Below are 66,939 nucleotides of genomic sequence, written 5' to 3' on the forward strand. Positions count from 1 at the left end.
GTCCTCACCTGTAATCCTTGTCCATACCTGCAATCCCAGCACACACCTGCAATCCCAGCATACACCTGTAATCCCTGCACACACCTGCAATCACAGCACACATAAGGCAGAGACAAGGGAAATCCCCAGAACCTCAGAAGGTGCAAAAATATTATCTCTATAATACAGTAATGTAAAGTGACCAAATAAGACCTAACAAACAAAAATATCTCTTGCAGTTCACAATCCTTTTCACTTTTTCAAATATATAAACTGCTAGTAAACATTCCATGAAGTCACAGAAAATGGCAGAATTGATGACCCATAAGCTTTAGCACATCCTGTTTGCAATGACTATTTATTAGGAATCCATTGTTTAAATCCAAAGATTTGTAGTGTCAAAGAGAAGCAGGAAAACCACAATGAGAATGTGTGAGCTATTCCAGATCATTTCAGACTTCTCTAGTGAACATGTGTACTTAAGTCCTTGGGTGCTGGGGTCCAGCTGGGAACCTGGGGTTTCTCTACATGTGAATACAACATTTACTAAATGCTAAGAAGATATACTTGTTAGAGTTTTACATGAGACATTAAAGCGCCATAGTAAGTTTAGCAACCGTTTAGAGTGGATGACAAGAAGGAGATCAAGGAGGGGGTGGTGAACATTTTATCATGGATGCTGCTTAGATTCAAAAGCACGTGGTGCTAATCAAACATGGACAGACTATGAGTTGCTTTATTATCATGTTTAAATTATCAACAGACCACCCATCCCATGATTGCCTGTGTCAGGGTTGAATGCCCACACTCCCATCCTTGGTGAATTTATGCATATTAGCAGTGGCTCAGTGGTGAAAGAAAAATCAATGATGCAGAGAGAGAGAGAGAGAGAGAGAGAGAGAGAGAGAGAGAGAGAGAGAGAGAGAGAGAGAGAGAGAGAGTCCAATGCTGTGCCTCTGAGCAGACAAGAGGGCATGGGAGTGAAGGGCACTAGAGGAGGTGCTGGCTCCTCTAGTCCAGTTCTCCAGTGGAGAGAGGAAGGTGGAGTGCCTCATCCAGAGAAATTCAGGCTGCTTGCACAAGGGGCTCTTTCTTTGTTCCTTTTCCAGCAGAGGATCTATATTCACAAACTTTCCACCACAGACAGGGTATGAGTTCATTAAGCAGCCCTTCTGACTGGCTGGTGCTATCTTTGAAACCCTGATCATCTCTTCCAGGGAGTTCTTTTACAGTATCAATGCTTGATGACTCATAGTTTGATGTGAATGTCCCCAACAGATTCCTGTGTTTTAATATGTGGCATGAAGCCAGCGGTGCTGCCTGGGGAGGTCGTGGAGAGGGCCTCTAGTTGGAGGGAGTAGGTCAGTCTGGGCTATGTCTTGAGGATTAGGCTACCCTGCTTCTGGGTGGCTCCGCTTCATGCTCAGCTGGGATGTGAGCCCTCAGCTACCATGTGCTCCCTTTGCTATGAGGCCACCCATGCTATGCCTTCTCTGCTGTGACAGACTGCGTTCCCTCAAACTGCAAGCCATTGTAAATCCTCTCTTCAGTTGCTCTCTGACAGGTTTCCTCACATCAGTGAGTCCAGTTAACTAATGAACTTACCAACTACTGTGACCCAAACAAGGGCATTCATAGGTCCTTGAAACTGAGGTTAACCATTCCCACGAAGGAGGGTACATAGTGGGTAATTTATCTCTGATTTGTGAACGTTCTAGATCTCAGGCTCTCTTTCAGTCTGTCTCCCCAGGGGGGGGGGGTGCTGCAGGCCTGGAATGGCTGGGACCAGTGGGAGGTGGCATCTAGCTGTGCCTCTTGACTTCTCATTGGCGCTTGATTTTGGTGTTTTCACACTGTTCAGAGTGAGTTCCCCCCAGAGGTCCTGAAGAGCCATGAAAAAGGACAAGGAAAGAGCATCTCTAAGAGTAGCATTGTTAAATGCCAAGAGGCAGCCTCTCTGATGCATGATTCTAAGATATTGTGAAACACTTCCCAGTGGCTTTGCTAAGTACTCACTGTGGAAAAGCACACACTCCAGATTAATCCGGCGCTGGGAAGAGAGATGCTGGGGGTAGAACTGTCAGCCGGATGGTGCTTGTGGCTGCGTTTTCATGTCTTCCCTCTTCCCTTCCTTTGGTGGGTGGCCCAGTCCTGTAACCCTGTATCTCCTTGAGGCTCTCAGGGTCTTCCCCACTGCCTTTCCACTGCATGTGATTGCACCTGCCACTCAGATCTCTGTGTTCATTCTTCAGATGCTGCTTCCGTGGCTTTGTGAATGGAGATGCTTGCGCTTCCACAGCCCATAGCCCTCAAGCAGTCTCCTGGGCTCCAGTGTGGTCATCCTGTACTCTGTAGTGCAGTGGCTGGGGAGCACACCCTGCATCCTGAGGTCCATGCTGTCGTAGGTGGGGAGCACACCCTGAATCTGTACTCTGTAGTGTAGTGGGTGGGGGGGCACCCTGCACCCAGTGCTCCACGCTGTAGTATGTGGGGACACAGGCCAACCTCAGCTCTAGCAGCAGATTGCCCTGTTCTCTATCCTCTCTTTGCCCTCCAACCCCAAACCTCAGGCTCTGGCTAACAGAGCATCCTCCCTGGATCATTCTTCCTCCACCCTTCCTCTGTCTCTTCCATTCTAGTTTCAGGGTCCCAGAAAACCCTGCTGGAGTTTCCTATCCAGGTTAGGTGGCCCTTGAAAGTGGTTTTTAAAACTAATCACATTGTGCTATAATTACTTGCATATTTCCTCACACCTCCTTCTGTCTGGGATTTGACTGGGGGTGTTCTACCCACAGAGATTTTCTATTTTGTGGAAGACACTCATACACTGTAATAGGACCCCAGACTTCAGTACAACTGACCCCATTATGGACGCGCAGTCGGGCCATAAAACCTGGCATGTAGACAGCACCACCTGCCAAAATGAAAACAAAGACCTAATCCATCAAAGTATCTGCATGCACCAACCTTGCGTTTATGCTTCCGTAGTTCTGCTTCTGGCCAACTGCCCTCTTTAACCAAAGTATGCCAACCCAGGGTATGGTTTCTTTTTGTGCTTTAAAGCTCACCCTGAGAAAGGGACTACACTGGGATCCTGAATGCCTGGGGTAGTTGCTGGCTGGCTAATACAGACTTTTTATAGGCTTAAACTTGTGACTGAGCAGTTTTCTCTGGCGGATATCCCACAACAATACAGTGGTGGTAATAGGTAGGGGAAGGATGGTGGTGGCAGTGTAGGGCTGATCTCTTAGCCGGGCTGATGACCTATAAAAAGTGTTGCATGAAAGAATGACAGGATGAATTTAGATCAGTACATCATTTCCCTCAAGGATATCTGCTGTCTAGTTCTTAATTGCCCCCACTTGTAGGCTAGAGATTCCATATTGTAATAGTTTAAATAAATTCTGATCAATAGCAATTGATGGATAATTTCCATATTTGAGGTCCTATGCTAGGAATCCAAGGGGCACATAAGGTTGAATAACACACAGCGTCAGACCTCAAAGGATTTAAAATTGACCACATTCACAGTTACTTAGAGTTAAGCATGCACATAGAGACAGGAAAAGATTAAAATGTTTGTTTGAACTTTGACTTAATCTTGTTTTTGGAAGCTGCCAAAGGTTGAGAGGAAACAGCTGTAGGTTTTTTAGCACCTGCTGTATGCCATGGAATATGTTTTCTTATTTAATACAGGTCACCTAAGAAGTGTCACTTTTCATTGGTTTCTTGCTAAAAGTGTCTTGGAAGTACTAAGCAGTTGTGACTTCCCAACATTCCAACCTTTCTTGGTCTTGAAACAATACTAGGCACTTAATTTCCTTCACCCAAGGAAATAAATGTAACTTCAAATGCAAAACATTTGGGGAAGGAATTGCTAGTTTTCCTTATGTCCATGAACACAAACAGGAATCCGTTATTTGTCCATGCCAATGGGAACAAACAGAGATGCAAATCAGTGTCGTAAACCTAAGGGACCATGGTATGAGTGACTCCCAAAGCCAAAGAGGGAGCCTCACCAGCGAGGGTGAGGAGAAACTATGTCTGTGTGTCTGTGGCATCGGCAGAGAGGGTGTGGTTATTGTGTAAAGGTTTTCTTTTCTTTTTCTATTATTTTGTTTTGAAGCCAGGCTCTCTCTGTGCAGTTAGTTCAGGCTGTCCTGGAACTTGCCATATAGACTAGGCTGGCCTCAAACACATAGAGGTTCATTAGCATTTTTGCATTCAGATTGCTGGGATTAAAGGCATGTTCTACCACACCTGTCCTCTTTTTTTTTTTTTTTTTTTTTTTTTTTTTTTAACATATCTTGGCTTAATTTTTAGACAATGCCTAGCCCTACCTGTCCTGGAACTACCTGTCCTAGCCCAAACTGACCTCACACACCCCTAATGTGCTTTATGTAAGCTCCTCTCCCAAAGACCTTTAACTGCCAGGTTCCAGCCACAGAACACTGGAACTGTCCTAATTGCTGGGTCCTGCTCCCACCCTACTGAGTAAAAAGCCCAATCTCTGGATGTGAAATCCCACCCATTTCCTCCCTGGAAAGCTCCACCCTGAACAGTTCCACCCCTTCCCAAGAAACTCTATATAGCCCTGTATCACATTCAGTTTGTTGCTGTTTCTCACCCGAGCAAAGGCAGCCACCCTCCTGTTTTTCCCCCTCCCAATAAATCTCTGGTGTGAGGTTTGTTGTGTGGTGTGACTTTGTGGTATTCCCTGGCTTCTAGACCACCAGAGACCTTTCCATCCAAGCTGGAATGCTTACACTTCTTGTCCCAGAATCCACTGCTGAGATTACAGGTATACATAGCCACACCTTGCTATTTATTTACTTATTTATTTATTGTCTTAATGCTTCTTAGTACTTGGTACAAGAGATTGGATGTGTTCTTTCTTGTTTGTGCCATTTAGTAATTCCCAGATCATCAGCTTCCCCTACATCTATCAGCCTAGGATGTTTGTGGCAAAACTATTAGGGAACTCATCTTTGGAGTTGTAAGGTTTCTAACTGCAGTGTGTTTTTAAATTTTTCATGCTTCCATGTGTTTGTTTTATACTTAATATCTAGAATATTTAGTTGTTCTTAGAGGAATGGGAAGAAGTATATCCACTACGTGTGTCTTTGCCTCTAGTGATGCTTGAAGAACCTAAGGAGACAGAAAAAACTATTTAGGTTGTTTTCACGTCTCCTAAAAATGAGACAAATTAAGCAAGAAGAAATGTACAATTATGGGAAGAACAAGGTTCCAGGACAGAGCCTTCAACTGAGATTATTGGCCTTAGCCATCTTTAAATACAGACTACGTTGTGGAATTAACAGAGACAGTGAACATTATTCTTGTTAATATTTCATGTTCATGTATAATTATACATATTATGACAAAGAAATGAAAATGGAACATTTGTTAACCAGGAAATTACAGCTTCCTTATCAAGACGGTGAGAACATTGGATAAAATGTGATTGGGAAAAATTGAGTGTAAGATTGTCTTAAATGCTTTCTGTGAGTTATTAGTAAACTTGTATACAAAGGCTACTTCTCGACTCTTACAGAGCTGACTAACTGTTCCACCATGTGAGAAGGTGAGACCCCAGTTGGCCATCACACAGTGGCCTATGGTCACTTTAACTGAAATCCTGTTGGGTGTGGGAAGAGATTTGTCACAGCGGAACAGTATCTGATGTTCAAATAATGTAAGTTGATTTTGAACTTGTATTAGAAAATGGAAAACGTTACTGAGATGCAAAGTCTAAATAAAATGGAACAGCTAACAGTGGTGGGGCCATTGCACGGTTACAGGCAGGTACAGATTACCTGAATTTTCATTTCCTGTAAAATCACATGAAGGGTGAAGCAGAGGCAGGGAAACAATATTGCTGGATTTAGTGCATTGGTGGCAACATGTTCAGAAGCTGATTTGGACTGTCTGCTGCCTTAAGCCATACGCCCAGAGATGAAATCACACTTTTCATTACAGATAAATATATTCTTAAAACCTGTGCCATTACTGAGAAAGAAAACCACATTTAACTGTAAAGCTTAATATGTAAAAGAAATGGCTTGTCTTTAAAATAGATTCGTTCTAACACACTTACTCAAGGGGAGAACCACAGTGGTACATCTTTTTCACACAGTAAATGCATTGAAATGTTATCTTCACTTTTTGGAATAGTACCATAGACCTCCCGGGCAAAAATAATGAGAACATACAGAATATGAAAAGATTAATGTGATTATTAAGATTCCCTTAAGTGGTGTTGATGACCAGTGATACAGAGATGAGCATTATAATCTGAAGATGAGCAGGAGAAAATGAAAGACAGATGGGTTGCTGGAAGCACCTCCTGCTTCTGTGCGGGTTTACTTTTCAAAGAACTAAGAACCTAGGGAAAAGTCAAGGTTCAGAATTTCCTTTTTATCCGCCGTTTACTAACATAAAATATTGTCCCCATAAAATTGCAACACCAAGACTTTGGGGTCTTCAGATTTCAGGTTGACTCTCCCAAATGCTTTGGTGTGTGCAACACTCTAAAGTGCCTGGACCTAGAAAAAATCGCCAAGAGAAATGCAGCACCATGTGACTACAGCAGTCTGCTCATTTCACGATAATCCTGCATCAAAGCCATCCAGTACTGGGCTCTAGAGATTATTTTGTATTCCATTCTTTTAAAGTGCTCACGTGACTGATGAAGCTTTAGGCATGGAGGTTACAGTGAGGGAAAGGCACGCCTACCATGGGCACTGTGCAATCTGACAAAGGGCTTGCATTCCTCACCTCTTGCTCCATGACTCTAACACTTAACATGCTTACCATGATAAATACATTTCTGAGGATTGGAAATCCAGGAGGTCCTCAGAGGGGCTTCTGGCGCATCCTCCTGAAGATTCAGCCATGTTCTCATATGGGCTGGAATCACATGCCAGATACGCATACTTGAGAGAGTCTCTTACTGCATAGAACTCTCCGTAGGTGACACAGGTGTTCTTGTAGCATGACTATTGTGGGATTCCACTTGACCCGACTGCACCCATCTCGGTTTGTGACTGCCATTTTGCCTGTCAGGTGACCCCGGTGATTCAAATCTCACAGGATAAATAGAAGCATTAAGATAGTCCGCCAAGGCTGTTTTATGTCAGGAGGGTTTTAACTGGTTTTGTTAATGGAAATTAGGGTGAGTCTCATTTGAGTCACCAAATGGTATGGGGGAAATTGGGTTACCCTCCTGTGGTTCTTAGTCTCATTAAGAAAAGGACATAAAACTCAAGGAAAATTTTATTGGCATTTAAAAGAATAACCTGGGGTTGGAAAGTTGGCTCAGTGATTAAGATCACTCACTGCTCTTGCCGAGGAACACCCACATGGAGGCATGCAGTTGTCTTGAGTCTAGTCCCAAGGGATCTGATGCCCTCTTTGAACCCTTTTCTGATATCTATAGGCACCAGTCATATATCTGGTGCACAGACATACATGCAGGCAATATACTCATACACATAAAATTAAATTTTAAAAAGAATAGAAAAAAAAAAAAAAAAAAACCCTCATGGCAGGTAGGCTTAAATCTCAGGAGCTGCCTGCAGGAGGAGAATGAAGAAGATAGGGGAAGAAGGTAGTAGACAGCCTCAAGGTGGGGATGGGGGAGGGGCATTAGGAAAAGTGTAAGGAATCCCAAAGCACTAGAAAAAGCACACTTAGCACCTGAAAGGTAGAGAGAGAGAGAGAGAGAGAGAGAGAGAGAGAGAGAGAGAGAGAGAGAGAGAGAGAGAGAGAGAGAGAGGGAACAGTTCTGCCCTAAGTATGGCAACTCATAAAGCAGCCCACGAAGAGGACCAAACCCCAGTCCACATTTTACCCCCACTTCACTCTTGGTGATGCCCAAGACATGGCAGCTGGTTCAGGTGAGTGCCAGCTAGATTCTTCCTCTGTTGTCAAGTGACTCTTACCAGCTTCATCTCCATCACAATAGATCTAGTCATGAGTTACTCTGTTCTACTTACTATATTGCCAGGCCAGTACTGTGAGTGAGTCACCATAGCTTCTGCTTCGTCTGGTGCCTTATATCTTAATGCCACCTAAGACAGTTCTGTCCATAGTCCTTCATACTTGCTCTCGGAGGCAGTCTGGACCTGTTTGCTTCTTTCTCCAGTCTCTCCACACCATCTGCTTTTGGTGGTCGGTTTTTGTGTGCCTCGGTTGAATGAAACAGCGGGCTCCTTCTGAAATGGTGTCAGCCTACAAAGAGATGTCTCACCACTGTAGCAGGCTTTGTTTTAGGTCACCAGCTCCCAAATCACTATGTGGAGACTTGTTATTAGTTCTGAATACCCGGCCTTATCTTATCTTTTATTTTAGTCTGTTTCTCTTCATCTATGTTTTGCCTCCGGACTTTTTTCTTTCCCTTTCTGTGTGTCCCACTTTCACTGCTTCTCCATGTGTGGCTGGTGGCTGCCTGGCTTCTGGCCCTGGGCATGTCCCTCTTTTTCTCCCTCTCTCTCTCTCTTGTTCCTCTTTTGCCTAGGTTTCTCCTACTTCTTCTCTCTGCCCACCAGCCCCGCCTGTTCCTCTCCTGCCTAGCTATTGGCTGTTCAGCTTTTTATTAGACCAATCAGGTGCCTTAGGCAGGCAACACAACTTTTCATAATTGCAGCAGAAACAAATGTAACACACCTTCACACAGTTAAAGTGATATCCCACAATGCACCACCATTTCCAAAAGTCTTGGAAAGCATTACTTTTGCTTTACTCACATGTGACATAGAAAAACTGGTGTACTGTGGGAAGAATGACACTAGCTTGTGAATATTGGGGGGCAGGGGAATCCATTGGGGGCCACCTTAGAAGCTTGTTCCCAAGTGTTCAGAGAAAGAACACCAAGGGGAAAAGGACCAGGAACCAAATGTGTCCTTTGTGGCTTACTTCTTCCAACTAGGCCCCACAGTCCAGTAAGCTATGAAATAATGAAAGGAATAACCCAGTTAGGACTGTTATGTTATGGTTAATGGTCAGTAAACTTGACTAGACTTAGAATCATTCATGTTAGGTCTCAAACCCAGGACAAATAGCTGAGGTGTCTGTTTAAGTGTAGTCAGCCTCCAGGCTTTCCCAGAATTCCTCAGTCTCTGTTATAGGGTCCTTCAGGTTGGCATACCCCTCCACCACCTTAAAATTTTCCAGCAGAGGGGCTGGGCTGCTCTTCCTTATGTAACCCAGCCATTTTGGTTACGTGGCCCGTCTTGTCTACCCTTTATTCTTCTGGCTCCCTTTCCCTCTCCCCCCACACATGGCCCAGCTCAGTCTGGTCGTGTCCACTCAGGCCTCTCCCAGATGTCGCTGCCTCTGGCTATGCTCTCTCTTTTATCTATTACAAACCTTCTCCTGTACCACACCTTCATTATTTATTTATTTATTTATTTATTTATTTATTTATTTATTTTCATTTATCTGGTACCAAAACCTGGGATTGGCATATATGATTTCCCTTTCAAGGGACTAGGACTCTCTGAACCAAGTGTTGAGTTGATTGTCCTAAGATATGTACAGATTGATCATTTGTTTCTGCTGGTATTGCTCATCCATTAAATTTGACTCCTAATTCTAGACTCTACCTTCTCAGCTACTCTTCCCTTCCTGTGCTTTAATCATTCCCCTCCTTGTCTATGTCATGGGTATCTTTCTGGCTCTGAGAACCTTCTAACCCTCCCAAGGCACCCACCTGGGTACTCACATATCTCAGGTCAGGCCTGCTACACCTATCTGGGTATCTTTAGCAAAGACATATACCATTTCCCCTTTCCCAAGCTCTCTCATCTCTGTACTGGATAAGTCACCCTTGTCTGCCTGCTTTGTCAGCTATTACTACAAAAGCCACATTGGTGAGCCAGGAAGATCCTCTTCTTACCCCCCAGTGGGCTCCCGTCACGAGGACAAGGGACACCCTTCCTCTGTGACTTGGAACATTTTTTTCTCTTTGAATAATTTCCCATTCTGCTTGGGGATGCCAAGGATGGAAATCCTTGTCACAAAGACATTTTTGTCTACCTCAGCTTGGCTACTTTCTCTTGCCTTCCCTGAGGGGACTACAGTCCAAGCAAGAGTCTGCTATACTGCCACTCAGCTCCTACCTGTAGTCCTACAACTTCAGCTCTCTGCTCCCTTCCTAATGCTTCCTTCCTCTAGCCCTCATAGCTGCCTGCTCTGTTTCTTTAAGCCTTCCTAGGCTTCCCCTCTCTACTGTGGATATCCTTTTTTGGCTTCTCTATGCCTGAGCCCATATGGGACACTACAAATAGCTTAGCCTCAGTACAGATCAATAGTCAACAATTGGCATTCTCCATTTTCTTTTTTTGTTTTTTACTATATATATATATACTTAAGTTTGAAATAAGCTTGTTTTTACATGTCAATCACAGTTCCTGCACTCTCCCTTCCTCCTCTCCTGTCCCCTCCACCAACTCACATCTCATTCCCTTTCTGTTCCCCAGGGAGGGAGAGATGCCTTCCATGGGAAGTCTTCAAAGTCTGTCACATCATTTGGAGCAGGGCATAGGCCCTCCCTCATGTGTCTAGTCTGAGAGAGTATCCCTCTATGTGGAGTGGGCTCCCAAAGTTGATTCATATACTAGAGATAAATACCGATCCACCACCAGAGGCCCCATAGACTGCCTATTCCTTGTAACTAACACCCACATCAGGGGGTCTGGGTTGGTCCTATGCTGGTTTCCCCCTTGTTCAGGTCAGCTGATTCAGTGGGTTTCTCCAGCCTGGTCTTGACCTGTTTGTGTAAGGATGGAAAAATTTAGCCTAATTTTCCCTAGACTCTGCCCCCTAGCAGTGAGTAGGCAAAAGGTCATTCTTGACTGTTTACGACAGAGTGGGTTACTGACAGCACCTGTGAGTGAATGAGAACAGGAAATGAGCCATGCCACACTACCCAGAAGCCCTAGCAAAAGCAGACTTCCTGGGCAAAGCGCGGGCTTGGATAGTTCAAATTGATTGGTCCACACTGGATGCTATTAAGATGATTGGTTTGTGATACACGGGCTTTGTTGTAACCCTATAAAAGCTGTCTGAACCCTGTACCAAGGGTTCCCAGTCCTTTAACCCACGTGGAGTATGGCTGCGGACCTCAGTGCACTGGAATATAAAAGACCTCATGCTTTTGCATCAAGACCGCTTCTTGTGAGTGATTTGGTGGGCGGGCACCTTTCCTGAGTCGGGGCGTGAGGGTTCGAGCCCTCCGAGGGTCTTTCATTTGCTCATCACTTCTCCCTCTCTGCAACTGGATTCCAGGAGTTTGGCTCAGTGTTTAGCTGTGGGTGTCTGCTTCTGTTTCTATCAGCTACTGGATGAAGGCTCTAGCATGGTATATAAGGTTGTTATCAATCTCATTATCAGGGAAGGGCATTTAAGGTAGCCTCTGCACTATTGCTTAGATTGTTAGTTGAGGTCATCCTTGTAGATCTCTTGACAATTCCCTAGTACCAGATTTCTCTCCAAACCTATAATGGCTCCCTCTATTAAGGTATCTCTTTTCTTGCTCCTTTCTATTCTTCTCCTGATTCAAACTTCCTGTTCCCTCATGCCCACCTCTTCCCCTCCTTTTCCTCCTAACTCCCTCTCTCCTCCCCCATGTTTCCAATTTGCTTGGGAGATCTCCCTTTCCCCTTCTCCGGGGGATGATGTATGTCTCTCTTAGGGTCCTTCTTGTTTCCTAGCTTTCCTGGTGGTATGGATTTCCTGGTAAACCTTTGCTCTATGTTTAAAATCCATATATAGGCGAGTACATACCGTGTTTGTCTTTTTGTGACTGGGTTACCTCATTCAGGATGGTTTCTTCTAGTTCCATCCATTTGCCTGCAAATTTCAAGATTCCATTTTTTCTTGCTGAGTAGTACTCCATTGTGTAAATGTACCACATCTTCTTTATCCATTCTTCAGTTGAGGAGCATCTGGTTGTTTACAGGTTCTAGCTATTACAAATAATGCTGCTAAGAACATAGTTGAAGAGATGTCTTTGTTGCATGGATGTGGATCATTTGGGTATATGCCTAAGAGAAGAATTGCTGGATCCTGTGGTAGACTGATTCCCATTTTCCTAAGGAACCACCATACTGATCTCCAAAATGGCTGTACAAGTTAGCACTCCCACCAGTAGTGGAAGAGTGCTCCTCTTACTCCACATCCTCCCCAGCATAAGCTGTCATTGGTATTTCTAAGATGGTATCTCAGAGTTGCCTTAATTTGCATTTCCCTCATGGCTAAAGATGCTGAACACTTTTAAAAGTGTCTTTCAGCCATTTTAGATTCCTCTATTGAGAATTCTCTATTCAGTTCTGTACCCTATTTTTTAATTAGATATTTGGTGCTTTCGTGACTAGCTTCTTGAGTTCTTTGTATATTTTGGAGATCAACCCTCTGTCAGATGTGGTGTTGGTGAAGATCTTTTCCCACTCTGTGGGTTGCCATTTGGTCTTGTCAACTGTGTCTTTTGCCTTATAGCAGCTTCTCAGTTTCAGGAGGTCCCATGTATTAATTGCCGATTTCAGTGTCTGTGCTACTGGTGTTATGTTCAGGAAGTGGTCTCCTGTACCAATTTGTTCAAGGGTACCTTCCACTTTCTCTTCTAAGAGGTTCAGTGTGGATGGATTGATGTTGATGTCTTTGATCCATTTGGACTTAAGTTTTGATTCCATTGGTCTACCTGTCTCTTTTTGTGCCAATACCAAGCTGTTTTCAGGACTATAGCTCTACAGTAGAGCTTGAAGTCAGGGTTGGTGATGCCTCTGGAAGTTCCCTTTTGTACAGGGTTGTTTTATATATCCTGGGTCTTTTGTTTTCCATATAAAGTTGTGTATTGTCCTTTCAAGGTCTGTGAAGAATTGTGCTGGGTTTCTGATGGGGATTGCATTGAATCTGTAGATTGCTTTTGGTAAGATTACCATTTTTACTATGTTGATCCTACCTATCCAAGAGCATGGGAGATCTTTCCAGTTTCTACTATCTTTAATTTCTTTCTTTAAAGAAGCAAAATTCTTGTTATATAGGTCTTTTCATTGTTTGATAAGTGTTACCACAAGATATTTTATGTTGTTTGTGGCTATTGTAAAAGGTAAAGTTTCTTTGATTTATTTCTTAGCCCCTTTATCATCTGTATATAATAGGGCTACAGATTTTTTTTTTTTTTTTAGTTAATCTTGTATCCTGCCACTTTGCTGAAGGTGTTTATCACCTGTAGGAGTTCCCTGGTAGAGGTTTTCAGGTCACTTATGTAAACTATCATATCATTTGCAAATAGTGAAAGTTTGACTTCTTCCTTTCCAATTTGTATCCCCTTGATCTCCTTTTGTTGTCTTATTGCACTAGCTAGTACTTCAAGAACAATATTGAAGACATACGGAGAAAGTAGGCAGCCATGTCTTGTTCCTGATTTTAGAGGAAGTACATTGAGTTTCTTTCCATTTAGTTTGATGCTGGCTGTTGGCTTGCTGTATAATGCTTTTATTATGTTTAGGTATGTTCCTGTTATCTCCGATCTCTCCAAGACCTTAATCATGAAAGGGTGTTGGATTTTGTCAAAGGCTTTTTCAGCATCTAGTGAGATGATCATGTGATTTTTCTTTTTTTGTTTGTTTATATGGTGGATTACGTTGATGGATTTTCATATGTTGAACCATCCCTGTATCCTTGGGATGAAGTGTACTTGATCATGGTGGATGATTTCTCTGATGTATTCTTGGATTTTATTTGCCAGTATTTTATTGAGTATTTTTGCATCAATGTTCATGAGGAATATTGGTCTGCCATTCTCTTTCTTAGTTGTGTGGCTTGGGTACCAAGGTAATTGTTGCCTCATAAAAAGAGTTTGGCAATGACCCTTCTGCTTCTATTGTATGAAACACTTTGAATAGTATTGGTATTAGCCATTCTGTGAATTTCTGGTAGAATTCTGCACTGAAACCATCTGGCCCTGGGCTTTTTTTGGTTGGGAGACTTTTGATGACTGCTTCTATTTCATTAGGGGTTATAGGTCTATTTAAATTGCTTATCTGTCCTTGATTTAATTTTGGTGTTATCTATCCAGAAAATTGTCCATTTCCACTGAATTTTTGAATTTTGTGGACTACAGGTTTGTGGACTGAAGATTTCCTCTGTGTTAGTTGTTATGTCCTCCTTTTCATTTCTGATCTTGTTAATTTACATGTTCTCTCTCTGACTTTTGGTTAGTTTGGATAAAGATTTATCTATCTTGATATTCTCGAAGAACCAACTCTTTGTTACATTGATTCTTTGTATTGATTTCAGCCATCAAATTGATTATTTCCTGGGATATACTCCTCTGGGATGAGTTTGCTTCTTTTTTGTTCTAGAGCTTCCAGTTGTGCTGTTAATTCTCTAATGTGACTATTCTCCAGTTTCTTCATGTGGGCACTTAGTACTATGAACTTTCCTCTTAGTACTGCTTTCAAGGTGTCCCATAAGTTTGGGTATGTTTTGTTTTCATTCTCATTGAATTATAGGAAGTCTTTAATGCCTTTTTTCCCCCTTTACCCAGGAATGGTGCAATTGCACATTGTTCAATTTCCATGAGTTTGTAGGTTTTCTGCAATTTGTGTTGTTGTTAAATTCCAACTTTAAAGCATATTGGCCTGGTAAGATACAGGAGGCCATTCCAAGTTTTTGTACTTATTGAGGTTTGCTATATTGCCCAGTATGTGGTTGATTTTAGAGAAGGTTCCATGTGGTGCTGAGAAGAAGGTATATTCTTTTTTTTAATTATTTTATTTTATTTTACATAACAAAGTCCAATTAAATGAAAATAAACATTTATACACAATATTTGGGAATTTGGGCGTTGTTCGTTCCAAAGTACTTCCTGCTGGTAAGGGGCGCTGTCTTGGGGGATTAGAAGAAGATTCAGAAATCCTGGCTGTAGTCTGTAAGGCTGCTTTGTCCAGCTGTTTTGAATGTAGTATCACCTTGTACTCTGTTTCAGGCAGTCTGACGTGATCAAACCACATTAGTCTGGAAGGAATCCACATCTTTTCATTTTCTGTGGAAACAAAAATAGAAATCCTTTTCCCCAATAACTTGTCCTTCAACTTAAATTTTGGAGTCAAAGCATTTTTTTAAATTTAATTTATTATTTTACATGTCGATCCCAGTTCCCCCTCCCTCCTTCCCTCCCTTTTACCCTCTCTGCCCTCTCACATGCACTCTAACCACCCTCCCCTCCCATCCTCCCACCCCAATTCCATATGTAGGGGAATGCCATCCAGTTGGGGTCATGTAGATCTGACAGGTCATGTGAAGTAGGGACTAGGCCTTCTCTCCTGTCTCTAGATTAAGGCAGTCATCCCTGCATGGGGGATATGTTCGCAAAGTCCTTTTGTGCACCAGGGATACATCCTGGCTCCACTGTCTGAGGTCTCTTAGACTGCTCAGTTCTTCTGGCTGAGACCCATATTCAGGGGGGCCTGAGTCAGTCCCATGCTGGCTTCCCAGCTATCAGTCTAGTGGCCCTTAGCTCCTCCTTGTTCAGGTAAGCTGGCTGTATGTGTTTCTGCCGCATGGTCTTGTCCTCTCCATCTGCATCTGGGTTCTAGTTCGACTCAGTGTTTATGTATGGGTGTTTGATCCTGTTTTCAACAGGCATAGTTGAGGGCTCCATGGGGAAGTTGTTGTTGATCTCACTATCCGGGAAGGGCATTTATGATAGCCTTTCCACGGAAGCTCAGATTGTTAGTTGGGAGCAGTCTTGTAGTTCTCTAGACCTTACTTTGTGTTCAATTTTATCTTCAAACCAATATTGGCTCCCTTTTTTATGTTCTCTGTCTCTGTCTCTCTCTTTCCTATCTTCTATTCCTAACTAGGCTCAATCTTCCTGGTCGCACATGTTTTCCTTTCCTCCCCCTCATTTTCTCCTACTTCTCTCTCCATTCGCTGCCCCAAGAAGGTATATTCTTTTGTGTTTGGATGGAATGTTCTATAAATGTTTGTTAAACCCAATTGGGTCATAACTTCTGTTAGTTCCTTTGTTTCTTTGTTAAGTTGTCTAGTATTGAGAGTTGGGTGTTGAAATCTCTCACTCTAGGTGTGTGAGGCTTTATATATGATTTGAGTTTTAGTAATGTTTCTTTTATAAATGTGGGTACCTTTGTATTTGGGGCATAGATGTTCTGGATTGTGACTTCATCTTGATGGAATCCTCCTGTGATGAACAGTTAATGACCTTCTTCATTTCTTTTGATTGAATTTAGTTTAAAAGTCTAATTTGTTAGATATTAGGATTGCTACAACTGCTTGTTTCTTGGGTCCATTTGATTGGAAAATATTTTCAGAACCTTTTACTCTGAGGTAACATCTGTCTTTGGAGTTGAGGTATGTTTGTTGTATGCAGCAGAAGGATGTATTCTGTCTTTGTATATGCTCTGTTAGCCTGTGTCTTTTCATAGGAGAGTTAAGACCACCAATATTAAGGGATACTAATGACCATTGATTGTTATTCTTGTTTGTTTTGGATTTGTTGTTGTTGGTATTGTGTGTGGATTTCCCCCCATTTTCCCTTTGGCAGTTGGTAAAGTGGGATTATCTATTGCCTATGTTTTTGTGGGTGTAATTGACTTCCTAGGGTTGGAGTTTTTCTTTCAGAACTCTTTGTAGGGCTGGATTAGTGGATATTTATTGTTTAAATATGTTTTTATCATGGAATAGTTTGGTTTCTCCATCTATAGTGATTGAAAACTTTGCTGGGTATAGTAATCTGGGCTGGCATCCATGATCTCTTAGTGATGGTAGAATATCTATCCAGGTTTTTCTGGCTTTCAGAGTTACCATGGAGAGAAGTCAGGTGTAATTCTGATAGGTTTGCCTTTATATGTTACTTGACCTTTTCCTTTGCTGCTCTTAATATTCTTTTTCTTTATTCTGTATGTTTGGTGTTTTGATTATTATGTGGCAAGGGGACTTTTTTTTGTGGTCCACTCTATTTGGTGTTCTGTAAGCTTCTCATACTTTCATTGGCATGTCTTTCTTCAGGTTGGGAAAGTTTTCTTTTGTGATTTTGTTGAATATATTTTCTGCACCATTGAGTTGGGTTTCTTCACCTTCTTCTATACCTCTTATTCTTAGGTTTGGCCTTTTCACAGTGTCCCATATTTCCTGGATATTTTGAATCAGGGATTTGTTGGACTTGAAATTTTCTTTGGTCGATGAATCTATTTCTCCTAGTGTATTTTCAAAGCCTAAGAGTCTCTCTTTCATCTAGCTTTTCTATTTCTAGCATTCCCTCAGATTGTGTGTGTTTTTTTTTTTTTTTCTTTTTTCTTTTTTTCTCTAGCTCAGCTTTCAAGTCTTGCACTGTTTGAATTGTTTCTTGTAATTTTTTGGTTTGTCTTTTCTTCCATTTCTTTAAAGGATTTTCTCATTACTTCTTTGAGAGTCTCTATCATCATCATAAAGTTGTTTTTTAGGGCTGTTCTCTTCTGCTTCATCTGTGTTGGGTTGTTCAGGCAGGTCTTGCTGGTCCTAGACTCTGGTGGTGTCATATTGATTATTCTGTTGTTGACTGTGTTCTTATACTGTCATCTACCCATCCCTTTTTCCAGTGTGTACTGGTAGGGTCTTCCTATCTCCTGGTGGGTACAAGGTTCACTTCCAGTGGGTCCAATACTTCAATGGCAAGCATGTCCAATACGCCAATGGCTCTGCTCTTCCAGTGGATGGTGGAGGGACTCCTCCAGTGGGTATAGGTGCAACCAGAATGCTGGCAGATTCTAGATGGGCCAGTCTATGGGCTCCCCCTGCATGCAGTCCCCAGTCCTTAGGAGTCTCCAAGCGGGGCACAGGAAGGCGGGCTCCTTCTGTGGATATGGGACTAGAACATTAGCAGACTATATGGATGGGCTGGTCTGGTCTGCCGGGACAGGCTCCCCTGCACACAGACCCCAGTCCTCAGGAGGCTCCTAGGCATTCTCCATTTTCAAATTCTCTCACACAATAACAACTTTTGCCACTGCACAAATGAGTCCCAGATCTCTCATATGTAAACTTGTTCTGCTCTGTACTTCCAGAAGTCTTGAAGGTTCTACTTTGTACACTCAATCTTTTGTCTCCACTCTCTGTGTTCTGCTCCCCCAAAATACCTTAAGTCTATGCTGTAAACTCTGTCTCAGGATTTGTATGTTCATTGTGTATGATTAAAAAATCTATAAAATGTGTGCTTTAAACTTATAACAAAAGGCTTATAATTAAAAATCTAGACACGGATAACCTTAATTTGCTACACCTTACTATATATATGATTCCACTCTTGTTTAAACTATACCATATATGCAACTTGGACTCAACTCTTGTTAAAAAAAAAATAGGCCATCTTTATTAAGGCTAAAGGGTCCATGTCATGTGACTTTACAGTCTTAAGATGACCACAGGGTAGAAACAAACTAAGGCAGTGTCTATAAAACTTCTTAGTCCTACTGAATTCTCCAGTTGTCATTATATCTCCTTTTTAGACTAAAAGCAAACCTCCAAACACTTTGCATTGTTTTGGATTTTTGTATAGGCGATAAATTTGAAGGTTATAAATGTCTAATCAGATTAGCAAAAGCTGACTTAGAGATTTGCACCTAACTACTTATGTCTTTGCTGACAGCTCAATACCAGGCTTCTAAAAGATTTGGATAAGTAACAACATGTGTTTGATAATAAGGGATATTTGATAATGAAAGACAAAAAAGTAAAGTTAAAGAAACCCCCCACTTGAAATGAAGGACAGACTAACCTGGAAAGTTAACCCAGACCAACATCTGTTCCTTGGAATTTGCTAACTTCCCCTCACAAGGCCCTGAGATAACAAGATACCAAGAATTCACACTGCCCCTCCTTTCTTGTGAGTCAGCAGGTAGTGAATAGGGTCTTTAAGAAACAAAGAGATAGCTGTACCTCCGGTTTGCCCAGACAAGATTAATTAGCACACCCTGAGGCCCTAAGGTCTGTTGACCCTAATAGTGAGACCATTTGGCCTCAAAGGGTCACATACTCAATGGACAGAGGGTCCCACCCCCTCCCTAAGCTTGTGGGTTTTGCCTTTAAAAACACCTGTGCCCGGGGGATGGTGCTTCTTTCTAGCCTGTGTGCAGAAGGAGCCTGTTTGTGCAAACATTTTCTGTTAATTAAAGCCTCTTACATGTTGCAGCAACTGGACTGGACATTGAGTTCTTGGGGGTACCGACCGAAACTGGGAGACTCCTCATTCTGAGGGTCTTACAATAATAAGGTGTATAAATTCCTAAGGTCTACTCAGGGTCACAGTGGTATTTTGTCTAGATTCTTTGTCTTTGTTCACTTGGTTAAGCTTTAGTTATTTGGATAAACTAAACCATACAATAAAAAACAAAAACAAAAAACTGTGACATTCTGTCATGGTGCACTATAAAATAATCAGGACAGTGGGGTTCTCAGTCCATGGGCTGTCTTTATGGTTTAAAATTTCATTTTGATGTTAAAGGATCTTCAATGAAATCATCAACTCAAATTTTAAGTATTAAACTTAGCAGGACTAAAGCTGTAAAATCCTACTCTCGTGAAATCTGTTAACTTAAACTGTTAGAGAAAATCAAGACATACAAGTTAATGTATTTTCAAGATCATGCCTAAACTCAGGTATACTCAATAGATGGTCCTCAGGTTCTTCCGAGATCTGCTGAGCATGGCATTGAAAACATTTAGTGAAAAAGTTTCCTACAATAGACAGAAATGCTCCTACTGGTACTCTGAGTTCTCCAAACAAGACTGATTAGGCATGATGATGCCACCTGAATTATGGTAACACTAACTGCTGCGCAAAGCTGCCCTGTTGCCACCTGTTGCCAGGGCCCTGCCCAAACTATGGACACTTTTGGGTTGTCCTGTATGACAGCCCAAGACTGCTCCCAGGAAAGCCATCCAGATCAAGAGAGCCTAGGGCAACTGTGCTGATAGTGGGTAAGCCTTTGCCATTTTAACTGATATGCAGGCCATTAAGATTTTACCTCCTGCTGTCATTTATCCATCTTAGATCTCTGATGATATTGACTGACTAACTGTAGCTTCAACTGTGTGGAGCATGCCAGCTCCCCCTGCAAGGCTGCAGCTGCCTTCTACTTATATGTAAAAATTAGGCCTTAGGCCTCACTGTCCTAGAGTGGCTGGGTTTCCAGCTGAGAAAGACAGACAGTTCACCTTGCTACCAGACTCTGAAAGGGGACAAATTCACAGGTGCTTTTTAACCCAGAATCATTTTTGGGTCCCCCGGTTTTTACAGTGATTGAAAGGTGTGAGTCATAGTGGATTCCAGGACAGAGGACAAGCAGTGGTGATGCTAAAACATCTGAAGCTTTTATCTCTTTTTATAAACTAAAAAAATTCTTGTAAGCTTCAGGGTGTTGACTTGGATCTATGGGTCAAACAGACTCCAGATAAGTACTCCTGCCCAACTAAAACCCTAAGTTTCCTTCCCTAAAGCCTATTCCTGAGGGTGGGATCTCTTCCTCTCTGTCTGGTCTTGGAACTCCCCTCCCCCAACTACCAGGACTGTGGGCCTAGAAATTTCAAGTGTAAGCCCAAGATAAAAAATTTCCCCTAAACTCCTTAACTTTACCTTCTAGCCCTTATGTATATCTTTTGCAGCAGACTTATAGTCAACTAAAGGCTGCAATCTGCTCCAAAGTAACCATCCCTACGTGCTTCTGACAGCATTTCCAACAAGCTAGAGCCTTTGCATCCTAGATGGCTCCAGAGCAGCTAGCACCATGTGGTTCAACATTAAAAAAAAAAAGAAAAAAAAACAAAAAAACAAAAACCTCTCCAATGTGGCCTGCACTTCCCTAGCCCTAGATGGTCCCTGGACATTCAGTGAAGCAGCATCCCAGCTGATATCAACAGGAAGTAGTCATAGAAAAGATTACATCACCACTTATCCTTTATTATCACAGAAAGGCTGGGATCTTAGGTCTCAAATTGGGGACAAATGGCTAACTGAGGTGACTATTTGACATACCAAAGTAGACCTGGCTGCCAGGTTCTATCCCTCAGTCCCTACCTGTTACAGGGTCCTTCTGGCTAGCATACCCCACCGCTACCCTAAACTTCTCCAGCCCAGAGGCTGGGTTGCCATCCCCCTGCTGTCCTTCCCTGTACAACCATTTTGGCTACTGGGTCCTTTTGTGTACTCTGTTTTGGGCCTCTTGGCTGCGGCACCTGGTTCCCCATCTCTCCTCTCTCCCTTCCCTTTTCCTTTCTTACAAGGCTCAGAGTCGTGTTCACTCTGGACTCTTCCAGATGTCCCTGTCTTTGGCTATGCTCTCTCTTTTATCTTCAATAAACTTTCTCCTCCACTTTACTCAGGAGCAGTCACATCCTTCCATTTTTTGGTCTTACTTTTTCATTCAACCTAGAAGATTGATGAAGTATACTTAGGTCCTGTGAGCATTTTAAAAGAGGGTTTAACTGAAGCAGAAGAACTATTCAGAATACTGTACCACAGCTGGGAATCCAGCCAGAGTAGGTAAGGATGAAGGGGAAAGCAACAGAGGGATGACACTCCCCTCTTTCTCTGCATCCTGACCTCTAAGATCATCTCAAGAGTGACACTTAGGCCCCTTCCCTCAGCTGTTAGATTACTGAGGCAATGGATCCCAATGAGAATTTCACAAGAGGCTTATGTCAGACAAGGGAAAGGGTGGGACTTTGATGGCAGAAGGAACTTGTCTCTGGAAAAGAGATTTCACACCCTTCCTTTAAAGGTCGTCTTTGGTGACTGGGAAGAATCCAAAGCAGAATCTACTGGTGACTACTCAGATGCACAAGGGGACACACAGAAAGCCAGTAAGATCACCCCACCATTGTTGAATAGCTTTTCTATAGAAAGTGTATCAAGTACACTGGCAGTAACAATTCAGTTGTTGTCACACTTTTTATTTAAATTTAAATTTAAAAGCACACATGGTCTACTCTATAGCTTTGAGAAAGGTATAATGTATAATGAAGTACAAAGAAAGGGTGTGCTGTCACAAAATGTTAGATTGTTACCCATTCTATGCATTTAGGACTAAAATTTTAAAACCTTGAAAGGAGAAAGATGGAAAACAAGAGACCTTTCAGCTTTCTTATTTCCCAGCTTGAATAATTTAATTGGATTTTATAATATCAGAAGGAATCAATGCTTGCTTTTAGCTTTTCTATTCTGGGTGAAAGGTAAGTCACTTTGAATATTCCTGGTAGTAAATTGCCACATAGAGACGTAACCATTAAAAAATCACCACGCATACTTAATGGCTTTTTGTAAAATAAATTCCCAGTAGTTTTCAATTAAGGAAAAGTCTTCTAAATGACACCAAATAAATCAGCTGCTAGAAACTTACACCTGGTCCAGGCAAGCCACTTCAGAATGGGCAAGCACCCACAGCTCAACTGCACTTAAACTCACAAATACGCAAGCAAGTAGACAGTTCTAAACCGTATTGGGATTTTTAAATCATCACACAACTGCCTGTTAGGTGGAGATCTATCTTCAGATTCAAAAGGCTGTTTGCAGGTAGGGTGGTGGAAGTAGAAGGCTCTTTCCTTGTTGAACTAGTGGGGTTATGTATGGAGATATATATATATATATATATATATGTATGTATGTATGTATGTATGTATGTATATATATATATATATATATATATATATATATATAGAGAGAGAGAGAGAGAGAGATTGAGGGAGATGGGGAAGGGAGAGAGGAGAGAGGAGAGAGGAGGGAGGAGGGTGGGTGGCAAAGAATATAATTGCAGGACAAAGATGGGGACTTCTGCCACAAGAGCAAAGGAGCTATGGTGGCTCTGGGGATGAACTGATCTAGTTTAAACCATACTTCTCCATCATCGCTGCATTTTAAAATCCTATGCCCTCGGGGAAACTCAGGCACAAAACCCTTGAAAAGAAAAGGTTCGTCAGGTTGGACCCAGTGTTGAGTGTGTCTTAGGACAGCGGGTCTCACTTCAATGGCCGAAAGAGTCGTCTGGAGAACATTTTCAAGTCACTGTTTGTTTGCTGGCTCCCTCACGGCCAGTTCTGATCCAGGAGAGATGTTTGCCTTTATGGATTCTTAGTCGTTTGTATTAGTTCTTTTACATGGATTGATGCGTTTGTGCGCCTGCGCACCTGTGGAGGTCAGCAGACAAGCTTCTAGAGCTCCACCCTTCTAGCACATGGGTCAGGCTTGGCAGCAAGCGCCTTTATGACTCCCATTTGTAGATTTAACCGGTTCCCAGCTGAAAGTTGCTGCTGCTTTTGTCCACACTTCAACAGTTAGTTATAGAAGAGTTAGCTCTTGTCACACTTTTGTATAGAAGCATGGAGTGCAGCTATGAGTGAGGTTTAGGAATGCATGACAAACTGGTAAAAGCAGAAACAACTCTTCTCCCGACATCCCTCAAAGATAAAACTGCCCCATCTGTTGCTGCACAGGCCCACTTAGTCTGCTGGATAGGCTCCTCCCCACATACCTGCCACGCCCAAGCTCCATTCCTCCAATCACTAACCTTCTTTTTCGTCCAGCCCTACTCAGCTCTGCCCCCCCCCCCAGCGTCCTCGCGGTTGCGCAGCAACGAGAGCCACGGTTTAAAAGCGAACCTGGAGACTCTCTGCCACGCAGGCGCAAACGGTCGGGCACCCAGCCGCTGGTATGGCCTTCGTCAACCTGGTGGTAAGGAGTCGGGTAGGCTTTGCCAGCACCCTTTAGCCATCCATGGCAAGTCGCAGACTTTGATAGGCACCCCGTCTGTCTCACCATGAGTTAGAGGAAGCTGGAGACAGTCACATGGGTTCTGGCCTCACTGGAAAAACCTTGTGTTTTCCACTCCAACTGATGCTATCTAGGTTAGGACACGTAGAAATTGTGTAGTACCCTCAGCCAGGTTAATTTCCTCCACGTTCACTTGCTTTTTATTGTTCAAGAAAATTTTTGACAAGGTTGTGTAAAGTAACCTTAGGCTGGGTTCCGACTCTGGATCCTTCTGTAGTTCACACTCTTATTAGTCCCTAACCTGCGATGGTAGGTTAGGTGTTGAAATTTGGATTGTTGCCCCATGATCTCGTCTTTCCTTGTCTTTCAACATTAATGCTTAAATGCAAAACCCACAAATACTGCCATAAGGGTATCTAAACCTTACACACGATGAGAATTTACCTGCAAAACAGCTCTTGCTAGATCTTTCATTAAAATGAAAACCCAAGTTAAAGGCAAAAAACAATACCAACAGATGCACATTTCCCGAAAGACCCTGAGCAGCCAGGATAGGCTTGTGTCTGTAAAATTCCGCGTGTATCTGTGCAGCACAAAAGGTTCTGTTTTTAGAGACATACTCATGTATGTTCACTTTATGATGCTTTACCAAGTGTGAAGGATGTATGCCAGTTTGCATGTATTCCCTGTGATTGCCAAAGGGAACATGTTTTCTTTTAGAGATGAGAGACACAGGTAAGATTGAGGTACAGACTATATATAGTTTTAATAAAGATAACACAGAGAAAGCAATATAAAGCTTAACGGTAGTCCTACAAGAGAGACCACGTTCAATACTTACTTTGCTTTTGGAAAATTGTGTTTTATTGGCTTCTTTTGGACTGCTGCTGTTATACTCCAAGGGTAGGTCTTAAAAGATGTTTTTAGCCCTCGGAGTTTTTCTCTCCCGCACTTAGAGTGTGATCATTTAGCTGGGATTAAAACCCAAGCATCCATTTAGAAGCCCTTATCAGGGTAGACTGTTTTAGAAGAAGCAACTCATTTGGGGGCAGTTAGTCTTAATGGGCATGCCTGTGACTAACATTTAGATGTTCCTGATTGGCCTATTCATAGATTTACCATGGATCTTTGGAAAGATTACTTCAAAATGCGCTGTTCTTGGAGTGAGAGTATTTTTTTTTCTTTTTTTGTGGGAAGCATGAAAAAGCATTCCACGGATGCCTCGGTTTTCATTTGGGCTAGATTAGGCCATCGAGGATAAGAGCAACAAGATTTCTTGTTGTACCATGTGTTATCTGTGGCCTTCACCTGGATCAGTATTGTTTGCATAGGAGACCAAGGTGGGGCACGTTTTATATACAGACGAGAAAGGTGGAGTATATTTCATATGCTTCTTGTGCTGTTGGTATAATAGGTGACTCTGGGTAGCCTGCCTGATTTTGTTTCATGGAATGGATTTTGCACCTTCTGTTTCATCGTGCCCTGATGGTCACAATGACATTCACCAGAACTCAAGGGTGCATTTGCTCTTTTATGTGACCACGGTTACAACGGCCTTCTCTCCACCTCTAGCTTGGAAGTGGGCCTGGCTCTGATTGGTCCGATTTTAAGGCTTGAAGTTCATTTACATCCATGATGGTTCTCTAATAGTGGATACAAAAGGGTAGACTGAAAACAGGACCTTATTCCCAGCTGCCTCCAATTTCCTTTTCAAAAAGGAACAGGAAGATGTATTTAACACCCATACATTTGTGAGATTCCCCCCCAGGTTTGGTGTAGTTTTGTGATTCAGCCTTGTGGATAGAGATTCCAAGGGATGCCAGGCATCGAATTCAATCTATAAAGAGCCAAGACCATACAACGAGCAGGGTGTTCTTAGCAACTGTGATGGGTTTCTTCAAAGCAAGGATTGGAGAGCGAGTTTTTAGTCATATAGTTTTAGTTATGTGTATATGTGTGAGCATCTGCATGGGGGGGTGTGCATATGGGTACAGCCCCAGGAGACTAGAAGAGTTGGCAGATTCCCCTGAAGCTGTTGTTCAGGCAGTTGTGAACTGACTGTCATGGGTGCTGGGAATCAAACACAGGGTCTCCTCAAGAGCAGCAAAGCCTCTCTACCAACTGAGCCATCTCCCCAGACCCCATCTACGTGCCCTTTGAAGCGATTCCATACTAATTTGAGAATCAAAACCTCTAACAATTGCTTTCATGTAGCCCAAACTCTACCGATCTGTAATTGAAGACGTAATTGAGGGTGTTCGGGACCTGTTTGCTGAGGAAGGCATTGAAGAGCAGGTGCTAAAAGACTTGAAGAAGGTTTGTGCTCATATCTCTCCCATATTGTGTTCAGAACCTGAAACCTTATACTACTTCTCACCTTTCAGTTAGTATGTATTCCTTGTGCTGTCTGCTGAAACAATGACATTAGTGTTTTTAAAAAATACTATCAACTAAAATAAAACAGTATTTTTCCCCCCTCTTAGCTCTGGGAAACCAAGGTTTTACAATCTAAAGCGACAGAAGACTTCTTCAGAAATAGTGTCCACTCGCCTCTGTTCACCCTTCAGCTGCCACATGGTTTACCAACACTGCAATCAACAGGTTGGATAGAATCAGTCAAAGACTGTTTATATGTTTTCAGAACCCATTCCTATTTGGTACTGTTTTTAGTCAGGATAATTAATGTTCTTAAGGTGGAAAGGGCCTCCCCTTTAGATGATTTAATCAGATGGAAAACGTATGCATGCTTATTTAAAAAGCTCACATTATTAAAACTAGTTTTAATGATCCCTTACTCTAGAGAAACAAGTGATATAGTTTATAAGTTTGCAGCAACCACTGTTATTTCTGAGAAGTCACCAGGTGTTGTGAGGGAGTGATCCAACCATCATTACTGAATTAATGGTGGGAAAGGCAGGTGCTCTAATGCTTGTGTTTGCTTGCTCCCTTCCCTGTCCTTTCCTCTCCTTCCCTCACTTTTCCTTTCCTCTTCTTCCCTCTTCCTCCCTCCCCTCTCTTCTCCTCTCCTCTTCTTCTCTGCCCTCCTTTCTGTGAACATGACAAATCTATTATTGCATTGGAAGCAAAGTAGACTAAAAAGAGTATGTAGATAATTGAGGCTACCTTATTTTGATTATATAAAGTAGTAGCAAGGCATTAACTATATGTATTTTATTTTATTCTAAATCTAGACCTTTGCTTTTAAGGAAAATTTTTGCCCAGATTTATGTGGGTCAATTCAAACTGGTAAAGACTAATAAAAGATCAAATGGATACTAATCCTTCTGTCCTTTCTTTATTCCACTTCCTTCTGAGTCCTATGAGCTGTAGGCTGCTTGAGTACATATGTCTGGGCTTGTACACACAAATAGACTTTATTGGTTTTAGTTGAAGTTTAGTGGAATAATGTTTGCAAGGAGGAAGGGTGGTATTTGGATTAGACTCTCATTAATAAGTAGACTATTCTTTTCATGTTTGGGCAAATTCTTATGAAAACCATGTCAGCCATGGTGAAGAAAAAAAGAATACTTAAGTTAATGGCAATAGGGACAGAGACAGGGCTCTGTACCTCTGCCCACAGGGCCTGAGAACCTCAGTTAGGGACCTCAGCTCAGGTAGGGTGGGATTCTTGGCTTCATGCAGAAGAGAATTCCAGAATGGGGCAGTTTGAAACAGAGTTGGGGTTTATTAAAAGACTATGAGTGTATTTGTGTACATTTGTATATATGTGTGTGTGTATGTGTATGCATATGTGTGTGTATATATATATGTGTATACATATGTATATATGTGTTTATACATGTGTGGGGTTACACACATATATGTATACATATACACGCACATATATCCTTTTAAATAAGTTTAATTCAAGGTGACACAGAATTCAGAACAGAGCAAAGAGGAACAGTCAGTGCTAGCAGGATTGGAGACTGGATTTACTCTATGATTTTTATTTATTTTTACTAATTGTATTGTATTACAATGTTCAGTAGGCTCCAAGACAGCACTTAATTCTAGCAATAGATAGCAAAAGAGGTGATGGTAAGGCACCCAGATGTTAGGACAGGAGTGGATGAGGTCACCTCATCTAGGCATATCTTACTATGGGACAGATTCCTTGATTCGTTCCCTGGCCAACATCCTTCCCTGCTGCCTCTGCTGTTGGCCTCATCTTCTCCACCCATCTCCTTGGCCTACTTCTTGGGCTCTTTCAGGGGCATTTGGCCACCTACATGATGCCTGTAGCCCTTTCCCCAGACCCTGATCCAGCCATAGTGTTTTAAAATTTTTTTAAATTATTTATTTTTGTTTTATGTGTATGGGTGTTTTGCCTGCACACATGTCAGTGCACCACATACATCGTGTGTACTATGCCAATGAAGGCCAGAAGAACTCCTGGAACTGGAGTTACAGATGGTTGTGAGCTGCCATGTGGGTGCTGGAAACGGAACCCAGGTTCTCTGGAAGAGTAGCCAGTGCTTGTAGGCTATGAGTCATCTCTCCAGCTTCTCAGCTGGCGAGAGGCTTCAGCTGGACTCTGGGGTGAGAGATCCTTCCCCATCTGATGGTCTCAGTCTTCTATCCTGCTTCACCCCATCCACTCAAAAATAGCTGAAGTAGTACAGCAATTATGAAATTCAAATAAATTAGCAAATGAATGTTGAGTTAGCAAACGCAAATTTAATCTTATTACACTGTAAAATGTGATGATTCTCAGGGAGGGCCAGTCGCAGGGGGGCTGGGGAGATGGCTTAGTGGTAAGGGCACTTGCTGTGTAGGCATGAGACCTGTAAAGACCCATGTGTGGCCTTGCAAACATGAGTTAACCCCAGGGCTGGGAGGGTTTGAGAGAGAAGGATTGTTGTGGCTTGTAGGCTTCCACCCTAGCTGCACATTCAACGAGAGACCCTGTTTCAAAAGGTATGAGGAAGAATGATAAGAGCAGGACACTGGATGTTCTCCTATAGGCTGTGCAAGTATATGTACGCATGTGTACATTCTGCACAATGCCACATACATATATGTGCAGCTACCACACAAAACACTAACCAGACATGCATATACCACATTGCATATGTCACACATGTGCATATATGTGCTACACACCCACCATACACATGCACACATCACATATGTGCATACATTTATTACATATACACAATGTACTGTCATACATATGTGTATATACCACACGATATGTATATATCATATACATGTACACATACATACATATATACATATACATACACACACATGTTTACACACATACACATTTCAGGAGCTTCACTGTGAAGCTGGCACGCTGAAACATTTTTTTTTTTAATCAGTGATTGTTTCTTTATCTGGGTTTTCATTTTATACTCTACTATTTCATCAGGACATTCCCTCCACTATCACTACATCTAGCACTTTTTCAAATCTCAATAGAAAGTAGTTTTTTGAGGCAGGAACCTATCCTTGAACTCACTATTGTCACCCAGGCTGTCCTGGAACTCAGTTATTCTCTGCCCCAGTTTGAGAGCTGGCATTACAGGTTCGAGCTGCTGTGCAAGGTTCAGTAGTCACCGGGTCTCAGGCACATGCCCCTGAAGGTTCTTCCCCCCCACCCCCCGAGGTTGGTGAGAGGGCGCAAAACATAAGAGGGAAATATTTGAATGTCTTTTATCAAAAGCAGTTAAAAAGTCTCATTTTTCTTGTCATTCAAAATTGCAATACTCCATTTTGCCCAGAAGATGGTAACATTACCAGTGATTTAAATCACAAAATAGCCAGGCAAAGCCTGGGTCTAGCTAGTTTTCACTCAGCAACTCCTGTTTTTTTTTTTTTTTTTATTCTGTTTCGGAAGTTAGAATAATAGAAATAATTACATTTGAAATAAGACAGTTTTTCTTATTCTCTTCCTTGAAATTTACAATGAAGAGGCTGAAGAAGAAAAGCAGGCTACAGACCCTGTCCTTATCTGTCTTCATCTCTGGGTACCCTTCAATAAGAGTCTCAAAATAAATAGCCTCATAAAATTGAAGTACTTCTTAATTGTATCTTCTTATGGTAGGCTTTAAAAAGTCTGATTAAAATAACTTAAACTGCTACAATCTTTTTTATCTCTTTTGAGCTCAAACAAAATCCACAATTGAGTAAGTCATTTACCTCCGTCAATTCTGTTTTTAAAGCTTGTTTTTTCCCTTGTTATGTATATATTTTTTGGCTGTGTTATTCACTTCTTAGGAATAGCCTGTGTTATCAGTTTTCAACTTTTTTTTTTTTTTTTTTTTTTTTTTTGTCACAGGGTTTCTTTACATCCTTAGTAACTGAAGACCCCAAAGAGCTTTTTAAAATGTGGATTTTGGCTGGGGAGGTGGCTCAGTGGATAAGTGCCTGCTGTGCAAGGGTGGGCAGATCCCCAGATCCACAGAAGCCTGGCCGCTGTGTTGTTGTTATTATTGTTGTTGTTGTTGGTGGTGGTGGTTTGTGTGCACGTGTGTGTGCATGCACATTCAAGTGCATGGAGGTCTGAGAACAACTTTGTGGACTCTGTTCCTTTCCATCTGCCCTCACATGAGTTCTGGTTATCAAGCTCAGGTTTCCAGACCTGTGTAGGGAGCGTCTTTGTCTGTGGAGCTTCCTCCCGGGCCCCTATACATATATTTTTTAAATAATTATTTATTTTTGGTTTCATTTTACATTCCAGCCTCAGTTCTCCCTCCCATCCCTCCTTCCCACCTCACCTCCCCCCCCAGCCCACCCCAGGTCTACTCCTCCTCATGTGTAAGGAGGAGTCAACAAAGTCTGGCACATTAAGTTGGGGCAGGACCAAGCTTATTTAAACTGAGCAGCAGAATGTTATGATATACATAGAGTGTTGCTGTAGTTTACATAAATCAGAGTGTTCATCATTTTCACGTTAGCCATTTTTTAAAAAGTATGGCAAGAGTCCCAAGTCTACACTGCTAGCAGACCCCTCAAAAATAATACAATAGTAAGAACAGCCCTTGTATTTCACATTTCCCTCTAGACTTCACCCACTCTGACCAAGTCTCTGGTCTTGCTCCCCTGCATCTGGTAACCCGTTTTATTCTTTATTTTGGCATGAACGTGTGCGTGTGCATACAGGTACATGTGTGGGAGGGAAAGGACACATTGTAGGAGTCTCTTTTCTGCTTCCACCGTGCTTCCAAAGGATCAAACTCAATTGTCAGTCTTGGTTACAAGTTACTTGCTAAACCATCTCACTTGTTTCCTTTTCTTTCTAGATTCTAAGCATAAATGAGAGCACAAAGCACTTTTTTCTTGGTGTCTGGCATATTTACTTTGGTGTGGAGTCTCCTAGGTTCATCTGTGTTGTGGTGATGGGTGATGTACAGAATCTCGCTGTTAGAACCTGATTTGTCCATATACACTTATAGAATGCTTGTATTGCTTTTTTTTTTTTTTTTTTTTTTTTTTTTTTTTTGTTTTTCATTGTTTTAAAGCTAGAAAGCCTAGGAGCTAGGTCACAGTGTCACAGCAGAAAGGTGAAGACCTTGAGTCCAAGACCATCTAAGTCACATAAGTGATTTCCAGGCCAACCTGGGCTAGGAGCCAGACCCTGTCTCAAGGGGGCGGGTACCTTTCCTCTGCATCATCATCATTAGCCCTCATCTCTTTCTGACAATAGTCATCCTTATAGGGATCAGGTATATCTTCCAAATGTTTGTGCTGATGAGAAAAATCTCTGCTTTGTTTGTGGTAGGTAGACCACCACCACTGTTCTACACCTACCTTTTGGGCCCTTTGATTGGTGTTTCTCCGATGAGCAGTGGTACCAAGCTCCTGTTCAAATGCCCACTGACCATTTTCATCTCTTCCTGGAAAACATCTGCCCAAATAGTTTGCTCAGTTTAAAACGGAGTTATTTGTTTGTTTTTTTTTTTTAACTACTGAATTCTTTACATATTTTAGGTATTCACTCTTTATCAGGTATGCCACTTGGAGATACTTTCTTAGCTGCATGTTGCCTTTTTGTTGATGGATCCTCTTGCTGTGCATAAGTTCTTTCGTCCAATGTAATTCTGTCATGGCTAGTCTTATGTCTCAGCTTGACTGCATGGAGACAGCATGCTTGGAATGAGTGGAAGCCCCTTTGGCTGTGTCGGTGTAGGCATCCTCACAAATGATTAACCTGGTGGGTGGGGGATTGTCCATCCTGAGTGTGCACAGCATCCTGCCTGGAGGCCAGGGCCTCAAGGAAGATGGAAGAGTAAGGAGGGGGTAGCTCTTGTACATGCTTACTCTTTGCTTCCTGGTTGTGATGATGTATTCCACTGTGTCCTCTCTGCCACCACCTGCTAGTCTTACTTCAGACCTAACACAGTGGACTGAAATGGTGAGCCATATCATTCCATCTTGTTTCTCCTATATATTTGTCCTAGTGACAAAATCTGAGCAACACAAGTCTCACTTATTCTTGTATAGTCCAAGCTTTTATGATGGCAGCCTAAAGCTTTCTGTCAAAGCATCTCCCCCTTTCGTCTTCTTCTGGGAGTATTAGGACTCAGGTCTAATGTTAAGTTTTCTATTAATTTTTGAGTGTGTGTTGTTTTTTTTTTTTTTTTTTTTTTTTTTTTTTTTTGCACATGTCATAAGAGACAGGTCCAGTGAAGATTCAGTTTTCCAAGTATTTTTTTTTTTTTGAGTTGGTTCACATTTATTGAAGGAAATAAGTTCATAGTTGGAGATTTTCCCACAAACTTTAACTAAAGGCATGGGGTAACTTACACCAGCCTTAAACCCCCTTGTGAGCTATGAGAAACTAGCATCCCCATTCATTGCTTCATCAATGTATGGGTGATCACAGAAGACTGATCAGGAAAAGAGGGCATCACAATAGAGATTTAGTCTTATGGACACTAAAAATGGACAAAGGGAATGGTGTAAACCACTAAATTTTCCTGGAAACTTAGATAAAAATTAAATAGTTCCTACGACACACAAGTGATATATGCAGTATTCAGAGCTGAATAATGACCTCTAACATCTCTGGAAAACATGTATCCATATAGTATGCTGAAATGCCAAGTTTAGCATGAGAAAAGAAACATTTCAGAAGAGGAGCACCTGGGTTGTAACAATCAGGGCACAAAAGGAAATAGTTTTTAAAAAACTGACATAGCAAATCAATACTTTGAAAAACCCAACACCAGTTTTTGAGGAAATGGTTCTTTCCCATTGCCCCTTTTAGTGCCTTGTTGGAGATTGGTTTATCAAACATGTTTAAATTTATCTTACATCTCTTTAATTTTTCTCCACTGGTCAATGAGTCTGTCTCTGTTTCTGTGTGTGGTGTTTTGAGTGTGTGTGTACGTATGTAGGTATGCATACATACACACACAAGGAGACCGGAGGATAACTTCTGCTATTTTGAGGCAGGGCCTCTTACTGTCCATCCTAGGGCATACCTAATTGGTCTACGGTCACTAGCTAGTAAGGATTAAAAGCCCTGACCACCTAGCTTTTACATGGTTATCTCCTTAGCCCTTGGTCTATATGTTTTTTTGTGTCAGTAGCATACTGTTTTATTTCCTATAGCTTTGTAACAGCTCCTATAGCTTTTTAAAGTATTTATTTTTAAGCCAGGGCTCAGGCTGGTCTTGAACTCTTCCCCTCCCTTCCTGGTTTTAAGTAATCTTCCCTGTCTCATATGGGCAGTAGGTATGTACACTGGCTTTGTAATATAATCTTACAATAGGACATGTGATGCCAAGACTCTGTTTTTCTTTTGGTCTTGTGTGTCTGTGTGTGTGTGTGTGTGTGTGTGTGTGTGTGTGTTCACATGCCTACACACATATATTCATGGGTAGATCATCCATGCAGGCATGGAGGTCAGAGGGCAACTTCAGGTGTTGGTCTTGGCCTTCATCTTTGTTTGACAGAGGACCTCATTGCCACTGTGTATGCTTGGATTTTATTAAGAATTTTTTTTTTCATCATTAGGGTCTCTTAGAGACATTGACCTGTTCTTGAATATTTGGATTTGGCTTTGGTGTCATAGTGATGCTGGACTTGTAAACAGTCCTCTGGCCTTGTAAAAAAGTCTTTTGTTTGGGAGAGTTTAAGGGGACTTGATATTAATTCTCATTTGAGTGGTTGAATTCAACCACGAAGCCACCTGATCCTTGATTTTTTTTTTTCCCTTTTTGGTGTGTATGGAGGGTTGTATCTTAATTTGCTGCATTTTTAACCTATTGATTAATATGTGCCTGTGCACATGCACAATATCTGTGTCCAGTGTGCACTAATCATGGAGCCCTGCAGAGGTGGTGGGTTCTCTCTTTGAGATTCTTACTCCTAAACTGCAGGAGGTACAAATGTAAGCACCGTCTGTGAACTTTATCTGGAGGAAATGCCCACACTGGCCTTTTTGGTGACTTTGGGGACTGCTTTACTTACATCATCAGGTGTGCTGGCTAATTTATGCCAACTTGACATAGGCTAGGTCATTGAAGAGGAAGGAGCCTCAATTGAGAAAATGTCTCCTTAAGATCAAGCTGTAGGCAAGCCTGTAAGGCATTTCCTTAATAAACTGATGGTGGAGGGCCAAGCCCATCGTGAGTGGTGCTGTTCCTGGGCTGCTGGTCCTGGGTTCTATAAGAAAGCAGGCTGAGCAAGCCATGGAAGCAAGCCAGTAAGCAGCTCTGCTCTATGGCCTCTGCATCAGCTCCTGCCTCCAGGTTCCTGTCTTGTTTGATTTGCTGCCCTGACTTCCTTTAGTGATTGATGAACAGTGATATTGAAGTATATGCCAATTATACCCTTTCCTCCCCAAATTGCTTTGGTCACGGTAATAGAAACCCTCTCTAAGACACGTGGCTCACATATTAAGATTTGTGTAGACTCAAAAGGAGATCAGGGTTGTAAAGCAAATGCTATCATGTATTGGAATTTTTGGTTGTGGATTGGGAAAAGGTATTTTCAAATTTAAATAGTGTTAAATCAGATTATTATGTTGATAATTTTTACATTATACTTGTAGAATTGAATTCTTGCTATTATTATAAAAATGTACTGGTTTGAATTTAATGTTCCTAAAACACATCTATGGAATCTGAATTATAATACTTCATTTGAGTTAACATACATATTTAATGAAGAGTTACTTGGTTATGAAATGAGGTTGAATATTTTAAATTTTCAGGCAAGTTTAAGGAGAGAGAAAACTTGTGAACCTCATATTAAAATTAAGTGGGCAGGGGGTGCATAGACCTTCCCAGACCTGCCAGTTCTGGCTTTTATTCTGATGTCCATGAAGAAGTGTTAGCAGATCTCTTACAGCTTTGCTTGATTCCCTTAAATATAGAGAATTGCCCTTTAGGATTTATCACAAGGGGCTTAATAAAGAAGGTTCGCTGCTGGAGTTTCTTAGGCTTCAGATGTCAAAGAACAGTTTTGTATCCTCAAGGGCGGGGCTTAAGCTGGAGCAGCATCGGCTTCACTCACTTCAGCTAATTATGACTAATCCGTTGAGTTCCCGCCACTGGGTTCTTCTTCATTTGGCTTTTCTAACAGAACGCCTGCTAATAAGCAAAGCCATAGATGAGTAAAGGATAAAAATAATTGTGTGCTTCATTAACCATCGGTCCATAGCCTCACTTCTATTTAACGTGGGGAGGATGGTTAGCTTTGAAAAAAAGTGCTCTATTGAGCTATTTGTTTTGTGTTATGGAGCCATTCTAGCGTCGAAAACAGACCTTGGGGCAATTTTCCCGAGTACAGTATGTGAAAAAGAGCCAGCATTAACATCACACTCAACACATACGAGGCTGCATATGCATGCTAAAAATCTCCTGCTTTTGTTACAGGCAAAATGGCATTGGTTTTATAAATTATTTTTAAATTACATGCCAAGTAGCAAGCTTTATTATGACATTTTCATATGTGTGTGTGTGTGTGTGTGTGTGTGTGTGTATATATATCATTCTTTATTGTGACTCACTTCCCCCCCCCCTTTGTCTTCTGCTCCCCTTTTTCTCTGCTGGTTCCTTTTTCCTCTCCATAGTCCTCGCTTCTGTTTCATGTCACATATTCATTATCCTTTCTCCCCCTCTACCCCATGTGTAGTGAGATATCCACCCTGCCTGCACCTGGTCACAGACGTGAGGTGGGGGGAGACTAGGTCTGGGGTCCCCAATCCCTGCTCGTTCTCTTGGTTCCATTTGGGTCACTGAGAACAACCTGGAGCGAGAACTTGCAGGTCATCGGTTTCTTGTCTCTGGGAGCCAGTTCACAGGATCGGCGCCTGCTGCATGGGCACCCCTCCACTTGCTGCCCAGGCTGGCTTTGAACTCGTGATACTCCTGCCTCTGCCTACTTGAGCAAATCCTACCTGCAAGGCTCCAAGGATCTACACACAGGCTGCTCTCAGTAACCCTACCGGAACCCTAGCCTTCCCCTCCCCAACAAGTCTGCAACTGTGACCATGCCCAAGGGGGCGTGGTCAGTGCTATAGGTGTGGTTGGGGTGGATATCTCACTACAATTCTCCTTTTAGTCTAAAGATAAAAAGATTTAGGTTTGATACGAAACTATATACAAAGATAGCAAATATCAAGTGTTCTCTAGAAGGAAATGTAGGAACATACACACTTAAGACCTATCGCCAGTGAAGCAACAAGAGCAAGTGGCAAGAACTACACATCCAGTCTTAGGGTAAAGGTATAGAGTTGTCCTAAGCTGGAAAGTGTAAGTCTTGTACCTAAATTTCTTTCTAGGAAGAGAGAACAATAATTGTGACAATCTTCAACCTCATCAAAGACCCATGAAGATCTTTTCTTCCTCAGTCACGGATTCTCTCCTAGTGTCATCACGCAGGCATACATCTCACAGCCATGTGTGGGCATACCCACAAATTTCAAATCCAGGTTTCACGTGATAGAAATCATGAATTACCTGTCCTTCTGCATGGCTTTGCTTGTCACGTGAGGCCTTTCAGCTCTGAGCATTTTCTTGCAAATGCCATGATTTCCATTTTCTTTCAAAATTCCATGGTGTACATGTACCACATTTTCTTCTTAAAAATGTATTTGTAATGATTTGTCTATGTTGGTATATGGGTATGTATTGCACACGAGTGCAGGAGCCCACAGAGGTCAGCGATATCGACTCCCTGTGGAGAGCTGGAATTACAGGTGAAACCATCTGAGAGGGTGGAGGAATCGAAGTTAGGTTGTAGGGAAGAGTAGTACACGCTCTTAACCACCGAACCATCTCTCCACCCATTTACCACATTTTCTTTATTTGTTGTGAGTGTTTATCTCAGTTTATCAACAGTATCATCTCATATAAATGTTCCAGTAATTGTTCTTTCCCTGGTGAAAAGTTGTCATGGAGAGTTAGGACTTCCCTGAGTACCAAAGATGATCTGTATGTTGCATTATGAATTTCTGAAGTGCAGTCTGTTTTATCTTAATGAGATATTTGGCTTTGGTAACTTAAAGTAATTTGGTTGTAAAGTCTCTATCATTGCCAGGAAAACTATAGTTCATTCCTTTCCCCCCTCAGATGGAAGTGTTAAGTTTAGAATTTAGCTTGATTTAACATGACTCATTGAGGATATGTCTTAGAAGATAACTTAGAATTGATTGTGATAAGAATATTTTGTAGAAAAAATTAATTTCAATAAAATGTATATTAAAAGTAAAATAATCTACATGTGGCCATGTAAAGAGGTACGTTCTAATGGCTGTGTTCTGTCTTGTTCTCCATGCAGCATCGTTGCTGATTCCTGCCGGTAGACCTCTCCCAAGTTTTACACCAGAAGACCTGGTATGTAGCTTGTTGCTTCACTGAGGGGTGGCAGAAGGTTGAACAGAGATGTGGTTCCCAGACCTCAGCTTGAATGGGAGGAGATGTGGAAAACCAGAGGGGCCAGCAGCAGTGGTTTCTATGCCTTGGAAAAACCCCAGGAGCCTTGCAGCGAATGCGTCTCCCTTACCCTGGACCTCTAGAGTCATCAGCTTCACCAGGATTAGGACATTCCTGAAACTATAGTACATGGGGATTTAATGTGCTGTGTAAGTACATACCTGGTGTCTCTGAAGGATTTATTTTTTTCCCCAACTTTCTTTTCTTCAAGAGTAGAGTTATCTGATGGGTTTTCCATCTTATTTAAGTGTAGTATTTTGCTTATTTGTTGGTTTTTACTTTGGTGAAGTAGAATTATTTTCTTTCTCTAGGACTTGGAGACAGGTAATAAAAGTATATATATTCATAGAAAATGGAGCAGCTTTTAATTGAGAGGAATACTTCCTCCCCACATTCTCTTCTCTTCCATGGCACTGATGGTCATAGTCCAGGAACTATGTCTCACTGTCTTTAGGTCCATGGACTGCCTTTCCAGGGTCTTAGCTGGCCAGCTGTTTGCCTTTATTCATTAAGATAATACTCTGTGACAGTTTTATTGAGAATGGCTCTGTTCTCATGAGAGACCAATGGGACAGCTCAGTCTTTGTGATTTACAGGAACATCTTTTTCCTGGATTACAGAAATATTATTCTGTAAACAACAAAAACAAATTCATAAAGCAAACCCTGAAAGTATATTCCCCAAAGATAATTGTTGTAATTGTTGAAAACGGAATCAGTAATTCATTTCCTGAATGCTATATCATCTTTTAGGGCACACAGTAGAATTGCTTTCTTTACTGTTTGTATAATCTTATTCCCCATCTCCCTTTCTTCCCTTCTTCACTTCCTTCCTTTTTCCTTGTTTTCTTTTTTCCTTCTTTCCACTCTCTTTGCTAGTAAAATAAGGTCTGCCATAGTAGTTAAGCAATATTTCATTGTTGGCAATTTTCCAATTTTCTATTTCCCATTTTCTAATACGGAATTTTATTGATTATATTTGTACATGTCTGTTTGTGAGATAATCAGGTAAATTCCCAGAAGTTGAATTTCTGAGACAGTGGTCACATGTCCTTTTCATTTTGGCATTGGCAAAATTGTCCTTCCAAAGAGTTGTCCCAGTCAGCATGCATTCTATATAATATTAGTCTGAGAAAACAATGTTTGTTTGTTTGTTTGTCACCACACCCTTTGCAATAGTGCATGTTACTTATGCCAAAGTACAACATAGCTTTTGTTTAAGGGGAGGGAGTGACCATAGCCTGAGAATGTGGGAGCATATGACCATTGGTAGTCACAGAACAAAAGACACAGTGTATTTAGTAAATACATGAACAGGCTATCAGGCAGGCAGATTACAGCAGAGAAATGACATCTCCGTCATAGGTTTTAGAGGTATTTGAAGACATTCTTGGCTTCAGGGTAGGGAAAGCTAGTGGTCTTCTTATAGATTCCAAAGATTCAACCTGTCAGAGGATTTTAGTTATCAGATACATAGGTGGTTATACATGGTTGTTATGGGGACTAAACAAATTCCAAAATAATTCTGGCTCTCAATCTGCAACATTCCAACTCTCCGCAGTGATGAAGTTTTAACCAGCCAATCAGTGTGCAGAATCTTTGACAGTGATCTGGCCTTTTCAGGAACTCTAGTTCACACTTATCTCTTATATTTTTGCAGATCTGATAGACAAAATGTTTCTTTGCCTTGATTTAGTGGTTTTTAGAAACCCTCGGTTTAATAATATACAATTGTACATTATAGACAACACTATTTTATCTCCTTTAAAAAGCAGCTGAAGATGAATTTAGAGCCTGGAAGATTCTTGCAAGCAGTTGTGACTCTCACATTTGGCCCCTTGAGAGTCAGTGGTCTAGGCATAGCTGTGCACTGAATCAGTGTTGTGGGAGGGTATTCATTCTAGGCATTATGGTTTACTGGCCTCATGGCTAACTGCTGCAGTGGAAGTCCTCATGAAGGAACTATTTGAAATAAATGTTAACATACTGTTTAGTCAGAGAACTTAGCCTTAAGTGTTTATTTTTTTTTTTTTTTTATCTTATGTGTGCATGTCTGTGTGAGGGTGTCAGATCCCCTGGAACTGGAGTTATAGACAGTTGTGAGCTGCTGTGTGGGTGCTAGGAATTGAACCTAGGTCCTCTGGAAGATCAGCCAGTGCTCTTAACCATTGAGCCATCTCTCTAGCCTAGCCTTAAATGCTAGTAAAACTATGGTTTCTAGAGAAGAATCATATTTTTGACTCCCTGTGATAGTGTGGTAAAAGATACAATTCCAGTCCTTTTTATAACTTTCTAATAAGCACTTGTTATGTCTAGAATACCTCCAGCTGCGGTGCAAACTTCACCTTTCCTGGCTATCCGATTCACGTCCCAGCAGGTGTGACCCTGCAGACTGCATCTGGTGAGAGCTAGTCTAATACTCATTTTAGCATGGCCATTAAGTTATGTGATCTTTTAAAAAGACTTGTTCTTTGAGAATTTCTCATGTATTTTGATTACATCAACCCTTCAGACACCACTCCCACTTCCTGAAAGATCTCATGTCTTTTAGTAAACTGTATGCTAGAAGTGATAGGAACCTTAAATAACATTTTTTAAAGTAAAAAATAAATAGCAGTTGTGATTATTAGGCGTGCACCATAGCAAACACTGAGCTGGGCCCTGTGGCTCATTTCCAGTTCTCTATACTATGAATTAGAGATTTAGTATATATTCAAATTCAATTCAAATTAATTAAGGGCTGGAGAGATGACCTAGTGGTGAAGAGCACTTATTCTTCCAGAGGACCTGGGCCCAATATGCAGCATCCACCAGGTAGTTGACAGCCATCCATAACTTCAAGTCTAGGGGATCTGATGCCCTCTTCTGACCTCTCCATGGTTACTGTGTGTACATGGTGCACATACATACGTGCATGTATCAGAACACTCATACACAAAAAAAGGCTTAAAAATTAATAAAAATGTAAAATTATGTGTGTTTGTGTGTTTGTGGGGGTGGAGATATGTGTGTAAGTGGAGGTCAGAGGACACCTTGTGTCTGTTGCTTCTTTCCCTCCACCATGTGACTTCTGGGGATGGTACCTTCTGAGATAGCTTGCTGGCCCCTTCATCTCAGTTTTAGGAGATATAAAGTGAAAGCATGTATCTCTATTTTTGTAGTGCTAATCAAGGCTGACCAACCGCTGCCTTCTTTCTCTACAGTTCATGGCTTAGTAGAAGGAACAGGCTCCCAGGACCTTCTCTTTGTTTAAAAAACGTGCAGATTTATTCAGATTGCTGTGAAGTTTTAAGTTTCTTTCTTTGATAGAATTCTTTTTTTTTGTTGTTGTTTTAATTTAAATTTGAAACAAGGTTGTTTTACATGTCAATCCCACTTCCCTCACCCTCCCATCCTCCCCTATCATTCACCACCAAACCCCAGACCATCCCCTTTCTGCTCCCTAGGGAGAGTAAGGCCTTCCATGGAGAGTCTTCGAAAGCTATCCTATCATTTGGTTCAGGGCCTAGGCCCTCCCCCATGTGTCTAGGCTGAGGGAGTATCCCTCTATGTGGGATGGGCTCCCAAAGTCCTTCGTATACGAGGGAGAAATACTGATCCATTACTAGAGGCCCCATAGACTGCCCAGTCCTCTTAACTAACACCCACATTCTGGGTTCTGGGTCAGTCCTATGCTGGTTTCCCAGCTGTGGGACTGGGGTGCATGAGCTCCCCCTTGTTCACATCAGCTGATTCTGTGGGTTTCTCCAGCCTGGTCTTGACTCCTTCGCTCATCACTCCTCCCTCTCTGTAACTGGATTCTAGGAATTCAGCTCAGTGTTTAACTGTGGGTTTTGTTTCCATCAGATACTAGATGAAGGCTTTAGGATGGTATATAAAGTAGTTGTCAATCTCATTGTTGTGGAAGGACATTAAAGTTAGTCTCTCCACTATTGCTTAGATTGTTAGTTGGGTTCATCTTTGTAGATCTCTGGGCATTTCCCTAGTGCCAGATTTCTCCTTAAATCTATAATGGCTCCCTCTATTATGGTATGTCTTTTCTTGTTCTCCTCTATTCTTTCCCTGTCTCAATCTTTCTGTTCTTCATGCCTACCTCTCCCCTCCTCTTCTCCCCTTCTCTTTCTCCTAACTCCCTCTCCCCTCCCTCCATGCTCCCAATTTGCTCTGGAGATCTTGTCCCTTTCTCCTTCTCCAGAGGTCCATGTATGCCTCTCTTAGGGTCCTTCTTGTTTCTTAGCTTTTCTGGCGGTGTTGATTGTAGGCTGATAATCCCTTCTGTATGAATGAGTACATACTGTGATGGTTCCTTCTAGTTCCATCCACTTCCCTGCGAATTTCAGAATTCCATTGGTTTCCCCCTCCCCCACCCACTGAGTAGTACTCCTTTGTGTAAATGTACCACATTTTCTCCATCCATTCTTCAGTTGAGGGGCATCTAGGTTTCTTCCAGGTTTTGGCTCTTACAAATAATGCTGCTATGAACATAGTTGAACAGATGTCCTTGTTGTGTGGATGTGCATCTTTTGGGTATATGCCTAAGAGTGGAATTACTGGATCTTGAGGTAGATTGATTCCCATTTTCCTGAGGAACTGTCATACTAATCTCCAAAGTGGCCGCACAAGTTTGCACTCCTACCAGCAATGGAGGAGTGTTCCCCTTTTCTCCACATCCTCTCCAGCATAAACTGTGTTTGGTGTTTTTGATTTTAGCCATTCTGACAGGAGTAAGGTGGTATCCCAGAGTTTATTGATTTTCATTTCCCTAATGGCTAAGGTTGTTGAGCACTTTCTTAAGTATCTTTCAGTCATTTTGGATTCCTCTGTTGAGAATTCTTTATTCAGTTCTGTACCCCACTTTTTAAATTGGATTATTTGGTGTTTTGGTGACTAGCTTCTTGAGTTCTTTGTATATTTTGGAGATCAACCCTCTGTCAGATGTGGGGTTAGTGAATATCTTTTTCCATTCTGTGGGCTGCCTTTTGCCTTTTGGTCTTGTCAACTGTGTCTTTTGCCTTACAGCAGCCTCTCAGTTTCAGGAGGTCCCATGTATTAATTGTTGATCTCAGTGTCTGGACTATTGGTGTTTTGTTCAGGAACTGGTCTCCAGTCTTTTTGTACGCGAGTTAAGACCATATTGTGGGATATTAATGACCACTGATTGTTAATTCTTGCTTGTTTTGGATTTGTTCTTGGTGGTATTGTGTGTGGATTTCCCCCCATTTTTCTTTTGGCTGTTGGTAAAGTGGGATTATCTATTACCTATGTTTTTGTGGGTGTAGTTAATTTCCTTGGGTTGGAGTTTTCCTTCAAGAAGTTTGTGCAGGGCTGGATTAGTTGATGTGTATTGTTTAAATCTGGTTTTGTCATAGAATATCTTGGTTTCTCCATCAATAGTGATTAAAAACTTTGCTGTGTATAGTAGTCTGTGCTGGCATCCACGATCTCTTAGTGTTGGCAGAATATCTATCCAGGTCCTCCTGGACTTCAGAGTTTCCATGAAGAAGTCAGGTGTAATTCTGATAGGTTCACCTTTATATGTCACTGTATGTTTGGTGTTTTCATTATTTTGTGTCGAGGGGACTTTTTATTGTGGTCCACTCTATTTGGTGTTCTGTAAGATTCTTGTATTTTTGTTGCCATGTCTTTCTTCAGGTTGGGAAAGTTTTCTTCTATGATTTTGTTGAATATATTTACTGCACCTTTGAGTGGGGTTTCTTCACCTTCTTCTATACCTATTGTTCTTAGGTTTGGCCTTTTCACAGTGTCCCCTATTTCCTGGATATTTTGTGTCAGGCATTTGTTGGACTCAAGTTTTTTTTTTTTTTTTTTTTTTTTGATGAATTTTTTTCTCCTAGTGTATTTTCAACACCCGAGATTCTCTCTTCCATCTCTTGTATTTGGTTGGTTATGTTTGCATCTGCAGTTCCTGATCATTTGCCTAACTTTTCTATTTCCAGCATTCCAATAGACTGTGGTTTCTGTTTGTTTTGTTTGTTTTTTTTTTATTATTGTCTTTATTTTATCTTCCAAACCTTGTACTGTTTGAATTGGTTCTTATAATTTTTAGTTTGTCTTCTTTTCCATTTCTTGAATTATTTTTCTTCTATTCTTTTAAGAGAATTTCTCATTATCTCTTTGATGACCTCTATCATTTTCATAAAGTTGTTTTTAGGGTTGTTCTCTTCTGATTCATCTGTGTTGGGATGTTTAGGTCTTGGTGGTGTGGAGTCCCTAGACTCTGGTGGAGTCATATTGACCTTTCTGTTGTTGACTATGTTCTTATACTATTGTCTATCTATCCCTTCTTCCAGTGCATATTGGTGGGGTCTCTCCCTCTTCTGGTGGGTATAGGACCAAGGTTCTCTTCTGGGGGTTCAAGCAGTTCCAATACTCTGATGGCTCTCTTACTCCAGTGGGTGGTGGTGGGACTCCTCCAGTGGTTGGAGGCTGGATCAGAATGCTGGTAGACTTTGGATGAGCCTGTCTGCTAGGGTGGGCTACCCCACATGCAGTCCTCAGGATGCTCTGAGCAGATCACCCGAAGGCAGGCCAGAAACAGGCCCACATTTGTCCCCTCCAGTAATTGGAAGTTGGACCAGGACACTTGCAACCTCTGGCTGGGTGGGTCTGCTAGGGTGGGTTCCCCTGCACACAGTCCTTAGTCCTAGGATGGACTGAGCAGGGTACTGAAAGGCAGGCCAAAAGCAGGCCCACACTTACCCTCTTTTATGGTTGGAGGTGGGACCAGGACACTGGCAGCCTCTGGGTGGGTCTGTCAGTTAGGGCTTTCCTGCATGCAGTCCTCAGTCTGAGTGTTATTTTAAAGGAAAGAGGGAGAAGAGGTTTTGTGTGATGCAACTCTTAAATACATGAAATATATTTTCTATGACTGTGTGTTAAAATTTCATTGTGCACCAATAACATCCATTTTTCAAATACAGGAGACATGTAGATTAAATATTGGTGGCCTATATGACCACAATATGTCAGTTAAAAATAGGAGGGGTGGAAGGCTAGTGTTAAAACAAAAACAAACATATTTTTTTTAATAAAAAAGTAATGAATATTTATTGCAGAAAACAAAATATCTTAAAATGATTCCTAGAGACAATCACTATTAGATTATGCATATATCAATTCACACTTTGAAATAAAATAGAATTCTCTTATACTGGGTTGAGGACATAGCAGAGGGTAAGAGCAGTTACACAGCAAGCCTAAGGTCCTGAGTTCGAATCCCCATCTCTTATGGAAAAAGGCAGTGGTGTGCAGCGCAAAGACAGGAGGATCATGGGACTTTCTGGTTATCAGCCTAGCTCCTGACTGAAGGAATAGGCAGAGAGTGACAGCATGGGACATTGATGTCCTTGTCCGTGAGCACACCAGCAGACACCACACACTCTGCATACGCAACCACAAAAGAACCGTGTTATGCCTACCATTTTGCTTTCTCCCTTTCAAGGCCATCTTTACAAAGTGAACGTACCAGTCATGGTGACACAGACTTCGGGAAGAACTGATGTCCTCCAGCACCCATTTCCGCCAGTCCTGCAGCAGCTCGGGCCAGCTTCAATGGTACAGAGCGGTGTTCCTGTTCCTCCATTGCACCCATGCTCTCTGCAACCAGCTCCCGAGAAGTTGCTGCTGCAACCCACCATTGTGCATGCAGCCCCGGTGGACAGGAAACACTTGGACAACGCGTCCACGGAGAGACGCGGTCTCCCGGCAAGCGAGCCCAAGACCATGCCCGAAGCTCTGCTGAGGCCGCAGGATAGCTCTCAGTACATTAGCCTTCCTGGTGTGGGGTTTGCTCCTCACGTCACCCTGACAGAGCCGGGCCTGGAGCCTGTGCTAGGTGTCTCCGCAAACATGACTCAGAATCTTCACGGTCGTCCTTTCCCCTCGGCCCCCCAGGGCCCTCTCCACCACCATCACATGCTCGACGCACAGCTTCATGGCCTCAAAGACAGGATGTATGGATACGACCCCATAAAACAACCGAGGAAAACAGAGGAGCCCAGCACCCTCCCTGAGTCAGAGAAGGTAGGAGTCTATTCGGCGTCTTGCTATTAGGACGTAGATGGTAGCCTGCAGTTAGATCTTCTAGGTATTTCTTTTGAGGTGGAAGATGAATCAGAGATTTGTATGCTTTGTTTTCCCATAGAAAATTGTTTCTTTCTTGGTAGTGTCATGGTAAGGTTCACATGTTAGTTTGGCTTAGGGGAGGAAGTGGGAGGTGAGTATATTAAAAATATGAGATGAGAATTTTAAAGAATTAATAATGTATTCAAATCCAAGACAGTATCGTTTTCTCTTTACAAACATAAACTCTTATAGCTAATTCTATTAATTCAATTTATGTTATATAGAAACCGAAACATCGCACTCAGATAATAGAGGACTGGTCCCTTAGCCTAGGTCACAGTCTATAGAGTGGACAATTAAATACCACCTAATGTTTTAGCCTCAGAATATTTAAAATTTCTTTCTCCTGCCTTCTCTTCTTGTTCTCTCCTTCACCCCATTTTCCCTTCTTTCTCCTTCCTTTATTGTCTTCTTCCCCTCCCCCTCCTTCCTTTTTCTCTGTACTCTGTCTCTTATGTTAAGATCTCACTGGGGACTGGCAGATGCTAGGCAAGCGCCGAGCTGCATCTTCACTATCTAACCCTTTCAAGCTAGGAGGAAGATGGGGTACAGTAATGGAGGAAGGTGGGATACAGCAGTGGAGGATGGTGGATACAGCAATGGAGGATGGTGGGTTCAGCGATGGAGGATGATGGGTACAGCGATGGAGGATGGTGGGTTCAGCGATGGAGGATGGTGGGTACAGCGATGGAGGATGGTGGGTTCAGCGATGGAGGATGGTGGGTTCAGCGATGGAGGATGGTGGGTACAGCGATGGAGGATGGTGTGTTCAGCGATGGAGGATGGTGTGTTCAGCGATGGAGGATGATGGGTTCAGCGATGGAGGATGATGGGTACAGCTATGGACTGAAGCCAAAGTATTCTAAACTATTTTGAGAGTTTAAAACTGATGACTGTGAGGAACAACTTGTTTTATTTATTTATTTTTAACATTTCTGATGTTTCATGACACTTGTTCCAGGCCTTTTAGAAGGTTTGCATTTCATTCTGGTATAAAGAATTAACATTAAAACGCAAGTTTTTGGTATTTTTCTCATATTTTCCACATAACACATACAGTGTAGAAACAGGCAAAGCTTGATACTTGGTTTTGTGGTCAAAGTAATTAAGGGAGAGCTATGCTTTCTTCCTTTAGTAATTTTGGAGACATTTTCCTACTAGATATTGTATGATCTATACAGACCTGGGGTGATATGATCAAGGATTTAGTTTACTCTATTAGCTGTTGTGATATATTTTTTTCTGATAGGAGAAAGTAGCTTAGTTCAGGGGTCACTTGGAAGCATAATAGGTTAAAATTCCAGCTTGACTACTTATAAGCAAGCAATGGAATGTTTGTTTCTGTAACTCAGGGATAGCTTGTAACCTTGGGTGTAATGCACCCTTATAATGTTGAGGGAGAAGGCATGGGTAGAGGACTTAGCTTCAGGACCAGTAGTAAGCTTCCGACTCATGTGGTTCTGCTTTGTGTATTATGCAGGGTTGTGGTGGTGATGGGATCAGTTGACAGAGCTGGAAGTGTTCAGCCCATGCTTCCTGGAGCATGGTGAACGTACAGTGCATTAGCTGTTGCTACATCATCTCCTGGCTTCTAGAGACCAGTGTAAAGTGAAGCCATCCCTGTCCTTCCATTGCTCAGCACATCACCTTGGGAGACAAGCCACAGTGCCTTCCTGTGTGTGCATGGACCTTTGCTTCCCTGCCACTTTCTTATTTATTCTTCCTCTCACGCACAATATTTTATTGGTGACACCAAAGATGACTGATTCTTTAATTTTAATTTTATAGGTCTTTTCCTTTAAAAGATATTACCTTTATTTACTGTGTGTGTGTGTGTGTGTGTTTACAGTTGTGCAAACCGTAGTGTATGAGTGCAGGTCAGAGGACAACTTTAAGGCGCCTGTTCTATCAGTGTGTTGAAGCAGGTTTCTGTGGCATGTTCTCTCATGTTTTTGTGGCAGGGCTGTGTATACCAGGCTGGCTGGCCCATTAGCTTCTGGCAGGTAACCCTGGCTACCTCTCATATTGCCATAGGACTGCTAGGACCACAGGTGTGCACCATTGCCTCTGAAGTTTTATGTGGGTCTGGGGGGCTCTTAACTCAGGCCATTAGGCTCACAGCAGCAAGGGTTTTTACCTGCTAAGCTATCTCACAGACCCTGGACAGTTTCTAAATCTCTCTAGAAGCCCCATCTAATAAGGAAACTGGTTTGAACATGTTTTCATACTTACCAAACATACTAAAGCATTCCATCCTGTGTTAGTTGGGTTGGTTTCAATGGTCAACTTGGTTGGATTGAGAGACATTTAGGAGATCATTGAAGTACATTTCTGGGTGTGTCTATGAGAGTATTTCTAGGGAAAAATGTTCTCTGCATATGGCTGGAAATATCTAATAGGCCAGGGGCCCAGATGGAATAAAAGAGGAAAGAGGAAGCCTAGAAACAAGAATACATTTTCTCAGCTTCCTGGCTGCCAAGGTGAGCAGCTTTGAAAACATTCTCCCATTGATAGGCTCCTTCATCTGATGCTCAAACCAGTGAACTCACAGCTCTGAAACCATGAGGGAAAATAAAGCCCTCTGAATTGTTTCTCTCAGACATTTGTCACAGTGACAAAGACTCGGAGTAGTGCACATGGCAGATGGGAGTAGCATGGAAAAAGGTGTTATTGTCATACCCGACTAATGTGTAGCCACTGTCACCATGTTGTGATTGATTTAGATGAACTCTGTTAAGAATAAGAGATGCCTTGTTCTGCCCCTGTGAACAACCGGATTGTACATAATTCAGGTTGAAGATGTGGGGGTGCCGAATTATTATGCTTTGTGTCCATCACCTTGTATTTTGAAGCTCTGTCTTACCTGCCACTGGCATGACATAGTTATTTCTTGAACTGTAATGGTTGGAAACTGGAGCTGGCAAAGCTTTGTCTTAAGGGATCCTGTTTTATTTGCTTGTTGTGTTACCTAGCCACAAGGTGCACACTCACTTTAGACACCTCCGTGGAGTGGAAGGTCTTGGCTGCTGAGCAGCTGGTTTGCTATACAGAAGGAAGGCTGAAGCAGCTGCCCCTCCTCATTTCATTGTCTGCAGCAGAGCTGCTGACATTTTCCACATTCACACAGGATTCATGGCAGAACCGGCACTGATGCTCCTTTAACATTCAACAGGGTAAAAATACCAGTTGCTTCTGAGGGCAGCTGGCATCTGAGTTTAATTTCCATTCACACACTGATGTCCTTTAACAATTCCTATGCTGTGAGCCTTTTTTTTTTCTTTTCTTTTCTTGCTGGAGACTGACATCTTTGTAACAGTGTGTGGCAGGGTTTGAGACCCTGCACACCAATGCAGCATCTGAGAACCCACACCACAAGGCAGGGCTTCTCTGCTTCAGTGGAGGGCCCATGCTGTGGGCTTCAGCATGTGGCCTGCATTGCTGCCAGGCCAAAGCCAGTAATTTTGGAAGAAGTCTTGTCTGCTGACATAAAGCTCAAAGACTTTTGAGCCACGGTTTTGAAGTATTCTTTTTTCCAATACACATATCAAAACTGTAGACAAAGTTTATATTCTCCTTTCTGCAATGTTTTTCCAGATTTCCAAAGAACAGTGTTGAAGACCCTGTTTAATGTTTGGGGAGATATTTGCTCTTTTGGGGGTGGGTGAAAGACAGCCCCTTCCTAACATTTCTCCTGGAGGATTTATTGCTGGATGGTTGGCTGTGTGGAGTTATTGGAGTTATTGATAAGAATTTGGGGCTTGTAATATTCCTTCTCTCTCTGAGTAAAAAGAACCTCCCTAGTTTCAGAAAAAAACAGGGTCTTATTTTAATTTAATTGGAAGAGTCCTGGAGAGAGGCACAGGGAGGGGGAGGGAAAGGGAGTCAGAAGGGGAGGGAGAGAGAGGTGATGAGACTGGTGGGGAGTGGGGAGACTGGGGAGGGGAGAAGAGGGTGGTATGGATGTTGCACACAGCCATGGGAAGGCCAGAAGAGGATGTCTGGTGTCCTTCTCTAACCGTCTATGCCTTGTCCCCTCCAAACAGGGCCTCACTGAATTGATAGCTTATGGTTTTTTAGCTAACTGGCTTGTCAGTGAACTGATCCTCCACCTAGCTTGGGGTTATAGGCTTGAGCAGCCACACCTGGCTTTCCGAAGGGTGCTAAGGATATGAGCACAGTAGCAGCAAGTGCTGTTACCACTGAGCCAGCTCCCGAGCCTACTCATATTACTTAGTAAGCTGGAAACTCATTAGACAAAGTCCTATAGGGACAGACTTCAGTTCATTTTGTATGAGAGATAGCTGTAATTTAGGTTTTCTTTGTGCTGTTAAAATGAAAAGTCCAGCCCACTGTGGGTGGTGCCATCCCTAGGCAGGTGGGTCTGGACTGCATAAGGAAGATAGCTGAGCAAGCCAGGGAAAGGAAGCCAGTAAGCAGCATTGCTCCATCTCTGTTCCTATTTGGGCTCCTGCCCTGACTTCTTCAGTGATTGACTGACTTGGAATTGGTAAGCCAAATAACTTTTCCCTCCTCCAAGCTACTTTTGGTCATGACAGAAAACGAACTAACTAGAAGAATAGTCCCCTGAGTTATATTGATTATATTGTTAAGTTCATTATTTTGTCATTGAATTTCTATCTATATATCACTGGAAGTGAGGTATTGAAGCCTCTTGCTGTCCTAGCCTTCCTTTCTTTCAGTGTTTGTTGCATATGTGGCTCTGACATTTGGTAGCATATTTATAATTATAATCTTGTGGATGAGATGATCTTTTAGGATTCTGTATCTCTCCCTCCCTCCCCCTTTGCTCTTCCTTTCTTTCGACAGTGACACAGTCCCTACAAGCTCTTTTGGCTACTATTGTGTAGCATTTATTTTTTTTGTCCTTTCATTTTTCAACCTATGCATGTTCTTAGATTTTTAGTTAGGATCCTGTAGATAGCAGATGGTTGGATCCTGCCCTTTCCAATCCAGTCTGTGTATTTTGTTTGGGAAATGTTTGTCTCCTGTTTGTTTAGTTTCCAGAAAGGTGGTTTGTTAAGAATATTTGAAAAGGTGAGTCAGGTCCTAGATCCACCATCAGGATAGATAGATAAGTACACCATCAGGATAGATATAGATAGATAGGTTTCACCATCAGGATAGACAGACAGATAGGTTCACCATCAGGATAGATTTCCTGCTGAGCTCATAGAATGGGATGGCTCAAACAGTGTCACATAAACTTCATGTGTGAAAAAATATTGGCTTGGCTCCTCCTAGGTCCTGATGTCCTGTTTCTTCTCCACCTCTCCCTACATTGTGAATCCCAATGCTTGGACATATTCACCAGACCCACGCAGGTGTTAACTCCTTCAGAGGTCCCAGAATCATGAGCAACCTCTTTTTGTTATAGATTTTTCAGGCCCAGGTATTTTGTTAGAACAGCACAAAGTGGATTGATAGAGATAATTTAATCCATGTATATTTTAGGTATTTATTGATAGGGAAGGGCTAACTCTTACTATCTTGTTTCTTGTTTTCTGTGTGTCTTGAGTGTTTGACCTTCTGTTCCTTGCCTTGCTTCTTTCTTTTCTGTTAAGTTGGCATTCTTGTCTTAGAGCATTTTTATTTCCTCATCATTCAAACTGTGTGATATTCTATAGCTGTTGTCTATAGCTTTTGGTTATTATGGGAATTAAATATATAATCTTCACCTGGTAACAACCCCTTTGGATCTGACAGCTACAAATTCAGCCACACAAAAACTTGTTTCTTCATGGTTCAACCATTCTCTGCTTTTCCTTATTGTCACAGGTTGTATTTACATGGTTAGACACATTAACATAGATTTGTGCTTTTGTCTTTAATGCCTCAGAGAAGAATAAAAAGACTATTGAACTAAAATTACAGCAATGTGGGCTTCTGTATTTGCTGTTGTCAACTCCCCATTTCTGGAAAAAGTCTTCCTATTGTTTCCCAGTTACTATCTAGTGTCCTTTGATTTCAACCTGAAGGACTCCTAGGAGAACCCAGTGGTGATGGAGCCCTTTATCATTTATCTGGAAATGTTTCAATTTTCCCCTCTTGCTTAAGATGGCAAGTAAACTTTATGCAAGGGGGAGAGGGAGGTGTGGCAACAGCTATATAAACTACCACAACAGCATTTTTCATTGTTATGTGGATTGGATTCAACCCCTTGCCTATTTTAAGTACTTTAAATATATTGTACCACTGCATTCTGCCTTTGGGTGTTACACTAGAAACCTGGCAAAAGTGTTAGTAAATATAGAAAGCTGTTTTTTCTTTTCCTGCTTCAAATGTACTGGTTTACAATTTCCGTTATTTATTACTACTGTGTAGACATACGATTGATTTTTGTAAGCTTATCTTATATCCTGTCACCTGTTAAAACCAGGTAAGTTTGTATAGTCCTTGGAATTGGTTTATACAGTTATAATCATTGTGAGCAGAAACAGCTTAATTGATTCCTTGTCAACATCTTTTTCTTTCTTTTTATCCTCATCTCTCTAAGACTTCTAGTACAGAATTAGATTGGAGAGAGCCATCTGTTTGCTCTTGATCCCAAAGGGAAAAAAACCAAGATTTGTTAGCAAGTGCCGTGCTGGCTGTTGCTTTGTGTAGGTGCCCTTTACAGGTAGACAAAGTTTCCTTCAGTTACGATTGCCTGGGGGAAGGAGAGAGAGAAGATGCATGCCTTTGACCCAGGCATTTGAGAGGCAGAGGCAGTTGTGAGCTGCCTGATGATGCTGGCATTGGGAATCAGTGCTGAGTCATTTTCTCCAGCCCTCGTGTCCTCCTGTGCTCTGCAGAAAAAGCTGCTGGATGGATGATATGTATATATCTTATTTTACATATCAATCTCAGTTCCCTCTCTCTTCCATCCTCCCATCCCCCCACCAACCTCTCCCATCCACTCCCCAGGGAGGTTGAGGCCTTCCATGAAGGATCATCAAAATCTGACAAGTTATTTGGGGTAGAGCCTAGGCCCTCTCCCATGTATCTAGGCTGAAAGAGTATCCATCCATGGAGAATGTGCTTCTGAAGTCTGTTTGTGCACTAGGGATACATCCTGTTTCACTGCCAGAGGCCCCATAGACTGCCCAGTCTTCTTTGCTGACACCCACGTTCATGGGGTCTGGTTTGGTTCTCCTATGTTGGTTCCCCAGCTGTCGGGCTGGGATCCATGAGTTTCTGCTTGCTCAGGACAGTTGTTTCTGTGGGTTTTCCCAGCGTGGTCTTGTCCCCTCTCTACAACTGGCTTTCAGGAGTTTGGCTCATTGCTTAGCTGTGGATCTCTCCTGTTTTCATCAACCACTGGATAAAGGCTCTAGGATGGCATTTAAGGTCTGTTTGGCTATTTTTGGATAGAATATTGTACAGATTGCATGCATTGGTCAGGTCTTCTGTATTGTTATTGAGTAATACTGTCAATGTTTCTGTTGTTTACTGAGAGCAATTACAGTTGTGGACATATCTGTTTCTTTTGCTTCATTTAGTTATTTTTATTGTTGTTTGTGCAGTTCGAGTTCAGGGCTTTGGTACATAATAAACTTGGCTGCTACTCCTGAGCTACATCTCCAGCTGTTTTTGATTTGTGAATTTTGAAGTGATTGATACATGGATAAACACTTAGGATTGCTGTTTTCTCCTTGAAAAGACCCTTTTACTGTTAGATAATATCCTTATGTATCTTTTGTAGTATTTGTTTTGAGACTATTATTCTCATTTTCATTTTACTGATTGGTATTTGCAAGGTACATGTTGTCTTTCCTTACTTAAATACTTGCACATTTAAATTGTTTCGCGTCTGTGTGTATGTGTCATAGCATGCATGTGGGGTCAGAGGACAACTTGCAGGATTAGGTCCCAGGGATCAGTTTGTCAGATTTGGCAGCAGGCCCCTTTACCAGTTGAGCCATCTCAGCAGCCCTCCCTTAGATACTCTTAGCCAATCTGTGTTACATACAATGTGATCTCTTATACACAGGATATCACTGGGTGTTGCTAACTTGGTCCAGCCTTGTGGCTTTATAACTGGTGTGTTTAGACCACTTATGCCTGGAGTAGTTATTAAACTGCTTGTTGGTTGTTTCTGTGTTCTTTCTTCTCTTTTTATCTGTATATTTTTGATTCTTCCTTTGTCTGTATTGATTGTACTGATGACTCCTTCAGATGGAATCTTTATTCTGATGTTTTTTTATTTTTAGTTTCCACCTGACTCATATTTTCCATATGTCCAAGAAAAATCCCATGCTAGGATCATGTTTATTCATGCTGCCCATGTTTCCTACTGGATTACCTAATATCAGTCATGGTCTGATTCTTTCTCTTGATTGGCTTTCCTGCCTGTAGTAGGCTTTTCTTGCTTTTTTGGTTTCTTGTTATTGATTTTGTTTGAGGGTCATACATCTTGTATAGAAAAGGGGATAGACTTGGGTACATAATATGTACACTTGGAGATGGATGTCATTCTTCTCACAGGAAGATGTATTTGTATATTCCACACAACCAAGGGCTTTGTATCCTTCAGTGTCTAGTACCCCAACTAGATTTTTAAAAATGAAATCAAGCAAAGCTGTGATGCGATAGTTTGTTTGGCTTCTGCTCTTTGATAGTGTGGCAGTGGTAATCTTTTTTAGCATTTTTATTGTGACAGTGGCCACTTTTTGTACATGAATAAACATTATCTTGTTTCTATAATTTAGATTTATTTATATTTCAGTCACACCATAGCCATTCATTTCTGCATAAGTGATGTACCTTCATTCCATCTGTGAATGCAGTCTGTTTTCCAATGTTGTAAAAGTTAATTGCATGTAAACTAATTATTGAATGTTTATTAATGTTAAATCTTCTATGTAAGGTTATTTTTAAAGAATACTTTTTTGAGGATTCATTGCAGAGAATATTTACATAGATATGCATCCCAGAAACCTAGCTATCCACTCAAAAACAAGTTGGCTATCTCCTATGTTAAAGTAGTATCTTAAAGTGATGAAGTAATGTATATAATTGTGTTGCCTGTACCATCACAAACACAGGTGTACAAAGAAGGTATATTTGTTCAAAGCTTCTTGGCTGGCTTGGGAGTCTTGCTAGCACCAGTGACTTTGAGGATTTCATTTCTTAGGCTAACATGTGGAGGCTCTTTGCGATCTGATAGCTTTATTTTCTGTGCCCTTGATCTGTACTTGTGCACCTAGTCGTGAGAGAAAAGTGACCCATCGTCAGATACCATATGTCTACCTCTCCATCCATGAGCTTCCCAAACAGCCAGCATGTTCTTGTGCTACCTTGCAGCATCTGGGGCTCATTACCAAGTTATCATTTTTTGAGACCGTGGCCTTGAACTCATGTGATCTTCTTGTCTTAGTCTCCAGAGTACTTACTGGTATTAGTGGCATGCAGCACGAGATCTGGGCTTCTATAGTGTTTACATTATTTTCATTTCTTTTTAGTCATTAAATAAATGATTAAATCCACATAATATCATTCTAATGAGAAAAAATGAATGTTTACATTAGTCATCACAAAAGAGAGTTTTGAAAAATCACTTAACATGTACAACTCTGTTTATATCAGGCATAAATCTCTTAGAAACATGTTACATATTTAAAGAAAGATAAAAGTAATAGCTATCGATATAGCCAGGTTTAATGTTTTATTTACTTCCACCATCGACTATCCATTTCCAGAAGGTTTTCATCATCATGATACCTGTGGTGGTTTCAATGAAAATGGTCCGCATAGGCCCATAGGGAGTGGCACTATTAGGAGCTGTGGCCTCATTGGAATAGCTGTGGCTTAGTGGAGGAAGTGTGTCACCCTGGGGTGGGCTTTGAGGTTTCAGATGCTCAGGCTAGACCCAATGTCTTACTTTCTTCCTGCCGCTTGCTGATCAGGATAGAGAACTCTCAAGCTACCTCTCCAGCCCATGCCTGCCTGCATGCTGCTATGCTTCCCACAATGATGATGACAAATAAACCTCTGAACTTCAAGCCAGTCCCAATTAAATAAATTTTTACCTTATAAGGTTTGCCGTGGTCATGGTGTCTCTTCACAGCAATAGATAACCTTAACTAAGACGATGTTCCCCCATCGCTCTTCCTCCCACACCTGGATAGTCTTCCTTTTACTTCTGTCTCCACAGACATTTCTACATCGGGCACCTTTGGTTAAGTGAAATAAAATAGCTGTTCTGTATCGACTGCTTTGACCTATATAGTCCTTTGGTATTTGCATTCATTTCTTTAGCCACCATCTTTTCTATGTCATTCAATTGCCATGTTAATCGAGTTAAAATTCAGTAAGTACATGCTATCTAAAGGGATATATACAAAAGCTGGAAAACACTGAAAGCAGTGAGCTCATTTGGTGCCAGTGTATGATAGTGTGTTTACTGAACTTGTAACTGAACAGTAATTCTTATTAGAGATGCTAAAGATATCCCAGAATTCCAAGCTTAGAGACTGGTCTTAGGAGGCAGAGCTATGTTTAAACAGCCCCTTGTGCAGCATTTGCCAGTCATTTCATTTAACATTCATATTCGGTGTCTTAATGCCCAGTCTGACCTGAAGCACTCAGCGGTGCCTCCTCTTCTTGCAGAATTCTACTTCTGAGAGGGACCTGAATACTCAGGCAACCGATGATGACATTAATGAAATAATCCAAATAGATGGAACTGGCGACAACTCGTCTACTGAAGAAGTCGGAAGTATAAGAGATGTAGACGAGAACGACTTCCCAGGGATCGTGGATGTGGGTGACCTCAAGGTGTTGGAGGAAGAAGCAGACAGTGTGTCAAATGAAGACTCGACTGCAAACAGCAGTGACAATGAGGACCACCAAACAGACACCATGGAAGAGGTGAGGCGCTCACCTGAGCAGAGACTTGCTTTGTTAACTAATGGGATTTGTGCTTCCATGGACTTCACAACCAAATGCAATTCTAGTTAAGCCTGACCTCGCCTTCAGTCTTTCAAACTCAGTTATTTGTGTGCAAGGCCTTAAACATTTCCACCTCAAACTGTAATTTAACCCAATGTTGCGGGATTAGGAATTGGTTTTATATTTGTTGCTTTTAAGTTAGGAGGCTCAGGAGATACAGTTTTTGCTCTTTTTCTAGTACATGTGATGAAGTTTGAGTGGAGTGTGGTAGTTAGGTTGGTGAGGGCTGTTGGCTTTCACTTGTGGCTGCCTTCATATATCTGCCTATGGTAATTGTCTATCTGAGTTACTATCTTTAACAGCCCTAGTATGCTCTCGAAGCACTTGTCATTTCATAAACGAGAAAACTAAGATACAGGGAATTTTGGTAATTTGTCCAAGGCTGATCACATAATTATTAAGTCAAGCTGGAATTCAAACCTAAGTTATTTGACTTTAAAGCAAAAAGTACTATTCTGTCTCTTCAGGTCCCTTTACTCCCTATGTCTTTCTGTCTTTAAATAATTTGAGGCATCATGAAGTCCCTTAATGTGATCATCTTTCATCTTTAGGACCCTCTAAATTCCGGAGATGATGTCAGTGAGCAGGATGTGCCAGACCTGTTTGACACAGATAATGTAATTGTCTGTCAGTATGATAAGGTACCGTGCTCACCTTTTGGACTTGGGTTTCATTAATTGAACTTATACTGGAAGGTATATAAAATAGTGTGAAATATGGTGGCAAATTCCAGTTCTCAATCAAATGACTTATCGAACAGCTGTTTGTGTGTGTGTGTGTGTGTATGTGTGTGTATTTATACATTGTGTGTACATTTGTGTGGATGCCTTTGTATGTATGTGCATGGAGGTCAGAGGATAACCTCTGCTGTTGTTCTTAGGTTTTTTTCTAGCTTGGTTTTTCATTAGCCTGGAGCTAACCACATAGGCTGGGCTCACTGGCCAACACAGGGATTACAGGTGTGCACAGCTGTGCACAGCCCCTTTCGTGTGGATCTGGGTCACAAACTCAGATCTTTATGTTTGTGTGGAAAGCACATTGCCTACTGAGCGATCTCTGCAGCCCAGTTTTGTAAAGTTGAGGGTGTGTTTTTGGATCTGCCACTGTGCTATGTGGGATAGTAACAATTGACAGTGGTAGTCCTTGTTTTCCCCTGGTGGATGGAACCTAGGATGTAGCACATGCCAGGCAAGTGCTCTGCACTAAGCCATTAGGCTACACCCCAGCCCCTAAATGATAATCTCTGTCTTAAGGAGGTGACAATCTTATTCAAACATACTATTTCTTACAGGATTAAAAAAATATCACACACGATAAGATGACAGGCAAGTCAGATGTTAGAAGATTGTGACAAGAAAAGCAAATGCTTTTGTTTAAGCAAATGCTTAAGCTATATAGCAGACAGCAAGGCCTAAAAGTAGCAAGGAAATACAAGAAAACATTTGTTATTGGAATTCTCCATGAGTGCCTTATGGCCGATGTGGGCCTTTGAAATGAAGTGGGGCTTGAATGATTTGTAGCTCAGAGAGAGGGATGGAAGGCAGGGGGTACAGGGTGCAAGCAGCCTGATACAAAGCAGGGAAATAAGGGATGAAGTATGTGCATGGGACAGTCTTACCAGCACTGTTTGGGATGTCCACATCTTTGCTACTTCTTGTCACATGGCATTCAGATCTTTGACATTCTACTGTGTATGAAGTAGATATTAACATCTTTGGTGTTTTTGAGTCATAATTTGATATACTTAAAGGAGACATAGGATAATACTTTTTATTGCTATAAAAATAAACTCTTCCTCTACAAAATCTCCTAACTACACACACACACACACACACACACACACACAATATATATATATATATATATATATATATATATATATATATAAAATAATTTATCAGGTTTGGTCCCACTCTTCATGAAAATTTAACTCTTCAAATGCAGTATCTTCTTTTACATATAATATGTTAAAGGCATTTTCATTGCATTAGGTGTTAAAAATAACCTAGAGATTATGTAACTCTTCCAGGAGGATGTGTATTTGTTGTATGAAACACATAAAGCCATTTATATAAGGGACCCAAGCAATCTACAGACTTAGTTAAGTCTATGTAGCTGTGGAGCCAATCACTGATCCTTTGATACGGTGTGATGGTTCTCATTGTGTATGGATGACTTGACATATCTTCAATTCTTGAGCTAGTATTTGGCTTATAGGAACTCAAAGGTTTGCTAAAGAGTGAATAAAATATCTTGAAGTCTTACATTTAGGATCCAAATAATCCCATTTGCTATTTTAAAGAATGTACGTGATCCCTTAGCTTCCAAACAGAGTCTGGGTTATTTTTTCTCTCCAGATCCACCGAAGCAAGAACAGATGGAAATTCTACTTAAAAGATGGTGTCATGTGCTTTGGAGGGAGAGACTATGTTTTTGCAAAAGCCATTGGTGAGGCCGAGTGGTAAATGCCAGAAGCTCGGTACATCAGCTCTGTGAACCTACGTGGGACTAGTATATTGTATGCTGTGAACCAAATTTTATTTTATATGTAGTCCATCAAAGAGTTGATTAACTTTTTTGTTCACTGTATGGAATTAAATAAAATTATAGTTCAAATTCAGAGGCAAATATACAACCTTACATTTTTTCACTTTCCGTTTTGGCTGGTGCCCCCACTACAGTCTCTTATAATTGCAAAGCATAACTGCACTGGTTGTGACAACACCATGAGGTGTCACATTTAGTGATCAGAAAAGTCACTATAGCCCCACCTACATTCCCCTGCACCCCTTGCCTTTTAAAAATGCAAACAAAATCCATTCCAAAATAAGCTGCAGAATGAAGGGCAATCCGTATGTATTCTCCTTGAGTACTGATCAAACTATTGGCAGGTTTGGGGTAACCACAGAGAGAAGTAAGAGTTCACCCAGTTATTTTGGATCTGTTACTCACTCCTCAGCCTCAGATGATGCTGTTTAAAAACCTAGGTCTTGTGGAGTTATCTAAGTCAGTGACTTTTAAGGTTTTGGCCAAGAAACACACTGTAGAACAAACTTGGAATGTGAAGTTTCTATTTGAATGTACATGGACACATGTAACAGAGTGCAGTCAAAGATGTCAGAAATTACACCTGCCTTTGGCATGGTGGCCTTCTGCATTATCTGTGTGGCTCTGTGCTGTTTAAATAAGGAATAATAATAAAAATAGATAGTTTTGGCTTGCAAAGTTGATTTCACTTTGTGACTGTTTATACTTTTTTAAAAATAAGATTTATTTATTTTTAATTTTATGAGTATGGTTATTTTGCCCGAATGTATGTCTTTGCTTCACGCGCATGTAGTGCCCACAGAGGCCAGAAGGCAGCATCAGATCACTGAATCTGGAGCTATGTACAGTTGCTAGCTGTCATGTGGGTGCTGAGAATATATCTTGGGTCCTGTAGAAGAACAGGTAGTATGTTTAACTACTGAGATATTCCTCCAGTTTGGGTTAACATTATTTTTTAATATGCAGACTGTCTTAGTTAGGTTTTTATTGCTGTGTTAAAACATCAGGATCAAAAGCAGCTTGGGGAGGAAAAGGTTTATTTTTTCATATACTTTCATATCACAGTTCATCAAGGAAGGCAGGACAGGAACCTGGAGGCAGGAACTGATGCAAAGGCCATGGACAAGTGCTGCTTACTGGCTTGTTCCTCATGGCTGTCTCAGTCTACATTCCTACAGAACCCAGGACCATCATCCCAGGGGTTTTCCCACCTATAATGGGAGGCCCCATCAATTACTAAGAAATGACCCTGTATACTTGCATGCCGACAGCCCAGTCTTATGGAGACATTTTCTCAATTGAGGTTGCCTCCTCTCAGATGACTCTATCAAGCTGATATAGAAATTAGCTAGCTAGCACACTGATGTCCATAATTTTATGTTTAATTTATATGGATGTGATTTTTTTATAGGATCCAGTTATTAGCAAATTTATTCATGACTTTTCTTTTCCATAGTATTTTTGATTAACATTGCATTCATTAATAATGTTAACAGGGTTTGGTAGGATATTTTTATATACATTTTATAGCATGCATCAATCAATTACAACCTTCCTTTTTCCACCCTCTCTTGCTGCCCTTCCCAATCCTTAGTTATTCAAGTCAACTTTCTTTTTAATAAATTATTAAAACTTTGCTGTAAGGATGAAATTATGAAATGTGCAGGTAAATGGGTAGAATGGAAACAGTTGTTCTGAGAGGTGACCCAGGTCCAGAAAGACAAATCTTGCATGTTTTATCACATGTTGATGGACATCTTAGCTATTTCAAGTTTTTGGCTATTATGAATAGAGCAATAATGAGCACAGGTGAGGAAATGTCTTTTGTTAGGAGATGTGGAGTCCTCTGGATACATTCCCAAGCGTGGCATAGCTAGATCTTGTTGGAAAAGTAATCATCAATCTCACACAGCTAACACAGCTACAAACCCTGTTAGCTATAATAATGGCTTGCCTATAGCATATCATCACAGCTTCAGTCAGGAGGCTTACAGCAGGCGGGTTAGGGGTTTGCTAAAAAGTTCTGATCTGAGGGCCAAAAGGAAATAAACCAGCTCACACACACATTCCTCTCATGGCTCTTTATTCTTCAAGAAATGTTCTTCCCAAAAGTTCTCTCTCCAATAATTTCCCCTGTATAAACTCTCTCCCTCTATAAACTCTCTCTATAAGGTTTTTGTTCAAAAGCTCTCCTTAAAAATCCGCCTAGATTTTTTTTTAAAAGTTTCTTCTCCTGAAAGTTCTCTCTGATACCACAAGGCTTCTATAGCTTTTATATCCAGAGACACATTTAATAAAACAATAGGGCATGCATATCTCTTAGAGCCAGGAAAGCAGATAAAATCTTGAGAAAAGCAGGTGTCTCATGTCTCAGGGAGGAAACATGACTTGCTGTTAACTGATTAAAGGGGACTTCTCAGTACTATATCAAAGGGAAAAACTAAGGCTATGTAGTGTGAGATCTGGAGGCTTCAGCTCTTTATTGCTCATGCCCTTGTGAGAAGGAATTTCCTTTCTCTCTGGCCTATTTGAGGATATAAGTCACCCAATATATATTTTATATCCAAACACGTTCATAATAACAAATTGATACCTAGAATATTATTTGCTACTTCTGTAATAAATGATAAAGGCTCCCAGCAAAGACATGGCCATTGGTACGATAGTGACACAATTGTTATGATAGTGACCAACCACTTTTGGAACTAGATTTGAGGCCCACTCCATAAGATGGAGCCTATACCAAGAACCTCAGACTAGATAGGGCCTGGGCCAAGGGGAAAATCTAATGCTACTATTCTGCTAAATGAACACAACAATAAAGCCTCTCCTAATGATGTGTCATTATGCCTATAGATGAGTGCACCACTCTGCCCTCATCTGAGAAGCTTCTTCTTGCAGTAGATGGTGATTAACACAGTGGCCCACAGCTGGAAAATGTGCAGAGACTAAGAGATGTTGGAGTGCTCAGCTCCTAATGGGATGTTTTTATTGCATCCTTCCTCTCAAGGCTCTGGAGTCCAAGGAGAAGACAAAGATCTTAGGAACTGGATGTAGAAGCCTCCTAGCTTTCTGGAGGCAGAGACAGGCAGATCTCTGGTCTTCAAAGTGGGCTTCAGGACAGCCAGCCAGGGCTGTAAACAGAGAAACTCTGTCTTCAGCTCTTCAGCAGCAGCGACAGCAGCAGCAGCAGCAGCAACAATAACAACAAGAGCTAGAGGTGGTATAAGACTCCAAGGAAAGAGTCTTCCAGACACAAAAGGATTGATACCCACATGAACTCACAGACTGTGACAGCATGAACATGACCTGCACAAGTTCAAACCAGACAAAACTCCCAGCAATGAGAAGAGGAAGGGGACACAGAGTTCCACCCCAACCAAGAAGCGTTTGCAATTGACACCTTCTGGGGGAGGGAAAATCTGCTTCAATTGAGAGACACTTGGTGTATCAACCACATTCCAGGACAGGTCCCATGCTTAGGAATGGTTGCCTAACATAAGTGGATGCACATGTTTTATAGTGGCTATCCCACCCTTTTTTTGTTAAGAGAGAGAAGGAACCTGGAATTGGGTGAGTAGGAGGGAAGAGGACCTGGAGACAGGGAAGTTATAAAAAACATGTATACACACCACACACACACACATATACACACACACACATACACACACACACACACACATATATATATATATATATATACCCACATATATATGTATATATATGTATACACACATATAATCATTTGAAATTTAAAAATAAAAGTAAAAACTTTATTGTAAGGAACTTATAAATAAAAATGATCACAAAGTGAAATTCAACTGTTTTTAAAACTTTTCTAGCAGGGTGGTGGTAGCACACACCTTTAAACCCAGCATTCAGGAGGCAGAGACAGGTGGATCTCTGTGAGCTCAAGGCCAGCTTGGTCTACAGAGCGAATTCCAGGACCACCAGGGCCCAGGGCTACACAGTGAGACCCTGTCTTGAAAAATCAAAACACACAACCTCCCCCAACTTTTCTGTGTATTTGAAATATTTTTAATGCCTATGTGTAAAATATCATGAGTCAGATCCTCATCTATTTTCAAAGAGATAATTATCATTAAGTCTTATAAATTGAAGGAATCTAGTTAAGGCTTGACTGTGGTATCTTATTGCTTGCTATTTACGTCTTTAATTTTGTGTGTGTGTGTGTGTGTGTGTGTGTGTGAGAGAGAGAGAGAGAGAGAGAGAGAGAGAGAGAGAGAGAGAGAGAGAGCATATTCATCACCCTCCTCCAATCCTCCCAAACCTACTTCCCTTCCCAGACTGCCTAACTTTGTGTCCTACAGAGTCCGGTTTGTTTGTTTTTGGATATATGGTTTCCCACTGGAGCATGGCTGATGTAACTAAGGGTCAGACTCTGAGAAAACTGACTCTCACTGCCTCAGAAGCTGTCAATTGCCAATGGTTTCTTGACTGGGTGGGACTTCATGCTCTCCTTCCCTCTCCATGCTGGCATTTCGTGTGGCTCTGGCTTGCACAGGTCTTGTGTGTGCTGCCACGCCTCCCGTGTGTTCACATGTGTTCTGCTTCACTGTGCCAGGAAAACTGTTTCCTTGCAGCCATCTATCACTGCTGGTTTCTCCCAGGCTTTCTGGCCCCTCATCCACAATGAGCCCTGATTTTTTGGGAGGGTGTCATATCATTGAGATGTCCCAGAATGCAAAGCATTCTGCAGTCAATTATTCTCTTCACCTTGACCCACTGTGGGTCTCTGTTAGTTGCTGCCTAGTACAAATGGAAGCTTCTCTGATGAGAGTTGAAAAGTGATTAATCTATGAGCACAATGATAAGTTGACTTATTTAGGACTATGTCCTGTAGCAAGCACTCTTTCCTGCCAGCCTGGTCCCACAACCCCATCAGCACCAAATGAACATTCAGAGACTTATATTAATTATAATACTGTTGGCCATTGACTTGGGCTTCTTATTGGCTAGCTCTGTCTTATTATTAAGCCATAACTAGTAATCTATGTAGTTCCACGTGGTCTTATCTTACCGGAGAGACTCCTCACTCGTGTCCTTACTTCCCTGGGCTCACATGATGATTCCTCTCTGCCTATACTTCCCAGAATCCTCCTTGTCTCCTAGTCCCATCTATCATTCTGCCTCATTGGCCACAGTGCTTTATTCATCAACCAATAAGAGAAACATACATACAGAAGACATCAGTGTCCATTTAGAAAAATAATAGTAGTAGGTTCTCTCCTAGAACTATTTCCTGTCTACCTGTAGGTTCTTGGCCCAGGGTTTCTACTTGTGGAGTAGGCCCTAAATCCAACCAGAAGGTAGTTTGTTCCCGCCATGACATTTGTGCCACCGTAGTACCATTGAGCATGTTTTGCCAGGTTGGGTGTTGCAGTTCTCAGGCTTCACATCTGGGAAAGGTGGATGGTTACTTTTCTCCTCCAGTACTGAGAACAATGCCTTCCATCACTGAAAGCTAGCCAGAAGTTGAAGCTTCCAGGTGAGTATCAGCCTGTTAGGAATGTTCTATGTCTCAAGTGTCTTTAGTAATAGAGTCTTACTGTCATGTTCCGGGGGGCAACCAAGAATTTAGACAATAGTCTGTAATGCTTGGGGGCCTGTAGACCCTTACTGGCCAATGACTCCAAAAGAGGTAATCTTTTCCTGGCAGTGCACTTTCTATTTATTAGTATATGGTGCCTAGTAGGGGCAATTGGTACCCCATTACAGGGTAACTCTATTTAGACTCTTTGTATGTATGTGTGTATATATTTTAGGAAGATTCTATAGTAGTAACATTCCATATGACTTTTTCAAAAGGTAGTTAATGTTATTTATCCCTTCTGGTATTCCCTCCTTTTTCCTGCCCTCCCATCCCCGACTCTAACCATCCCCATTCCATTATTTCCCTTTAACTCTTTATACCTCATATCCAAGGTTAAGTATTTCTTACTGCATGTTATAGCAGAGTACCATAGTATAAGTTGTGAAGTCTGTAGATAATCCCTTAATAAATGTCATGTGCCATTTTGTTGGTGGAGAAAATGTCTCTTGTGAGGCTAGAGTCCTCTGTGTTAGATGTCTGTGAGAGCAGCATGTGTCCTGATTCTGTGCCAGCATACTTTGAGGACTTCACAGACCTTCCGCTTACTCACATCTGACAGAGCTCTTAAATGCCCTTCCTGTTTCCCTGCCAGCCAAGATCTTGTTGAAATTGCACAGAATTAGTCTCTTAGGGACCGAGTACCTGACCTTTCCTGGTCCTCTTCTTTTGCTTGCTTTATTTAATGTGTAGAGCACCCCAGCAGGTGCTGAAGATGTGCAAACAGTCCCTTGTACAGCAGACTTAACAGAGGACAGGGTTTCTCATCTCAGCTGACATCCTGGTGCCGTTTAAGTTCTATGGGGGAGCTAGTAAGTTTGGAGCAAATAGAAACAGCTAGTTATAATAAAAAGCAGGGAATTTAGCTGTGGACTTTATTTTAATTCATACCTTAGTAGGTTAATTTTACACTGTTTTCCACATAAATGTTTTCTATGCCATCTGGGAGCACTGATTTATAACTTGAAACCTAAATTACAAACAGGAAGCCTATAGTGTCGCTCATAGGGGAAAATATTAATTGAAAAGGCTGTAGCCCCTGTTTATTCAGGGACAGTGCATCCCGAGACCTCAGTGTGTATTTGAGATCTCAGACAGTACCAAACCCTACATGTACCATGCCTTCATCCGTCTTGTGCACAAGAGTTACTTTGTTCTGTTAGAGCTTTCTTTGCACCACCACTGTTGCCCTTTTCCTGTCAATAAATAAAACAAAGGTTGTTTGAATGTGACATTGTGACTGAGACACTGATAAACAAGGTGGCTGCTAAATGAATCACAGCACAGTGTGAATATGCTGGGTAAAACAATGATCCAGTCCTCATGTGACTGAGTGTGATGGTATGAGATTTTATAGTACCATACATGGAAGTGATCAATCAGAAATGTGTCAGTTGTTTATTTCTGGAGTTTTCCAGGCTGGGTGACTGTGGCTAACTGATCACCCATTTTTTGAAGGGGAAGTTATTTCTGTGTCTATGAATGCCTGTGTGTGTGTGTGTGTGTGTGTGTGTGTGTACGTGCACATGTACAGATGTGTGTGCATGCATGTGCCTGAGTGTGGAAGCCAGAGGCCAGCAGTGGGTATCTGCTTTGATCACTCTCACCTTAATTTTTCGAGTGACAATCTCTCATTGAACCTGGAGCTCACTGGTTCTGCTAAGCTGGCTGACCAGTAAGCTCCAAAAATCTGTGTCCCTCCACACTTCCTAGTCAATGCTGGATTACAGATGCACATGGCTGCTCTCTGCTTTAATGTGGGGAGGGGGCTGTGGTTATGAACTCTGGTCCTCAAACTTATGTGGTAAGCACTTTACCAACTGAGCTATACCCTCAGCCCAGGAAGGATTATTTCTTACATGGGTCCATTTATTTGAAATGCATTATAAGAAAGGTTCTGAATTTATATTTGGAATTAATATGCTAGGAAAGGTAAAACCAAGACCTTTATAACCAATGTATATGCTAAGGACAAAATGCCAAAGTCTTTTAAAGTTATTTTTATAAGTTTAGATTATTTATTCCAGGTTGATTAATCCCTTTAAAACA

The 66,939-nt window shown here is 41.6% G+C and overlaps 1 protein-coding gene across 1 annotated transcript; it reads left to right on the forward strand.

Annotated features, from left to right (window-relative positions):
* Positions 1-23,559: 23,559 nt before the first annotated feature.
* Gtf2a1l (general transcription factor IIA subunit 1 like) lies at positions 23,560-59,352 on the forward strand. Its single transcript, XM_051175243.1, has 9 exons — positions 23,560-23,704; positions 25,958-26,059; positions 26,227-26,344; positions 37,484-37,539; positions 39,954-40,038; positions 45,100-45,680; positions 56,391-56,651; positions 57,284-57,373; positions 59,090-59,352. The coding sequence occupies exons 1-9, from the start codon at positions 23,684-23,686 to the stop codon at positions 59,195-59,197; spliced, it is 1,422 nt and encodes a 473-aa protein (XP_051031200.1). The 5' UTR covers positions 23,560-23,683; the 3' UTR covers positions 59,198-59,352.
* The last annotated feature ends 7,587 nt before the right edge of the window (positions 59,353-66,939 follow it).

Source organism: Phodopus roborovskii, unplaced genomic scaffold (genome assembly GCF_943737965.1).
Source record: "Phodopus roborovskii unplaced genomic scaffold, PHOROB, whole genome shotgun sequence".
NCBI lineage: Eukaryota > Metazoa > Chordata > Mammalia > Rodentia > Cricetidae > Phodopus > Phodopus roborovskii.

What these genes read in the sequence shown, in the direction of transcription:
- Gtf2a1l (XM_051175243.1), top strand. Translation starts at nt 23,684, where the DNA reads ATGGCCTTCGTCAACCTGGTG. An exon ending in TGGCCTTCGTCAACCTGGTG is followed by an intron (nt 23,705 to 25,957) that starts GTAAGGAGTCGG and finishes GCTTTCATGTAG; the next exon opens with CCCAAACTCTACCGATCTGT. An exon ending in TGCTAAAAGACTTGAAGAAG is followed by an intron (nt 26,060 to 26,226) that starts GTTTGTGCTCAT and finishes CCCCCCTCTTAG; the next exon opens with CTCTGGGAAACCAAGGTTTT.